At 29.3% G+C, this 72,089-nt stretch overlaps 2 protein-coding genes across 2 annotated transcripts; both read left to right on the plus strand.

Annotated features, from left to right (window-relative positions):
• Positions 1-8,002: 8,002 nt before the first annotated feature.
• On the plus strand, positions 8,003-37,526 carry LOC112597172 (endothelin-converting enzyme 1-like). Its single transcript, XM_025343110.1, has 14 exons — positions 8,003-8,755; positions 33,249-33,384; positions 33,487-33,648; positions 33,751-33,899; positions 33,967-34,029; positions 34,191-34,391; positions 34,510-34,637; positions 34,709-35,033; positions 35,101-35,282; positions 35,858-35,974; positions 36,079-36,334; positions 36,422-36,517; positions 36,858-36,934; positions 37,117-37,526. The coding sequence occupies exons 1-14, from the start codon at positions 8,342-8,344 to the stop codon at positions 37,205-37,207; spliced, it is 2,397 nt and encodes a 798-aa protein (XP_025198895.1). The 5' UTR covers positions 8,003-8,341; the 3' UTR covers positions 37,208-37,526.
• A 27,608-nt stretch (positions 37,527-65,134) lies between these two features.
• On the plus strand, positions 65,135-66,861 carry LOC112597171. The gene is made up of 3 exons (XM_025343109.1): positions 65,135-66,223; positions 66,324-66,562; positions 66,627-66,861. Exons 1-3 carry the CDS (start codon positions 65,225-65,227, stop codon positions 66,859-66,861), a joined length of 1,473 nt encoding a protein of 490 aa, XP_025198894.1. The 5' UTR covers positions 65,135-65,224.
• The last annotated feature ends 5,228 nt before the right edge of the window (positions 66,862-72,089 follow it).

A 72,089-nucleotide genomic window follows, 5' to 3' on the forward strand; every position in this document is an offset into this window, starting at 1 on the left:
AGACTTTTTTTTTGAACTACTGAAGCTTAAAATGCATTATATCGATATATCTACTCATCCATGATAATGTTTGCTAGAGGTTATTTTTTTATTATCATTAATAATCCGAATGAATATTATATAATATCCTAGAAATATTCAAATACATAAAATATATTAATATAATATATACGTACAATGTACAAACATATATATATATATTATTTTATCTTAATTTTAATGACGATTTATTTTTTATTTTATGTGTGTGGCCAAAATATTATTATAACTTATAACTTATAACGTTTTTAAAATAGTGTACTATTAATTATATCGGCAGGAAGACAATACATATTATAAGTCACTGACGGCGGCACATGGTCCCCAAAACAACCATAAAACGTTTTTAACTACTCACTCAAAAATAGATTTTCTAGTGCACATCTATCTTTTCTAAGCATTAAGTAATGTATCATGCCTATAATTGCACTTCTTAAAAACTTCTTGGTTTGTAAATAATAGTAGTGGTATTCAAAACTTAAATTAAGCCCCTTCCTAAATTCTTCCTAAATGTTTGGATGCGTTTTACACTTTTACTGCATGCCTGCTGTAATAAGTAACCAAATAATAGAATATAATGTAGTAGCGGCATAGAAGATATACAAAAAAGTTTAAAAACGTAATATTAAAAAAAAAAAAAATATATGCGACTACAAATTTATAAGTTTTTTTTTTAAATTTCAATAACATACCATTAATTAAATATAACGTTGGTTTTAATTAAAAAATATTTAAAAGTCATTCGAAAATTATCTGTCTATATTCACTTCTTAAAAAAAAAAAAAAAACCTTTAAAATTTAACGAAGGGCATTTCAAGCTCAGTGTCACTATCAAGTGGGTAGAAAATATCGTTCACTGGGGATCTCAATAATTAATATTAGGCCTCAGTCAAACCAATAATAGAATATTTTCGTATTTGACTTACAATTTCATAACAGATATCAAAATTATAACAAAAAAAAAGTTCACTCAATACGATCAAATACGATAATAATAAAACAATTCTAAGGCACAATGTATAAAAATGTAATATAAAAATACCAATATATTGTAGGTTATTGTACTATTAATCTATAAATAGCACATAGTCAGTAATATGCTGTTAAAAAAATCGTATGTAGTATGTACATACATTGAATAATAATATGTCTTGTTTTCACCTAGATATTCAAGTAGATGACATTGGTAAAAATCTTATCATTAAGTCAAACAACATTTTATTAGGATGTAGGTATTATAAAACAAACAGATCTTAAAAATTTAAATAATATATTTAGGTATTAATATATATTAAAATAATAAAATTATATATACATTATAATATATGAAAGTAATTAAAACTAAACACTTATAGCTACTACCAATCTATTTATATTTTTCCTTAATTTAAAAAATGTGTAATATTTTAATAGTATGAAATATGTTGGAACTTTCTATTTATCGCTAATTCATTAATCTATAAATTGTGTTTAAAAGGATAAGAGTAAAATTTTTTATTAGAGCTTCATTTCATCTAATTACATTACTCAAGTCGGTTACATGCAAATAATAATAAGTAATAAATATATTTTTAAATATAACCTATTGTTTTGTCTTATGTGTATCACATCATTAAAGTATTTTTAAATGCACAGCATTATTATATAAGCATGTCGAAGGATAAAATAATTATAATATTTTACAACTAAACGACGGTCTAATGACTCTAATGCATAGTTTGATCGTTATTCTAACTTTGAATATATTATTTTAAGAATGTCATTAATTTTATTTACTTATTACATTTTATTGCTCTCTGACGACAATTTATAGCGGTAAAGATCAAAAAGAAAATGGATGCTTGTATATTCTAATTTAAGGGAAACGATGCAGTTGAAAATAGATTTTATATTATTTAACACGGTATATATTATAAATTATATTAATATTTAGGATTACTAATTTGTGAACAGTGTCGTACACAAGTACTGTGAGGCCCTGGGCATCATTAGAATTCGAGGCCTCTAAATTTACAGTATAATACTCGAATCTCGAGTACCACCTTCCTATTACGAAAATGTCTACGTACCTTGTTTTATTATAAACAAACGTATAGGTTATTTACATGTAAAATATTATGAAGGGATTATCTAAATTACTACGAATTTTAACACATACTATTACAGTAATTTTATAGTTAATAATATCAGTACCTATATTAGCTATTCAAAATTCAATAATGTTGTTTATTCTATGTTGTTATTCTAAAAACAGTCAGTTTGTTGTAAAAACGTTTTTTTTTTTACTTTGCAAACATTGATATTATCTGAAATATATTTAAATTTTAAGTCGTTGTTAAAATGTAGAAAATATTTTTATTTAAACGATATATTATATTATTGTTTATACGCGAGGCCCTTAAGGGCGCGAGTTCCTGAACGAGTTCCCCATTTGTCCTGCCCTCTGAACGGCATTGTTATATTTTGTTATTGAGAATAAGTTGCATATTTTATAACTATTAGTGCTTAGCTTGTATTTTACCGTAAATATGTAATTTTATTTATTGTTCCAAAATAATAACTAAGTCAGTTACAAGTTTATTCCATAACATAAGAAATGTTTACATCAAATTTTATTTTGTATGTTTTAATAACTTTTTTTTTTATATATTTTTGAGTTACGTAATATTTCAATCGAATTTCTAATTTTGTCAATTTTTATTACTGATTGAATGGAAAAAATTCAGATATAAATTATATTTATATGAGTTGCCTAAATACCGATAGTAAAAAATAATGGATTTTCACTATCTAATCTACGATTATTTTATCGGTTTGGGAAACTTATAATATTATTATAGACATTATACATTTATTTAGTTTTTATTGGTTTTATCCTTTTTGGTATGACAAACAATTAGTCAACCGACATAAGATTTTAAAAATACTGTATTTAGTTAATTAATAGTTTAGTTTATATTTGGCAAAATTTTACGTGTTTCAAATATTTATCGTATTAAACAAGGTAAAATGAATTTTTATAATTAAAAAATAATAATTGTAAATGGTTTACTGTTATTTTTTAAGAGTATATTTTTTTAAGATATTGGTACTTATAGTACTTATAACAGCACATATTTGAGTATTTTTTATTACTATATAAAATCTGGTCTTTGATTATTACTTATTAGGTACTCATTATATTTATGATTTATTATTTAAGTATTTACTTCTACAAACATGGGCTGGGGCAATAGCCAATAATTATGATACATCATAAATAGTTTTCTTCAATATAAATAACCATATTATATCATATTATATTAAATCATTATATATTATGCATACAAATTACAAATATTTAATATTGCAGAAAGTTCAATAATTTTATATAGATATTTCAAAATTATTTTGTATACTTGGATACTTAATTTTTTTTTTTGTGCGTATTAAATGAATTGTTATGAAATATTTCGCTGATAAAATATATTAACTCAATAAATATTATCGTAATTAAACATTAAAATTCATAAAAATAATTTTATTTACATCTACGTAATTATGTTTTCAGATTGTGACATTGAATAGTAATAGGTACAAATAAAAAATTATATATAGAGTAAGCTGAAAGAAATTACAAATTTTCAAAATTCTGAATAGAAACAATGAGAATAAATTTAAATTTATATAGATTTATAAATTATAATAGGAATATTTAAGCAGATATGACTTAAAAAAAGAAACAGTATACAAAATAAAGTTGAAGATTTAATATATTATATATTATATTCTTGGCTTTGCTTAATCAACTTTGTAATGTGAAAACAATCGTTTTCAAGTTTAATATGGTAATAAGTCTGCTATAATAATAAATTAGTAGGCGTCATAAGATGCTCATTTCGCCGCTAAGTTTATTTTGTTTAATTTAATAGGTCATCTTTTGAGTTATGACCACTGAAAAGATAAATTCTTAAGTATGTATAACAAAAACGATTACAGTTTCCTTAATGAGCTATAGTTATACACGTACATATTTAATTCAAACATGAAGGTGGTGTTAAATTTTTAACCTTAGTCCTTAACCTATTATGATAAAATTTGTTATTAGTTATTACTTTTAATTGTATTTTTAACTATCATTACCTTATTTGTAAACTTTAGAATTTCCAATAATAAATTAATATTATAAAAGATGGAAAGTACAAAGGCGGTTAATTCTGTGGAAAGCATTATAAAGGAACAATTTGTAAGTAGTAGAATATTTAAATATTGCTGGTACAGCGAAATATAGCTATAATAAAAGTATAAGTACATATAAGGAAAATAAGCCTCGTCTCATTTATCTAGTCGGATGGCTCATACTTGTGTGGGAAGGGATTTACATTTTACATAAACGTACACATTAAATGTTCTGTTACTATGTTCATGTGAGGTGCACACTTTACGCATACATTAAGCACACAATTCGGTTATTGGGAATGTTACGGCTAGCATGAATATTGACGAGTTAAATTGTTTAAAAACCCTAACAGATTTATCAACTTCAACTGTAATATGTACTCCAATAATAAACTTTTTTAATCATTCATGAGAATAGATAATAGTTACATTATACCATTTAAGTGTTAATGATTTTTTTTAAAATAAATATTTGTCAGTATATGTGTTATGACTCATGACCTACGAAGACGATCAACGTGAACAATAAAATGCACAGCCATCAGGTTCGATGTGAATATCATTATATTATTATATTTTAGTCCGCCGTAGAACGCGGCTTGAGCATTTCAATTGGATATTGGTATAGCGTTAAACGTGTGGTGCGTAATAAATGGTTCGATTTATTTTTCGTCTAAATCATTTTTATTTTACAATCTATATCTAGAGACTTTAGTGCGTGATTCATATTTGCGGACAAGTCACGTATTACGATATATTGCGATATACCTATAATAGTAATTCAACACACCCAACACTGCATATATATTATGTATATATTAGTGGGATCCCTGAGAATTAATAGTTTATGTGCAAAACATAACTGAAAAAATTATAATTTTTATATTTAACTTAACTATAGGTCGATTCTATTTTTTTTTTTTTTTTACCTTTAACACCTTGAAGTTATACTTAGTTATATACACACGTTATAAATTAAATTATCTATTATTAATTTAACTATACTGTTTCATATTTCATTTTAACTATAGTCCTAGCTAAAAAAAAAAAAGAAGGAAGTAGATAACCGCTGTGCTCTACCAGTATATTGTGTTGAGTATACATACCGTCATCGAGCAAGTCACTGTATAATGTACGTGTTGAAATTGAATCCAATGACAAATCATTACATACAAAAAACGATTCTGAGCGAAGGCGGTAATTACCGAGTATAATAGGTTTTATGTTATATTAATGTAACTATTATATAGTAATATGGTAAGTTAAATACATGTTTGTTAAAAAAATTTCAAAATGTTATTGTATAATAAATATTACAAGTTTTAAGTTACTGTGAATAAAATATTAATTTAAAAAAAATTATATTCTTCCTGATTATTTTGAAAACTACAGAGAGTTTTTAAATTAATCTTCTAAGACATAAACTGAATCCAATTTTCTATCAAAAACCACCTTCAAAATTTCCTAATAGAAAAAAACATCTTTAGGCACACAATTCAAAAGAAAACATTACAGTACAATAAATTCATTCATAGCTACGCTCGGAATTGAAAATACTGAAAAATGAATTAAGTATACTAATAAAACATAACTAAACTGTATCTATACAAAATAAAGAGCCTGTATGATGCGATTGCCCGAAGCGACGAAAAGACACCCACTACAAAAGCTATTGTAGCCTGTAGGCACTTAAGGTACCTACTATTTATTTTTTTTTATTGGAGCTAATACACTTTATTAATACTATCAGATTTATTTTCATTCTCTTCAAATCATGCTTTAATCTGATTTTTAAAAGATATATTACTGTTAGGAATAGCCGAATACTTCGATTTTTTCGTGGAGGGGTTGACGGAAATGGTACCTATAGAGGTGAATACGTTTATGATGTGCTCAAGTATTTATTAGTTTGATATCAAACGACGTTATCGGAAATATCAAATTAATATTATCATTTAAATGTTGGAATAAAAATTTTTAAGCTATCCTCGAACACAAAACTTCCATACAATATTTTTTCGCTTTCATTAACAACGTGTACTAGCGATTCGGCTAAATCGATAAAACATTATATCAATTTATAGTAGAACTTTGATTATCCGTGATAATGGTGGGGAGAGGGTTACATGGATAAATGGAAACCGTGTGACTTTATATTTATTTATTTAACAATGTTATAAAGTCATATAACAGGGCTTAAAATATGAAATAATTTTCCTTTCTTTGCTTCTTATTTTTCTTAAATTCATGACGGCATGGAAGTCAACATTACCCTGTTCACAGAAGTTTAAAAGAATGTAGACTGCTTACATTGCTTATGACTTGTCTGAATTTTTCTTCACAACTGTCGTCATTGTCACCCTTAATGACTTCGTAGTCGAATGGTACAATACTGCGTATTCTGCCATAACGTGCCTTCACATCACTGTCACTTAGTCGTTCAAATCTCTCTTCATTAACATCTTTTTGTAGCCAATCAACAATATCGTTTTTATCAACTTATTCACATATTATATGACACAGTCTACACATGGTTTAATTAAATATTATTGTCTATCGTTCTTAACCTACGTACAATATAATATTATGTAGGTACTGTTCACGAGCCTACTTCTTTACTTTTGGTATACATACCTAAAATTTTCGGAAGACGTAGCACAATCAATCGCGGGGGAATGGTAAACTACTACAAATATAATGTAATCTCCTACATAGACATAGTGTTAACTCCTACAAAAGATGATAAAAAAGGATACCGCTTATACCACTGTAAAAATATATCAGTGTAGTAATATATCAATACATAATATTATATAAAAATATAAACTTAAAAGTTAAAACAAAAATTGTTTTATGAAATATTTTGGAGATAAACTTTAAACAATTTCTCCGTATATATATTTAATTTTTTGCGTAAGTATAAATTCATATTTTAAAATTATTTTTGTCTGCATAGTGTCGATACCGTACTAATAACTATCGCCGATCTATTAACATTTTATATTGAAATGCCGATATGAACCTATAATATAATATATTTAGTATGGATATAACCAGCCTTCAAGAATCATCATACATCGTATACACACGCTTTATTCAGATTTATTGTATTTTATATATTTATATTACTTTCAAGTTATGATCATTTATAAATTTTCGAGCTTTTCAACTTCAAAATCGTGAATTCAAATCATATCACCCAATATTTTTTCAGGTAAAAATGTAAAAAAGTTATTGATGTAGGAGTTAACATTTAATGACGATTCAGGTAAAAAGCTTATTCGTGTAGGAGTTTACGTTTGGCCCAAGTCGCGAACACGGATAATCGAGGTTCTACTGTACAAGCATATTAGGGTACCTACGATCGTCCGACTTGTGATAGCCGCAATTGTACGTTCATCAAGTTAGTACTTCAGCCGACCGATTCGGGTTCTACTACTTCTACTGCCGGTTAGAATAAGGCCTGCAGACGAACGACCAGAACGACTGGTCGTTCCCGGGCATGGCCCTGTTTCCCAGTGGCGACCACGAGCGAATGTTTCAATCTTACAATATTATTATTATTATTATTTTATTTACCCACGTCCCACAGGCAACAATATTATATTATTATTATTATTATAATGTTTTGTAAGCCGAGCACGACGGTTGGACGCGCGTTATTATCGTTGTAAAAATTTAAAAAAATATTATTACGACGTCCGCAGCATAGGTCTCGGTCGACTGGCGGGCGCGTTGGCAACACTGTTATTCCCGCCAAACTGGTGGTGTGCCGCCGCCAGTCGCCACCGGTGTCAGTCGCGTTCCTGCACACACGCCACGGTGGACTTCGAAAACCGTAAACGTTGTGACTGTCGTCCCGTCGTGCTACCGGCGACTGATTATAGGAGTTTAAGTCGCCAATTCTATTGATCGTTTATCATCTCAACACCGGCTACAACGTCACAATAATATCGTCGAACAGTTTTGCGGTACAAATCGAATCGTTAATCGTTATTCTTCTCGCACGTCCGTTTTTCGTCCTCCGTTTCCGTACTCGCGAGTCTTTCGCCGTCTGCACCACATACCCACGACACGGCGTGCTTGCCAGCCAGCCGTTGGTGGTCCGTCAGATGTGCATCGCTGCGGAGTGACGACCAAGACAATGGCGCAAGAACACAAAAACAACGGTCAGATCGTTGAGATGCAAGACAAACCGGACGGTTGTCTGTCGCCGGCCGACGAGGAACGCGAACCCTGCCTGAAGGCTTCCGACTCGGCGCCGGCCACCGAAAAGAACAACGGCACCTTGGCCGCGCCGCCGCCGCCACAGCCCGTGGACAACAACAACGGCACCAGCAACGGAAAGTTCTACGCGTTCGCGGCCGCCACCAATCTGGAAGAGAAGTTCCGGGCCAAGACCGGCTTCTCCAGGACGGGGCTGGCCGTGGCCGTGGCCGCGTTGCTCGTGTGCATCGTCCTGTTCGTCACGGTGGTCGTGCTGGTCTTCATGTGGCCGTCACCGCCGCGCAACTTCCCTATCTGCCGGAGGGCCGCCTGTCTCCGAGCTTCGGCCGAGGTGAGTTATTCGACGTCGATAACTTGATTAATAATATTATCTAATAACGCGTATGCAAAACCAAGTGACATCGATACGGTCGAGGGTTGTACTGCGTCCATCGTAATACTCTTGTTCTGTTTCGGGGGTCGATCGGTAGAAAAATACAGAAATAATACCCCCCCTCCCCGCGCGCAAAAAGGGATCGTTTGAAAAATCTCGTATTCGACGGAATTTTTTACTATCTCATCGACCCGAGCATAAATGCACAATTCAGCATCTATCGGCGGTAAGAATTTTTTCAGAGTAATTTTATCGGATCGAGTGGAAAAAAAAAACGCTTTTAAAAACTCCTGACGAACAGATTTTTTTTTTAATGTTATCATCATGTGGTATGTCGTATGTGATCTCGTACTGTTACATAATAACACAGTTTTTATGAGTCTCGAGTAGAGGTAATTTTTTTTCTGTTTTAGGTTTGCATTTTTCTCGAGTTCATGTTCATTGTTAGTCTAGGTATATTATTATTTATTCTTGCACCGGTGGATGGTCGCGCACTTAATATTATTTACTGTAAAATGTAAATTCTATGTTAATTTCTCGGGCTGCTTGATGGCGACACGGTCGGTCGCGCTCAGTGTTCTTGTTCGGGAACACTTGTAGCAGAGGAAATGTTTTTTCTCATCGAACATCGCGTCCGGATAAAACCATGGGCATTTCATACACGTGATCGCGACGAGTAAAATTTAAAAGGTTTTTTTTCACGAATATCCAGTTCGCCGGACGAGACGATATCGAATCAAAGAGCTATTAATTGTAAAACGTATTTTGCAGTGTACGAATGTCTCATTTATACGCGCGCACGTATTATGCTGATATGTGTATTTAACAATACGAAATTCTCTCTGGACTTATACCGGTCTACCACGCATGGATCCGATATCGGTTCACGTGCAGGGTAGTGGGTACGACCTTTATAGAGCGCAAAAAGACAACGCTGCGGCGCATTCCGGGAACGCGTGTGTATATAATAATACGTTTGTTGTGTCGAAACGTCGAAGAAAACGTCCGTAAATGGCGTCGGTGGTGGCGGTAACAACCCCTCTCGGATCGACACAAAAGACCGCCGCCGCCGCCACAGGACCCGTCAGCATGCTGCACACCGATCGCTGCAGGTATATAAAAAGGGTCGGACGTAGGTTTATTTTTTTTCCGTTCGTCTTTCCCGTGTCCGCCATCGGTTTTTATGATCGTCGTAAAAACTACCTACCACCGGCCGGTCGGCTGTAATATTATTGCTGTATGCCCGTGTTATTGAATTAGAATTTCACACCGACGACGTACATACGCATTATTATAATATAGTATTATGTATGCCGTGTACAATATGCGCGATGTAGCCGCCATTTGGTCGCCCGATCGCGTTGTACGGTATATTATGGTGTGTTGTAAATTATAATATTATGCGCGTATTTCGTAGACCAATATTGTCGAAACACTGACAGAGTTAAGGTAATATTATTTTGTACGTTGGAAATTCTATTATTCGAGAATTAAATTCTGAGCGCGTTACTCCGATCGAACGTTAAAAAAATAATTCCTTCGACCTATCCAAGTATAATACTAGACGGGCAGGTTACAATCTATTATAAGCCCCTCTGTGTCTGTGTGCCGCGCGTACTACGGTTTCCGCTCGATTACGCTTCCGATCGGCCGAATCCTTATGTTATTTGCGATTCGCTCGCGTTGTACTTACATGTTATTATTGTGTCCCATCGCGGTTGTTCCGGTAATGCGATATCGCGCCGTATGTCTGCACACGCGGTCTTTGAAAACGGCTCGCAGGATGTTGTTGTCGCCGTGCAGTGGAATATATGTTTTACAGCTGCAGGTGTTTACGGAGAACGAAGAATAATATTTTGGTCTGTATATACATTATAATAATAATATGCATCTCAATGTACTGGCATACGTATATTATTGTTATTATTATTGCATTCGATATTTGCCACTCGCGTACATTTCCACGGATCTGCTGTAGCGTGCACAAATTTTTCTCTTTCGATTACACGCATAATATGGATATTTCATTGGCTTATTGGAACTTTCTGTATTCTCGTAAAATATAACCATGACTGTACCGGTGGTTCGTTTTATCGGTCAAATCAAATTCAGTCATGTCCGCAGTGTAATACCTATGTTACGTACGGTGGAGTTTAATGTAAACAATATTATTCAAAACCTGTTGAATAATTTTAGATGATCTGTCAACCTTTTTTTTATAGGTAGGTAGAGGTATTAATTATACGTCTCTACGAACTACGAATAATAAAAGGTTTTTTTTATTTGTTTTTGTATTTGTGTTAAGTTTCACACGAAGACATTGAGTATATTGTACCCGGACATTGCTGGCACGTCGGTTTATTATTTTACGTAGATACTTCTGTAAACATTCCAAAAAGGTTCTTTTCATTTTATTTTGTTGTCCGACATTTATTCAGACAATAAAATATACAGAAATGCTAGGATAATTTTTTCCAAAACTAATTCGATATTACGTTCACTTCACGAGTCGAAAACATAAAGTGTAAATCACATTAAATAGATTATATAGATATTATTATAGGCTGTTTATATATTAAAAGTACACACATTATGTACGATATTGTCAGATACATGTGGCGTAATTGAGAGAAGCACGCACATTTCAATGTCATTATTCCAGACGTTTGATATATTCCGTTTGTTGTATTTAAATGTCTTGTAAGTCATTCATATGGTCTAGGACAGATTTAATGAACGAACAAAATTATCATTGGTATAATCGGCAGACGTTTCCAATCAAAGACACGTGTCTGTTGTTTATATAGTGTAGAGGTACTTAATACATATATATATATATATATATTTACATATTTCGATGCATTTTGTGTTTTATGGATCGTTGTCACTGTAATATTTATTCAAACTTTCGCGATTTGAGTATCCATATTCTGTCTTCTAAGATTTTAATAACATGACATTTAATTCTGCGTTGGCATAGATTGATGGGTTATTACTTATACCTAGACTAATATTCGTTATTTTGTAGGTAGCTCTTTTAATTACTGATCGCAATCCCGAAGCTATTTTTGGCGTCTTTTTACGGACACAAGTTAGTTGAATAATATTAATTCTGCAAGATATTATCTTTCATAGAAATGACGTATCTACGCCCACTGGCTAAGGTGTGGACTTTGCGCGCGCTGTGTACGGATTTCGCGTTATTCATATACGAAGAAATAAAACATATAAAAATAGTATTTCTTTAAGTATAATACAGATACGGTTATTTTAATAAATTACAACACACCTCTAAAGCAATTAAATTATGTATATATAAAAATCTATATTATAACAGTAGTCAGTAATTATTAGGTATTTATTATTATTTATTACACTGATTCATTATATTATTACACAATATAATTTGGTAATAAATAATAATAAAATTATTTTTATGTTCGTTGAAAATTTAATTTAACCCGAAGTAAAATATAGTTTTTTTGTATAGGTATAAGTTTTATTTTATAATTTTTTTCAATAAAAGGTTTATTAAAAATATCTCACGTCATCACCCATCGATACCTCTATTCTATCCTGTTGGACGTGTTAAAATATTATTTTTTTATACAATAACGATCTAAATTATCTGCTATTGGACCGTCATCAATACATCAGTCAATGTTTTAAAAATCTCGAATGATAAACGTACATTATATACCATGTATGTATTTTACCGGTGTATAATATTTAAGTCTAATGTATAGACGTAAGTATACAAATTTATTATTAGTAATAATATTATTATCGTCAGTTAGGGTGCAATAAGGAGTACTAAATATCTTTTATATTTATGTCATAATTTTTTAACACTGAGTCGACATATTTTTAAGATTAATATGATAATCATCATTAAAATATTTCTTAATAACCATGCGGGGGCTATCCATAAGTCATAACGCTTTGACAATTGTTTTTTTTATTTTTTTTAGTCGTGAATAGTTAGGCGATAAATACAAAATTCAAAACAAATTATCTTGCATGTCAAACAATACCCCTATCAAAATGCACTTAATAATATGAAAAAATATAATATGATATATTATGATGTGTGTGTATTAATATAATATATTGATAATATAATGCATGGTTAGACAACGCTATTGTGCAGTATTTCATCACATTTTCGTCGATTAATAAAAATACAAAATCGTTTAACGTATATTGGTTTATGAAAGAAGCAGACTGTGGGGCAGTAATGATTGTTATTATTTATTAATTTCAATTTATGTTTCGCTAAAACCCGTATACGATTCCCAATGTGTCAATACACATACGATATACAATTTATTTAAAAAAAATTATCATAAAATAATCTACCTATTAGTGCTGTAAATTGTTAGTCCTGAAGTCACTAAGTGCAACGAAGTTATTTTTTTTTATATTTTTACCTTGGGGTTAATAATTGTTGCAATTTTGGTTATCCTAATTTTATTGTATATTCATAGGGTTTCTGTCGTTTTCCTACTTATGGATCTCGTTTGATGTAAAATAAGTTTTTGAAATTTAGTATAATAATTATATTGATCCACGTGAAAATACACTGGTGACTTCTGCAGTACATATTAGAATATTTAAAAGTAAATTATAACATATGATTTAAAGTTCTATCAACTGTACTTTAAGTAAAATAAAATCATAACGATCTATGATACTGGCGAATGAGGTGAATATAGGAACTCTGATTCGTAAAAAAATTAATAATTTTAATCACGTGATATATTATTTATTCTGCACATCTGGTGAAAATGCATCATGCTGTCGAATAAGACCTATCCGGTGTCGTGACTAACTTTTCCACTTTGCGCGGTGATGCCGTATCGTGTAACCAACACTAAATGACATAAAGTAATTTTTTTATTTGTATTTGTTAAATATGTATTATGCTGCAAAAAGAATCATTAGTAAAATCTATCATATAGAAAAAATTTACCGGGGATCAATTTATTGTTAGTGTTTAAAATTATAACAGAACCAATTATATATATTATGTTTTTTCGATAACCTGAAAAAAACAAATAAAAATAATTGATGGTGAAAAAAATTTAAATTTTTTGGTATAAAAGTATATTTTTTTCTTTTTTCAATATGAACAATAAAAATCATCTACGTATTAAATTATAGAGAAAATGGAATATTAAATAAACATAAACTCCATAGGTGTACCATAGGTATTTATAGTATTTTTACTAAATATAGTACTATGTTGTATATATATATATATACATCACAGATCATTTAATGATGACATTGAATTGATAAACTTATTTTTGTGGTTTTTTACAAACAACTGATATGGGTTACTATAAATATGTCAGAAAATTAAAAAAAAATCGAACGTATAAAATAAAAATGTGTAACATTTGGTTTTTTTCTTGAATTATTTTTAACTTGGTTTCTTTTTTTATTTTTATTTTGTTTTTTTCTTACAATAGTTTTTGCGAAGACTTACAATATTATCCGTTTATATTCATGTTAACGCACCCCATAAAACTGTATTATCGTCTCGATCTTCGTATACTACAGCGGGACGTCTATAATGTTAAAAATCCATGATAATTTAAAATACTTATTTTATACCCTTGTATCACGGTGTGTGAATTTACGTTGGTTCTGGTCGTGTTCGGTTACCTCGGTTATTGTTCTATGTGCATCACAATGATACATCGTCACCGGCGTACGGAGAAATAAATATATTTCATATTATCCCGTTTCGTTAACCGGAACCCAATACTGGCTAAACGAACAGTCGGCTGTATATTATACTATGTGCACGTCTGTGTCAACTGCTTTTATAACACTATTGTTTTTTTTTTTATCCTGTAACCAAGCGTGAGAAAGCACGAGAGATAGAAAAAAGAACTCACAGTCATCTGGTTGCGTGTTTAATTGAATTTCTTCTACTTTTGCTGCGTGAATAAGGATTTTCTTATGAAAAATAGGAATATTAACTTTTAAAAGTGTCAACGACGACGGTTTTATGCGTATATTATACATTATAATGTTTTAAACGAGGTCGATTCGTCATACTTGAAAAGCGAGTCATCGTCGATTTTGGCACGACTATTCGTCCTGTCGACAGTACGATTTTCATTTATTATTTCCGATGTCCCTCGATAGTAGTAACGACACGCTGTCGATCACAATATTATAATATTAAAATCATTAAAAAAAAAGAATTACATAGGAACGAGTTGATTTTAGAACCCCTATACGTCACATCTCGGTCAGATATGATTTTTGATGTATAAATATGATAACATTTTCCTCGATAAACTATTTGCCAGATACTGTAGGTTTGAAAAATTATTGTTTAGGAAAGCGCACAATTTACTGCAAATTCGATTCGTTAAAATGTCAACTCATTTAATTCGAAATATAGACGTAATAATGCTTTTTTTTATTGTTTTTGTTCTCTATCGCCGTATATAGTTTTTCTGTGTGCTGCTAGTCTTACATTTCCACGATATTACACTATCTATCATTCCGTCTCGGGGCTGTCATGTTCAGCTCGTCACGCGATCGACTGCCATTCTATATAGGTAATATGCTTACATATCTACGTGTAACGAAATTTGTCCTTGGATGCTCTCTTATTCATTTTTCCTCGCTTCATCCTTGTTTTCGTGTTTCGTTGTAGTATATGCGGCATATTTACTATAAGCGTCTTAAGAAGATTAATTCGACACGCTGGTACATTGAGTATCACGGGTAGTACAGAATTTTCCTGAAAACTTGTCCAGGACTCGCGTATAATAAAAGGACATAATTAAAAATACTCCGAGTAGAGGAAATAATCAAACTAAAAATTATTACCAACGGAAGCAAAATAAAACGGTTGGTCGGTTACGGTGCCTGTACAAAAATAAAAAAACACAACGGGTTTCGTGATGAATCACGATATAGCAATTATAATAATACCTGAAATATACACGAGTATAGGTACTACTCGTGTTGTATTTATACACACGCATTACGAAACATCAAAAACACGTTTCTATTGATAATACATAGATTAGAAGAAAAAAAACAGTTCTGTATGAAAAACAGAGGGTTAGCTATTGTGTCATGTATGCCTTGTAAAGAATGTCGAGTATCAATACCTTATCCGATCAAAGTTTTCAGATCAAAATTATTGGAACTATTATAATCGGAGTGTTGTAATCGTTCTAGAATTTACAGAAATGACGTGCCGATAAGCAATTCAAATCTTTATACACGTTTAATTGATAACATGAAAATTTAATTTTATAAATAAGGTAGATATCGTTAATTTTTAACTTTTTTTATTATTTTAAATTATAGAGATTTATAATAATATTAGCCATGTTATCTTCTACCCCCCACACGTTATAAGTTGTCGCAATTTAAAATTATTAATTACATATTACCTTAGAGTTATTAGTAGAATCAGGATTAAAATTATAATAAAACATCAGACGCACTATCCCAAAATTAAACTTGTTATCTTGCTCTTTTTCTCATATATCTTTAATCGAGATAATATGTACTATCCTTTATATTTTTAAGTTAGAACAAATCATACACATGAGCAAAACCAAAATAAAAATGGGTTGTGTAGTTTTAGAGCGCATTGCACGCAAACGCGTTGTGCGCTTAATTTTTTTATGTAAGGATATTATATTAGTTTATATATTATGATTACGTGTAAATCTATATAAATATAGATTTGGCGTCTTTAATTAAAAATTTTTTAACCAAATAAAATGGCGAAAATCGCTTGGAGGATCGCGATCGATCTCGTTTTTTCTTGATGTCGATTAAGTATATGTATCGCGTGTAGATTTACTATAAAAATTAATTGATTGTAATAAAATATTTAAATAATAATATTATGATAATTATCGGTTTGGAAGATTTTTTTGCACATTTTGACAGTTACGATGTACAATCTTCTCGTTGTATAATACATTAAATACTGTTACTATCCAAGGTTGAGAGATTCACGAGTTTTTTTTATAATATTTAATATAGGTCTGCACAAGCCAAATATTATTTTTAGAATTACCAACAATCCGGCCCGGCTTAGTACTGATTTATTTTCATGTAATAAACAAATTGATTAATTCATAATATTATAAATATTATATATAAATATAAGAATAAATTTGTTTTTTACTAAACACTCAGACAAATTTACGTCACATTACAGGCGGTACGGTAAAAATAATTTAACGGTAAATGATTTTAATAATAAACTTAGGTTTGAACACTTTTATTGCTAAGTCCGACATTTATAGATCTTTTAGTAAGGGTTTCTGGACATAACATAATATACGAGTAGTGAGTACAGTATTTATGTTGAATATATTATACAACTGGTACGTTTACGTAACCAAATTCTTATTGTTTTATTAAGCCATATCGAAATAATACTATATAGCAAAGATGAGTATATTATACTACCTATATATCGTGTATTTTTAGACGATCGATGAAAACAAGAATAACACGTGGCTCTAGTTTTCTCTAGTGGCGTCTCCCCTGCAACTGCCCTCTCCCCCGGTCACCGCAAGCGGTATAATATTAAACAGCACGTGGCCGTATTCATCGTAATTCCATACATCGAAATTTCTGTGTTCTCGAAATCCGTATATTACACGCGTGTTACAGCAATAAGAGTAGTATTACGGTAGATATAGGTGATGACGGTGGTGTATATTATGTAGAACAATTTGTTTTAAGAGATCTGTCGCTTTCTGAACTGGTTTGTTGCCTGTTTGTGTCCTCCAGCCAGTGGTTCCGGAGAAGTCTAAAAGGAAACGTGCAAGAAAAGAATAAAAGATTTTCTGCTGCCTTCAACCTTACTCTTACGTTAATAATAATAATAATAATAATAATAATAATAATACATTATTTTACTGAGTGCGTGTACCCATATATACAATACATATATATATTATATATATAATACAAATAGATACATATACACTATACACGTGGCTATCAGCGGCCCACGCAATTTGTGTGAACAAGTGCTCTGACGGGTTGGTCCATCCTAATAATGTGTAGGTACACGAATTTGTTCCGAAATGTGAAGTGTAATATGCTTGTATAAATATTTTTTAACATACACGCGTTAAACATTCGTTTACAGAATTTCAAACTAAACCCATATAATAATCCATCGAATTTAAACATCGGTATTTTATTTTTTTTTTAACAGCGCATATAAATCTTTTCTTGGGAACTCGACGTCGTAATACTACACTCGTGCATATAAAATCATAATTTTATTTTCGTAAACATTTTCATCACTATTGATCGATCGATCGCCCAGAGCGGTTTCATAACACTTTACGAGTCTATCGTCTGAAAATTGAAAATTCCATTGAGGCATTCAAACTGAACCAACTGAGATAGCTTTGCACGTCTTCCGTACTTAGTGCTTCTTGTGACAAATTTTATTCGATTAGCTCTTTTCGATGTACGCGCCATGTGCAGAAATTGTTTCAATAAATTAAGTTTTCGATTCTAAATGTGGATTTGTTGACTCTCGACGTTTGAGCAACACTATACGCAATGTTGAGTCAGTATTCAGTTGTGTATAGTGTTAGTACGTGGTTTTTTCACAACTGGCACGGTTTTGATGTTAGTTTTGCTATATTTATTTGCGGATGTTTAATTTAATATTTATATAATATGCGTGTATAATAATATATATTATATTACGTTTATTTTTATGTGTACTCAAGTTTTTTTTTTATACTCCAATGTTTATTTTAAACGTTAGTTTTATGGAAGCTATTACTAGATCTATATATCATTAAAATATTTAAAAAGTTTACAAAACGGTAGTTCACGACAGGGATTTGGTATTTAGTGATTTTTATCAAATTTCAGATTTGGCTACTGGGTTTATACAAATGAATTGTTCTTAGACTTCGAAGTATATTCAAATTAAAATATCTATATATTATATATAATTAATCTAAATCATCGATTATACATTGTCATAATAATATATGCATTATACTTACAATTCGTATTATGATAATAACAATACAAAATATTTAACTAAGGAATATGTAAAAAACTCGATCGAATTAATGGCCATTAGATGTGTATAGACTATAGGGCAAAGACCTAAACTGTTCACTGCGGGCATACAACATCATAAACTATAATTTACAAAGGATACTATATTATAATATATACGTATATAACCTTGATAGTTATATGAGTCTCATGAAATTATAATTTAATTATACTATATACGATTTTTTCAGTAAGGTAACTATTTTACTGTACTGTATGATCATTAATGGTAACGGGTTTTTGATATGCCATAAAATACAAATCAATGGTTCTTAAATTTAAAAAATAGTATTGCATAACTACGAAATTTGAACAAGCCATGCATAAAATGTGTTTTCGATTGTCTGTTTTCAACATGTTCATTTGATAGAAATCGCGCGTATATGGAACTATTTTTCATTGAGTTTTAAAAATTTCGGTTTGGACCTTCAAACATTTTAATTTTGTAAATGTTCTTGTATTTGTTATAGATCTTATATACATATATTATGTATAACTGTCGTCCTTTGCAGACGCAAGCCATTTTGACAATAGATTATAATGTATGTGTTAGATGTAATACAGACATCGAATAAGGAATTGTTTCTTCGCACTAAAGCGGTTTAATGGAAACTGCAACAGCATAGAGAGTATTGATGAATCACGAAAATAAAACCAAAATTAAAACACAAAAAATCACAGGAAAATAAAAACCAAATTTTCATAATTTGTTATTTTGTCATATTTTATTAGATATTAGTTTTAATTAATTTTCTAATTACAAATTTAGATTAAAAATCTAACTATCAGATGTTCCGGTAAGCTTGTATACTAGAACTTATATCATAAAATAAATTAATAATTGGTAGGTAAATTTATTAAAATAATACAGAACACTTAAATAAATCAAAACAATTTTATAAAAGTATAATAGAATTATATATATTTAATTAAATTGCTTAAATATATTAATATATTTTTTATAATTAAATTCAGCATGTATATTAAAAAGGTTAATCAATTTTAATTTCCGTAAAAAAAAAAAAAAAAATACAAATAAATTGTATAATATTAAAATATATTATTTATATATATTTCAATTAATAATAAATAAAATATTATAGTTAGGTTTACAAAAAAAAGTTTTAAATATTTTTTGAATTACGTAAATTTAACTTTATACAAAATTACAGTTATTACTAAAAAATGTTTGTTAATTTTTTATTTTCAATTGACATACGTTGTCTAAATCATTGAAATTCGATTTGGAAAAAAATCCATATTGCTCACTGCCAATAAGTTATCTATCGCGGTTCCAAACAAATTCCTGGTTTTGCTCGAACAAAAATAAAATAAAATAAATGTGTTAAAACAGAGGCGTCTATCGTATAATACTTGTTATAGTACCTATATATACCTACTGTTATCGCGACGGATATAAAAAAAAAAATCGTGCCCATAATATATACAGTGACCGTTTCAAATCCGTCGGCAAAGACGATATCGCGAAACGGTTTTTTTTCCTTTGTGGGACGACGATGTACGAGTACTCGCAAACTCGCTGTTGCAGTGCATGTAGATAGAAATATATATATATATATTATATATTATATATAGGTAAGTCGTGCTCGTGCACGACCGACAATAATGGGTACCTGTTCGGAATGATTTATATCATATATATGTAAGTGTGATGTATAAATATAAGTATGGTCTGGTTTAAACGTTATACTCATATTACGTCTGTGTATGTACACGGCGAATTGAACGGATTGCGCTTAGGGGTGACCTCGTTTTTTTCTCCTTTCTTCGTCTTCTTTATCATCTATTACCCGTACGCAGGTATTTCACAGCCGTTCCGAGTGAACTTTAATTTATAACATCACTGCGTATGGTTATTCTATTCATACGGAATTGAGAAAATTGCTAATAGTATATTATTCATAATTTATTATAAAAAAAAAAATAAAAAAAATATTATGGGTTAGATTCACGACAACGATTGCAACCACAACGCAGACAACGATATGCGCTAACTGTAAAAACGGCAAATCGCGTGCGTTTCGTATCTAGTTTGTGACGTAGACGTTATATTATGTGGATAGGTGTGTGCTTACAACGCTCGAGACAATGCAACTTTGAAGTAATAATAAGAATTGTATTTTTTAGCTGCGTTCGATATAATTATAAATAAAATAAGAATTGACTGTCTATCTAGGTTTTACATGCTGAAGTAAATTGTTTGATATTAAACGTAATATAATATTAAATTTAGCAAAAGGGATATATTAAAATAGAGCTTGCGTAGTATGTTATCTATACAATCTTCCATACCGCAATGAAAACATTGTTTGTATGAAAATGTGCAGTTTTTTACATTTTAAAATTTTTTTTTCTCTCACTCACTAGCCTGATTCACGTGCTATGTAGGTTAAAAATCAATTCGTTTTTTTGATTTTTGAGCAAGAGATTAATATTTTTGAGGGTTTCATATGATATTTGTTTAAATATTGTTAAAAATTAATTTAAATTAAAAAAAATATTTTTAAGTCAAATTTAAATTAAAAACTAGAAAAAATCTCAAAAATATTATTCTTAGTAATTATTGTGATTAGGTACTTTTACTCTAGATTACTCATAAATCCTAAAAAACGGTTTCAATTGACAAAATGTCTATTTTACAGATAAACGAAAACTACGAAATTAAAGACTAAATTTTCTATTACCTATTTCATGTTCAATTAAACATTAGTTCTAATTATATATTTAGATTAATAATAATTGTAATTAAAGTTATATATTTCTAAGTGGCATTTAAATAATTAAAAAAAATATATATATATAAAAACTATTCTTTTTTTGTGTGCTTACTTATTTTTTTTTATTAATGTTTTTTTTTTAATGTTATTTTAAACATGTTTGGAAGTAGTTTTTATATGTCGGGAAAATTAATTTTCTGTCCTATTGATGTATAAATTTTTGTGTAAAAATGATTGACATCTTATATCTAATATCTATATAAATTATTTATAAATATTAAGTTTATCATTACTAATGTTACTATCATAGGTAGTATTAGGTTCTATAGTATATGTATATCTCTTTTAATCAAGATTATTTTAATTTTATTAGTTGTCAAGTTACAACTTTTTAATATAAATTATGTAATATTCAATGAATCTTTTAATTCAATTTCATATATTTTATTTGGTTTAAGTACGAGCAATATATCTATATAACCAGGACGCCTAGCTAGTGTTGAATTATCGACATAAATTTGTGATTATAGAAAATTATAACTAATGTCTGAAATAAACTATTACCTAATAGCAAAATATAAAGTTTAATTTTGGTTTTTTGGCTATGGTTTTTATGTGTTTTTTTTTCTGAAATTTATTCTACTAAAATATAATATAATTTTAAAAGTTGACACATAGTAATAACATAAAAACACAAAAACATACATGTTATAGCAGTGTGAATAGATAATTATGTTTACTCAGTGTTATCAAGATTTATTTAGTATTTACAATATTCGTTATAAGGTTCAAGTCTGACTGTACGCATTATGCGCATAAAGTCAATGTTTCCAACCAAATTGGGAACTGTATATTATAATTTTATGAATTACGATAAATAATCTTACTCGTCGTCATTGCAAATTGCAATATAATTACTAATTAGTATTACATCATTCTTCATTCGGTAATGATAAATTATTTAAAAATTAAAAAATCTACATTTTTACACTTTCTTTGGGTTTAATCATGTGAGCTGCAAGTAGTGGGGAATTAAGATGCAGCTAAATTGCGTGGTGCACACAATTAATTTCAAAAATATGATTTTGTTTGTTTCGTTTTTTGGTGCCCTTGGCCAAGAATTTTTTTCATGTACTATTACGTACGGTTATTTTATATGGTTACGTAACGTTAAATACACAGAAATATTTTTTTTGCCACTGCCATAAAACGAATGAAATCACAGATTAACAACGTGCATTTATAGAAATAATACTTTTAGATGTTTTCATCAGTACATCTATACAGTGTCCTATACTCAGTATAGTGTATAATATTAAGCAATAATATAAATAATACCTATATCTTCTTGTTATAACTGTTTTTGTTTATTATACTCTATAAATCGATTAAGTTGTGTGTTTATTTATGTTTCAATTAATAACTATATATCTTCAAGTGTACTTGAACAAAAGTATGCGTTGTATTACTATTCTAGGTTCCTATATAACTGATAATATATTAATATTATTTATGATGTTTTAAACATCAGTTAACAACATGTTACCTATAGTTATTTAAAGTTAAAATAAATCTGTTGGCCACTATTATACTTGTAAAAACTTATCGTTATATATTTTTTTTAAATTTTATGGACACATACATTTTATATTTATGTAATATTCTAATAAATATGCTTGCATAACATTGTTATGATTGAAGTAATGTCACCAACAAACCGCGAGTTCATTGTAATTTATTATTTATATTTTTTAAATTTAAAAATAAAAATAAAATACAACTATAATATGTAGCAGTATGTAACAATAATTATTTTTTTGCTGAGGCTATTGACAAATGTATTTCTGTTTAGATAAATATTATTACTACGGTTGTATTCTCATCAGTCATCTTTAAAATTTCGTAGTAAACCGAAAACGCAACGAACTGTGTCAGTAATATTAAGTAAAATATTGTTTTTGGCATTGTTTTTTGTTATTTATTTACTGTTTTATAATCTAAACAACTGCAATATACAATTTAAAAATTCACTGTTGATTAGAGTTTTATTGCACCATAAATGTTTTTTAACTATCACAACTATAATAGTTTTTCGCTGCGTATGCATTAAGAAAATTATTAAGATTTTACTCGTCAGTCTACTAAGACGTATGCCTAGTAATATAAACAAATCAAACTTAATCATGTACAATTTAATAATATTATGTCGCGGTCTTCGTTTCGCTGTGGTTAAAATATAACCTAATTAATTTTGTCTGTTAGTTGTAGGAAAACGTATGCGTTTTCTGACCTCCAAAAACCATTTGTTTCGTCGTTGTTTTTGTTTCATTCTAAACGCTTAGAATAAAATAACGACAACTCTATCAGGCACCGATTCACACGTGTTAGCTGTATACGTATGTGTACGTGTAAAGTAAATAATATTTTTTTTGTCTCCATTTAGCGCAGATTGATGGACGCATTCAAAAACTCGGTCGTGCGGTAAAATTATATAATTTAATCACTTTATGCGCCGGTCAAAACGAACGTGATACGTATATATTGTATGTAATTGTTAATTATCATGCGTTACATTAATCAAACGGACAGTTTTTTTTTAAATACTAAATATGTTATGGTGCTAAAATAATAACAGATAATGTAACTCTTCAATCGCATAATAATATGGCCTGATAAAATGCTACGAAGTGGAATACGTAAATCACAGAAGTTTGCGTGTAGTTTCGCCTGACTTTAGAGTGTAGATTTACGTACATCCAAACACTTTCCAGAAAGTGGTAGAGTGAGAGAGATAACGACGACTGTACACACACACTACACATACAAATACTTGCAGAGTCAATATACATTTTTATCATACACTTTGTTATTACTATTAATACTATTATTATCATTATCGTTATTCGTTTGTTTACACATTCACACACACACACACACACACACACACACACACACATACTCTATTATATACACATAAATCGTCATCGTGCTTAGTGTATACAGTATAGTTGAACTATATACCTTTACATAAAAATTACTTTAAAAAAATTGGTAACTACTCATTTCGTAACACGCTCACACATGTTGTATGTGTTGTTGTATACTCAATACTCATATTTATGTATAGTTCGGTAAGAATTTCGTGGGTACGCTTATTCCTATATCTTCGTAAACTCGCTATACGTATACAATTTTAATATTGCAGTATATTGGCTCAATAGGCATGCGTAGACTTCAATTTCCGGTTAAGTCTGGAACAATTAATGCCCCAATACTTGGACAGTGCCCCTAATATTTTTTTAACACATTAATATACATTCTAATTGTAAATTCAAAACTGTGTTAATAGAATCAAGTTGTTTATGCACACAACATTAATGTACTAATTTCTAGACATATATCTTTCGAGTTAAAAACAAAATGGTTTAAATACATTTATGCATTAAAAGAAGAAAAAAAAACCCAAAATTTAAAAAAACTTGGTGAAAAACAAAAATTGTGTATAAATAATATTATATATTTATATACTGAATTATATAATAATTCAGTTTATTACAGAGAAATATAAATGAATTCTCCTATTTCCCAACACTATTTTCAATTCGTCAATAACCATGTCAATATTAATACTAAATGTTAGTTTTAGTTCAGTAAACATCAATAATTAACTATTAAGTCGGTCTTGATGTATAGTACTCCTTAATTTATTTTTTACTATTGTTAATTTAGAAAATACCCGTTCGCAGGAACAACTTGTAACTGGTATTACACTGAATAATTACAGTACAGTGAAAAATACATTGAATGATTTAATGCAATTATTTGCTTTCATATAATTTAGCCATGAATGTATTGATGCATTATTAGTATTAGTATCTGGTTGAAATTTAATTGTGCCCCTAAAAATATTCCGGTCGAGTCGGGGTTCGATGGGCTCGCCTCGTGCGCACGACTATGCAGTTGGCCCCTTCAGTGCCCCGCACTTTAGCCACTGAAACTCGGAGGGACATATAATAGTGATATTTGAAAGAAAAAAAAAACATTTAAATGATATGATAGGCACTAGTATTGTAGTGCACACGCAAGTAGATAAGATTACAGCAGAGGCCACACAGTTGTATTAATGCCGCTGACAACGTTCCGAGCGTGTGGCTGACAGACGATACGCAGATATTATTATGCTAACAATAAATAATATAATAATAGTAAATATTATTATAGTATTTTATATTTACCTACCAGCCTAGTTGCCTATGCGCATAATAGTGCTTTTGTCCGCGAACGAATAATACTTTATCCGGTGTCGCGGGGAGGGGAGGGGGTGATTGCTGTTCGCTCCGACGACTTTGCAGCGAGCGTTTAACTTTTCACCATCACCGCAGCCTGCCGACATTGGATATTTTACGGATCGAAATGTACACGAACGAAATTCGAGTTTGTTCTTAAATAATGTTGCACGTTAATGTTTACAGTGAAAAAATTTCAATGCAAATGCGACGTGTGTCTGTACATATTATAGCACAAAGTATTTTAACAAATTTAAATCATAGTAATTACTTACTATTCTACTTAATAGTAGAATTTTAAAACTTTATTTAATTTTTCAAATAGTACTCACTTACTCGTTTTATACTGGTATATTGTTTTTAGACGTCATCGTGCAGCGGTGTATTTTTAGGTGGTGATGTGCAGTGCTCGACTACGTGTATGTGAACCCGGTGCTAAACAAGAAGGGTTTTGTAATTTGTTGTTATATTTATAATGGGATAAGTATGTAGAATGATTGATGAATTAATCAATTATTTATGACACTTAAATTATATCTTAATGTTAAAAGAATAGAGATTTGGGAAGATTGATGTTAAGTGGTAAAAAGGGATTGGGGTCACGTCATATAGAATGCGTGATGAGTTCTACACTAGCAACTGGTAAAGACAAATTCATGCTGCTGTTTAAGAAATTGTATGTTCTTATTTCAGTATAAATACGTATGTATATACGTTAGTTTGTGTAGTGTATTACAGTTTTGTCGCGAGTAAATAGTATTAATTAAATACACTTGTACACGTAATACTGATACCTGTGTGGTTATAAATAATATCAAAAAAATTATGTAATGTATTATATATTATATACTCCTCGTTTCAATGTACGAAAATGAGCTGTCACTATACTCGTACGTTCGAATTTATCATCGAAAATTAAAAAAAACATGTAGTGTATTTATTTTCTCAAATCGGTTTAAAACCGTTAGGCCCACGGTATAAAAAATACAGAATAAATTCATACTTTATGGTTTATGTCAATTTGGATTTTTATGGTGTTTTTCTTTTGACTAAAACGTTTCATTTAATAATTTTACGTTCTTTTAGTTTAAATTGGACTGGAGAGTTGTTGTTCGGTATAAAATATTAGGTATTCTATTATTATAATATGTTTTAGAATTTCGGTTGAATTGTAAACAACACACAGTCATTCCCATCGCTAGACCCGGAGTGCGTACTGTACAAATAGGTACCCGATGAAATACGGCTTTTTGGATTTATTGCATTTGCCCGCCGCATGAACTACATAGAATTTCCCGAACTGCGGGTGTCCGATTCCATATTATTATAATCGTATGTGTAACATGGGTATAGTATAATATGCTGTATTATTGTATTTAGTTTGAGCGCCAACCGGTTTTTAGGAAATCTCGTGTATAACTAGCAGCAGCTCATCATCAAATGGATTTTACGAGGGCATTATAACAAATTGTATTATGTGTTCGTATTTGCTGCGGTCGTATATCCTATATTATAGTAGTAGTAGTAGGCACAAAAATGTAATATTTTTTATTGGTGATAAATGATAATATACGCGCCATAACCTATTCTATGTGTATCACTATGACACTATGTACTGCAGTATATGTTATTTCATTACGGGCACTACGTATTGGAGCATTTTTAAACCACAAAAAAAAAAAAAAAAATTAAAAAATAAAACTAGGGTGATTACTTTTTCAGCGGCGTATTCGAACGCTCACACTTGTCGGATATATCTGCCGCGCAATAACCGCTGTGGGTTGGAAACGTTTTTTCGGGTCGTCTACCTCCGGTACCGCGCACAGGAACAACAAATGTAGGTACACATGGATGATAATATGTCGTCGTGCATCGCACTGTGTACGCGCGCAACAGGTATGCCTACATAACATCGAGTATAGCGATGTACTATTGTTTCACGACTACCAGCTATAATATTATAATTAATCTCCTGCGCGTGCGTGTGCGTGTCGCCGTATTATTATTTTAGTTTTTCATCCGCCGATGCCGTGTAATCTCGGTTTGATCTCGTTGTGTGTGTGTGTTATAATGTTAATGCTTGCGTTTGTGTAAGTATGTTGGGTTGTGTGCTGCCAGAGCACGTGCATTCTTGTGTGCAGGGAGACTGTCGGACCAGATACTTCGCCGGGTCGGCGGTTGTCCGGCCGGAGGGTCAGTTGCATGGCACAAAGAGAGAGAGAGAGAGAGAGGATTGAGTGAGTGAGTTGGTGTGTAGATATGAGAGAGAAACGATAATTTAGCGGTACGTGTCCACATTATTCTCGGACTGGTTTCCTCTTCCCGCCACGCCGCAACTGACACACTCGTATAATATATACTTTATTCGCAATGGTTCTCAAACCTAGTCTCTCTCACCCCCGCCCATAAGTCATATATGCGTGCAGAGAACTCGGCACAAAACAAACGAACGCGTACGCGTTTGTACGCATCGTTAGAATACGTATACGAATTAAATAAAATTATTCGACATGTTCGCGACGATTTGCCAATTATCCTGTGTGAAATTTTGTATTTTTCCGTACGAAAAATCGTGTGCACAAAAGAGGCACGATACGCGTTCAAAGCGATGATAACGAGACGGGACAAACGGGCCGTTTGAAATTGATAATCATTATTCATTTTGTCGGCCGTTCTGTTTCGTGAGTTCAGCGTGTCCGTGATGTGTATCTTTATATACATTGATGAATTTAAATTTCTCGTCCTGCACTATGAATTTATGAGTTTATTGTTTTAAACGCTGTTGATCTTGAGATTTAAAAGTTTCGATTATTGATGTTTGCAATACTCATACGATCGTGTTCATACATTCCCAGTTGTTCCAAAAATCGGTGTTGTATATTTTTTAGTATGAACAAAAACTATAAGTTTTGCTATAGAAAATACCGTTTGTCGTTTGAATCCGTATAATATGTTATAATTTACCAATAGTGAATTTTTTTCGTATAAAATAATTTTATCAACAAGAAACTGATATTATATTGAATTTGGTGTGTTAAATGATAATTGTTAATCTGCAGTTTGTATAGTGAAGTATTGCGGTACATTGATATAGCGTATGTATTGTGAAACCAAATATTTGTGGTTTATCGTAGAATTTCAAGTACATATACACAGTATTACAGACGTGATTTTCTCATGTATTATTATCAAACTATGCGTAAGGCCCTATGATCGGAAATTAGTATTTTAAAATCTAATTTCGCTACATCATGTATTAAAATATATTGGTGACGTATGGTTAAAATAATTTAATATCAATGTAGTTTATTACAAATTATTGGAGAATTCAGTAGATAAAGACAATTTTAATTCACTAAATCACGAGTACATAAAAAATAAATTCTACTTTAGCGAATAAATAATTATATATGTAATCTGATAGTAAGAACACTGTCAATATTGCTTTTTTTTCATATTTGCAGTGTTCTTTATTTTATATATTATTTATATATATTGCGCAAAAATGTACTGTAATTTTTATTAATAATAATATGACAAAAATATATATAGGTGCATAGTTTGTTTTAGGTTTTTAAAACTTAAATGCACTTATAAAAAAAATGTAAAAGTAAAGGCTTTAAAGAAAAAAATAAAATTGTATTAAGTATATGTATTTTAAACGCTGTCCTTGGTTGTCAATACAAATTAAAGAAATTTCATTGTAGTTTATAATGTTTATATGAGTATAATATCGAAGCTACTAATACTATAGTATAAATATATGTCTTGATAATTTTTTTATTGGTGATAAAGTGTTGTTCTATCATTTGTAATAAGTCGTTTTTATTATTAAGTACTCATAATTTTATTGTTTGTTATAATTTTAAATTTTGAAAATAAACTTTTGCCAATGCCAAAATATTTATAAAATTCCATTTTTTTTTTTTTTTGTATGTGGCTTAAAATTATTTTTGTCTCAGGTAATTTTTTCAGTATATTTTAATATATTTTATCACTTTCGGAGCGTATAACACACGTGTACACATGTTGGTATGAACCTGTCATGACGCGCAACCGATGTTAGCAATGTATAATTATTTATGCTGCATAATAAACGTAGTTAAGGAGGAAAAATACCGTCACATATGTGCATAATTTCCATGATTCGATATGCTATAGTCGTTATGGTTATGCTGTTTTCGATCTCGTATTACTTGCCGCTATTATATCCGTATACTATTTATATCATGTACAGATATATATATATATATTCTATGAGACTATATTATAGTATTATACAAAAATATTATACTTTATCGGTTGTATCGGTGGCTGGATGTTCAAGTCTGCGGTGATCATTTTACAAACCCCAAAGAGATCGAATAGTATAACCCCCTAAAATGAGGAATACGCGGAAAATTTTATCTATACGTATATTATAAACGACACACGAACCACCGTTGACGACGTGACGTTATTATTATGATGATGTTTTGTCTATATTATACGGTATGTGTCATGCGGGGGGGGGGGGGGGGAATTACGTCTTTTCCATATGGATGGTGCACCATTTCCTTAAATCTCTACGTAGGACGTACTCGCGGATAGACGAGATCACTCATCGTCCGAGCGTAGGCCTATATATAGCTGTGACGAATTCAATTTTATGAAAACACTCGCTCGTACGCAGGTGTATATAAGTGTATTATATTATGCAGGTTATAAGATTACCCGTGGAGAACATAATATTATAATGTGTATCGTATGTGTCCTTAACCTTGCCTATTGTCGAACGCGGCCACGACCTCCTAGTGAAAGTATACGAGTATAATAATATCGTATCATTTTGTTTTGCTCCCGGACTGTGTTACGAGTACTTGAAACGAAACGAAATTTTCATCTGACCGTGAATACATACGTTTGTATATTGTATAGGATTATAGCCATATATAGGGCGCGCGCTCCATCTGAGATGGGCACTCCCGTACATATTTTTCGGCCGATACAGCGTATATTATTTTTATTACTATTATTATCGTTAATATCATCGTATTGCTGCAGCTGTAACACATCGTTCGGATTCGAGGGCGAGGTTCGGGCGACGACGAAAAAAAAACCGCTCGCCAAGCCCATTTCGATTGAACGCCAACACGGTTCATTAATCCCTCACAGGGGTTACGCATTTAGATTTTCGGGGTAAAAAATAAAAATTAAAAAATACTTAAATCACGCGCACGTGGAGTATATATTAACATATTGTGATTATTACGTGACGAGCGGCACGGACGACAGTGATGCAGCGTTTATTTTCGTCTCCGACGGTCGTTTGACATTGGGTGGACCGGAACGCTTCTCGTCCGTATCGAAAACCCCTTTTATCGTGAGCCGCTCATAATGTAGTGGATATTAGAGAGTGGTCTGCGTGCGCGCACCGGAGAACCTTTGTTCGCACCTGCCCTGTTTACATACCGCAAATGACGCAAATTTCTACAATATTTTTCTACGATGTTGTTTCATTAACGGACTTAATTATTTTTATTAAAACCTAACCTAATTCGTTCCTAGCGAGTTTATTATATATTTACTGTTGAGATGACGTGATAGTATTCTCGAAATTTGGTTAAATCTCAGTTGAATTCATTTTTCAAAAACCAATTTAATATGATATACTTTCATTTTTAACCATCACATCAAAATACTTGTTAATGTATTACCAACATTTCGTAATAAACGTGTGTACAATTTAAACGAAGTCGGTGGTGCAGGGTGTTGACGTATTTTTGTGGCTAGTGTCTATTGGTACATAAAATAAAAGTAAGCATCTTCGGACATTATATAAGGAAAACGTGAGTTGGGTCCACGGTGTTATTCGAAAATACTCGAATTGGGTTCGCGGTATTATTTGATAATACTCGAATTGAGTCCAACGTAACTTTCCAGTACATGGGCGCCCATTGAGGAGGGCAAGACAGGGCATTTGCCTTTCACCCCTAGAAAAATAATATGATCTTATAATAAGTATTACTGTTATAGATATTATCTAATTATCTAAAGAGCATGCAAATTATTATTTTTATTTATCATAGTGGGAATTTGAAATAATACAAATATTTATTACCAAATAATATATAACATTTTTTATTTTTTAAATTTAATCTAATACCTATATACTTTAACTTAACAAAAAACAAAATTTTTGGGTGACATTCTAGTCTATCTCCACGTGGTGTCTCTTGGGTAATGAAAATAGGCTAGTCCCAACTCATATATATACTCTATAAAATATACCGGGACCCAACTCATGCTGTTTTTGAAATCTGGGACCCAACTCGAGTTTTTCCTTTATATTATTACCTTAGTTACTACGGTGCAAGATTATTTTTGAATGTCATTCATAAAACTCTCATAATCCGTGCAACAGGTAGGTACAATGGAAATAATTTTTCTGAGTGGGCGTATACAATAGATGACCGATTCCATTAACTGTGGGTATAAATGTATAATATATACCATTAGAGGCTACCTTTTAAGAATGATGAGATTATACTACCTGGTCCAGAAAACAGTAAAACATTTACTTGCGTTTGATTTATATAATTTCCTTTCGAAATTGCTTATGTGTAGCAATATAAGCCGTCTTTAAGTGCCTCTAGAAATTTCGAATATTATTGTAAATTTGTAAAACGTTCATATGCAATAAAATATAATACTTGTTAACTTATTAGTTTCTGCAATATTCGACTGAATCACCTGATAGACGATGGTGTTATTAAAATGTGATACTAGGTTTTAATATAACATACTACCTATTTATCTACAAAATATTAGCATTTGTAATTTGTTAGAAAGTTTCATACACCGAATTCTAATTAATCGATTGATAAAATCTAACTATACGAGAAATCTCATTTGTGCTTTATCGTAATAATGCATTCAGTACCTATTTATTTTTATAATGACTGTTGTTATGCTTGTATAGCATGAATTTTATATCTATCTATTGTTTAGGTATTAAGGTATGGTAACAATGAACCTAACCTAAAATGCTATAATTTATATCCAGATCTAAATTATGGTTATAAGTCATTTATAAATAAATAACAAAAAATAATTTACAACACTTTTGTAATAACGTTTAGATGTTATTGCGGTTCGTATGTTGTTCTACAACGCCCATGACGTTTCTTTAGGTTTTGAAATCGAATTAAAGCACAGAGTTAACGATCCGCAACCAAATTTACTACAGGAAACTATAACACAACGTTTAGATTTTAAACATTTATTATATACATAATGTATGTATATATTATACACTTATATTAATTTTATATTAATTTTTGTTTATAGGTTCTGCCCAAAATTAATTTTACTCAACAGCCATGTGAAAATTTTAGAGAATATTCTTGTGGAGGATGGCTACAAACAAACGACTTGCCGGCGTACATGAGTTCGTGGAGTTTAAAAAAACGCATTCAACAAGATCGTGAGTACATCAAGACATCAAGTGTACATTATATGTGTTAAAAATATAATATATTATAGAATAAATATTGAAATGTAAACCGTACTTATTTACTTTGTTCAGAAAAAATAAAGATCAGGAACATGGTTGTTACGCTAAGAAACGTTGCTAGTTCCACCTCGTTGAACTGGAAGATGAAGCATTTCTACGAATCGTGCGTGAACTTGGACAATATTGAAACAGATGAAGGAAAACCTTTAAAGAAGATTATTAGTACAATTTTAGGTATGTTTTGTTCCTCATCTCTTGGGTGGTCTATTCTTAATGATTTTTTTATATATATTAAACAATATAATATTATTCAATTATTTTCATATAATATATTAGGTGGTTGGCATGTATTGAAAGATTTTGACGTTCATGCGTGGGACGTGACTAGAACCATTGTACAATTACACGCCAAATACAGCGTCAGTCCGTTTTTCAAGATAGACGTTGTTCCTGACGATAAGGTTTCAGGCCAGAACATAATTCAGGTATTATTATTATATCATTACTCTGGTTGACTGTCGTATAAAATGCGTTATGATTTCACTATTTTAGATATCTCCAGCAGGACTAGGCTTACCCGACCGAAGGTATTACTATAGGCAGCAAGATAACAAAGTAAGTTTGTGTGCACAATAATAATAATAATAGTATTAACAACAACAACAATAATAATAATAATAATTTAATAATATTAATAATAATAATAAAATTGTTAATGAGAATAGAATTACAGATATAATTGTACTATAAATACGTGCTTTTACGATAATTTGCAGATAGTAACCGCATACAAACAGTACATGGTGGACGTATCACAATTGCTGGGTGCTACCAGTGGTGACGCATCGATATTCAGTAACGACATGTTCCATTACGAAAAACGCATCGCGGAAATAACGCCAGCTAGTAAACAAGAGGATCCATTTAATTCCCACCGACGGTTTAAGCTTTCGAAACTGAAAGAAATTGCTGGAATGGTATGAAAATATTACGTATTATAATATACAAACATAACTTAGTTGTTTATTATTTAATATATATATATATATATATATATATTATTTAAATCGATTTCGATTTTTAATCTCGTTGTAGATCCCGCTTTTGGACATCTTGCAATCAAAGTTTCCAGATAGTAACATTAGCGACGACACGTTTATCTCGGTTGTGTCGCCGACTTATTTTAGTAACTTATCTAATCTGATATCATCGTCAGATCGCAGGTTAGTTTTTATACGTTGTATTCCGATAAATTTGTTTCTAACCAAATACCGTCTTTATGTTTTTCAAATAGTGGATTAAACGACTATTTCATGTGGAAAATGGCTGAAGCTTATGTCCCTTATTTGTCGGTTAAGTTTAGAGAAATTGTCAAAATTTACATGGCTGAGCTTACAGGCGAAAAAGATTTGCCGCCTAGATGGGAGATTTGCGTTTCTTTGCTGCAAAAGTTTATGGGATTCGGTATAACCGCTTCGCTGGAACCTAACATCGAAAACAAATCAGGCGTTGTAGCTGTAGTGAAAGATGTTTTCGATAACATTAAAAAAACAATCATATCAAATGTTTACAATAACAACGACTTAGAATCTGAACTGCGTGATCACGTTTTAAACAAGGTGAGTTTGTACCTTAAAAATTATTTACATTAGTTATTAACTTACTGTTCACCTTTTTCTGTTTTAGTTGGAGTCATTAACAGTACAAATTGGATTACCAGACAATATGCTTCAAGAGAATTACGTGAATCAGTTTTACAACCAGTTGCCTATTCAAAAGCTCGACTTCTTTCAAAACGTTAATTATGCCATATCATTCCTCACAGAATATTCGCAAATTAAACTAAAATCCAAAAAAGAAGAATATGGGTAAGTTTCAATTGATAAAACTTAATGGTTATACCGTTCATTGCTAAACTTTTATTTAACTTTTTCTAAGAAATACTATAAAAATACATATATTTAAAGTCTTGGTAGAGTATTATATATTGTTGTAATATTAAAATGTTAAATACATATTATTAGTTATGTATTTGACAATAAATTTAAAAAAAAAACACGCACTCTAAGATAATTTAAGAAATATTTAAACGAAGAATAATAAAAATAAACATCAATAATATTATTAATAATCAAGAAAAAATGTATTAATTTTAATAATCTTAACATATTTTGATTTATTCGTGATTTATAAATATTAAAATATGTTATTTATTCATTTTTTTTTTTTTATCAATATTGAAATATTGATTAGAGTAAACTATATAACAATTTCAGCATCAAATATATTAAGATTTATACATATTTCTTATTAGTATTTACATACAAGTTTCTGTTTAATGACCAATCAACGAAAAATTTTGATTTCAGTATAATGTAAATAATATCTTTTTGAGTATAATATGGAAATTTATCTTAATTCGATATCGTCTTGTTTTCTGCAGGTGGCTGGATGACTTGGTGTCTGAAGATCCTAAAGTAACGTACAACGTAGCTAGTAATAAAGTAATTGTACCACTGTCGTTGTTATCTCCACCTTATTTCGAGATCGGTTATCCCGAGTAAGTCTAAAAAGATATGAAATAATATGTGTGTTTGTCGGAAAAACCAGGCATAACGTTTGTAAAATCTACCTTAAGGCTAACGCGCCTATTCGATTTTACAGGGCTTTATTGTATGGAGGTTTGGGTGTAGAAATCAGTTCAGCCATTCTGTCCAGCATATATCCACCAGGAGTGGCTCACGGCACAGATGGTGTTTTGTTACAAGCTCACTCCACAGCCGTCAACCGAAGCATCGGCGCCACCATTGAGGCTCGCTCTTGCTTCGGTCAATTCTTAAAGGACCAGCAGGTGGAGTTCACTAACAACACAGTACTGACAGCCATGTTATCAGTATCGAGTGTTCGGTTTGCCCTGGAGGTATGTTAAACAGATGTTGGTGATAGTTATGTCACCGTAATTTACATTGTCATAAATCGTAACGTGATGATTGTCTTGTTTTTACAGAGCTTGTCGAAAATAAGGCAAACTGAACCGCATTATCATCAACCAGCCATGGAGTCATATGAATACGATGCACTGTTCTTCATTGGATACGCACAAGTAAGGACATTTATAAAGACACAATAACGGCATAAAATTAATACAAACGACAATTAATTCGATTTTTAAAATATTACTTATATTAATGTTTGAGTCTGGTTAGGTTAGGAGTCCCTTATTAGATTTTAATGTTCTGTTAAATTAAATCAAATTAAACTTTTCGACCTGCCATTAATTCTCGTAATATTTAGAATACGGTTCTATCCGTCCGAGTATTAAATCATAAAGAGTGTCTCTTGTTTATTTCGATGTATGAATATTTAATAAGATACGATAAAATATATTATCCATACAACTCGCCAATATTATTATAATAATATATATTCTTGTTTCATTACAGTCTCTGTGCACAATTAAATCTCCACAACAACAAGATTTGGACACTATGTATAACTTGATGTCTGACGAATCTCTTTTGTAAGTATATTAGTAATATCGGTGTAATTATTATGTGTGATATTGAGAGCAAAATGCGGCGTTTCAAATAGGCAATGCATAGTTCATGTATGGAGGTAGTACGGCTTTATATAAGGCGTTTCGTATTGCACGTTAACTTTTTTTCGATTATTACTAATCAAATTATTTATTTTTTTTAACAGATTAAAAACGATCTCTGAATACTCAGAATCATTCAAAAGCGCATTCAACTGCATGGGGAAATCGACGAAAGCTTGCAAATACATCTACTAATCGATAGTTTTGTAAACCTGTAATACTATTTTCAAATTAGAGTGTATCCGAGTTCTCAGAAATTATGCACCGACGAGTATTTGAAAATTTTTTTTCTCGTTCATTATCATTATTATTATTATTATTTTTATTATTATTACTATTATAATTATCGATATCATTTATCATTATTATTACTATAACTTTTGTTTGCGATAAAATTTGCGCAAATTGACCATGACATCATTTTCGGACGGAGAGATTATCGCCAATACGTATTTTACATATTATAAGTATTTTTATGTATCTATTCTAAAAATATATTTGTGCTGCACAAGAATCGGAACAGTTTAAATATTAAAACGTTCGACGTTGATGACTTTTCGACATGCATCATGCATGTGTGCTGTGAAGACTGGACGTGTGTGTGTTTTTGTTCTATATTTTTTTTTTCTAGCTGTTCAATTAACTATTTTCACGGCGGCATTTAGATGTTAAGAAAATGTCATCATTGTAGTTAGTGTTACAAATTCACACACAGGGTATTAAAACATAAAAATTGAGTCGATAGAAAATTTTGAATTTTTTCTCTATATGTCGAACTCATTGTACATAAATTATACACGTACGTTAAATTTAAGTCTTATTTTGTTGTTGATATTAATATACATTTAAAATGTAAATATGAAATTTTTTTTTGTACTTTTTTTTTTTTTACATTGATTGTGTAAGACTTATGACAAAATTATGAAATATATTTAAAAATTAATAAAAACACTATAGGTTTAAGGATTTTCCATTAAATTAAGATATTTTGATAAATTGTTGTTTTTATAAATTATTATTAATATGCAGCTTTTAGTTTCTCATCACCAACATTCGTTTTTGTGCATCAACCGGAACATTGTTGCCCATCGGTTTACCATCAAATGTTGTCGTATTTATATTATACTATGTTAATTGTTTTTTTTAAATGGCCAAGTCATACTAAACAATAAATAACATTACGGCAAAGATTTGACCTTTTCGAAAATTACTTGCACGATAACATTCCTTTTATAATTATACACTGATAGAAGTCAGTAAAAAAAAAAAACATTTATATTTTTAATTAGGTATTCTAATTTTAAATTAGCTAAACAAACACATCCATATGCACACTTATAATATGTTAGCGGCGAGCTTAAAATAAATAAATTGGACCTAGATTCAAGTATGCTAAAATCATTGAACTATATATTTAATCATTATTATATGATATTAATTAATGAGTGTAGCAATATCAAAAACTAGGTTGTTTGTATTTTACATTCATACATAATTACTAAAAAAAAAAAAAAAAATGTTTTTTTTATGAGCAAATAAAAAAAAAAATCCTATTTCAAAATAGTATACGAATAATGACGAACGTTTTAAATATAATTTCAACTATTCATTTGCATGAAATTAAAATGTTTCTTTCGTAGTGTTAACGATGCCATAAAGTATGGTATAGATGTATAGCGTGTACATCCTATAAAAAAATATACTAATTGTTTATCAGTATTTTCATTGATATTAAATCTAATTATATTTTTTAAGCATATTGAATGTACCTACCGATTAGGTTTTCTTTTTTGCCGAAATATAACAACAAATTATTATCAATTGGACCACTGTACCAGTTGATCTTATGTGTTATAATCTGAAATAAATTATAATTCTTCGTGAAGTTAATCGAACATTTTTAAAATACCTATAAAACCTTAGTCAAAATTGTCTTTAATTTAGGTAAAAATTAGGATTGGTTCAGAATCAACCATCACTTAATTTTAAAAAAAAGCAAAATTTTTCTCTTACAGAAAAATCATAACTGTTTTCACTATTCAAACACATTGATATTTTTGAACAAAACACTATTTAATGCACTTTGAGTAGATATGATAACTCTGTTAGCGTTATAGTTATACAGCTAATTATCTGCGTATATTCGTCGTTATTGTAATATTTTGCTTAAACTATTCATATTATAAATGTTATTATTTTAGAATAGTATCTGAGTATCATATTGAACGACGAACGATTATTTTTATCGCTTACCAACAATATACCTAAAGTTTACTTGAAATAAGGTTTGTGTGCGTTATGGTTAGAGAATACCATTCAACAATTTATATCTGTGAGAATAAAGTTTCCTGAGGGTAAAGAGGTAAACCATTTACAATTATTTTAAAAATAATTATAACATAAACGTAGACATATGCCAGTGATTCTTCATAACATTGCGTTTTTTAAATGATGGAACACTCAACTTGTTACAATGTTATAAGATTTTCGTGGAACACAGCCTTAAAATAAAATAGTATTTAGATACGTGTTTTTAAATATTATAATATATTAAACAATACAAAAATAACACTAAATAGTTTGCATACATATTAGTTATTAAACAATAATATATAAAATTAATAAATAAAATTCATACATTTTTCACGATTTTAAATGGAATACTTTGTATATTCAATGATATTTTGAGCTTGATGACCTTTTTCAAATATTTTTTCCATATCAGGCCGTATGTAGGATGTTGTAGCTCTCATTTTCTCTATGTTTTTCGGTCTTTCTCGTTTCTTTGCCTAAATGTTCGTCAATATTAAAAATCCGAATAAAAAAAAATTATTTATTATTATTATTCAAAACTAGTTTTGAATAGAAAAATTATTCTTCAATAAAATTGATATTTTGAAATATTTTATTCTGAGAATTCGATCCGTTGATAGCTTAATGAATTCTTCCTCTTCTACCAACGATAACGTCGTATACAAAAATAAACCAACAAACCAAAATGATTCTGTAAAGTTATACATATTTTATACTATTGTGTTTAAGTTGGTAAAAGTCATTATGTTAAGATAATGAAACTAACAATTTAAGTTACTTATAGATTTTTTTTCCACTGATTTTAAAATTTTTGCGAATTTCAAGTTCCGCGGAACAACGGTTATAAGAATCACTGATCTACGTAGTAACTAGTAAGTACTACTCGTACTAGTATCTGATATGCAACAGATCTCTAACTGTTTAAATTTAGGTTTTTAGTAGAAAAAAAAATGTTTATTGCTTATTTTTTTAATAGTTATATTAATATAGCATAAACATGACTTTATTTTTTATTTTTCGGATAATAAAGCTAATTAATTTATATTACCTTGTTAATAATATATTACTTTATATTTTTATAATAAAATTACTTTTACCAATATTGATTATTATTCTATAGTTTGTATTTATTATAGGTATAATGTTCAAAATGAAATAATTGAAAATCAATAAGATTAATTAATAAAAATAACAGAAAAAAATATATGATATCATTGATAACAATGATAATTCACGATAACAAAAAAAAAAATTGTAAACGCAATTCTTACCGATAACAAGTATAGAAATATAAAATAATAAATGTTTCCTGATTAAAATAGTACGGCTTAGTGTGGACACAGATAAGACGGTGCTATATTATACAATCAAATGCGAAAACAAAAACAACACTGTATTGAGATAACGTTATAGGAAGCGCCGATAAAAATACGCTTTTATACACGGAAGAACGTTGCCGGTTATTCGCCACGATACCTAAACAGAAATATATTATTGTGCACGGCATAACAATTACTGGTCAAAAGCGCTCCAACAGTTTCATTGAAAATTCCGGCAGCAGTCGATTGAATTCTTATCCGAGGTCACATGGGACAATTTTAACGTCACAATCCACCGGATCGTTTTTCAAAAATAAACTTTTAATATAATACATAATAATTATTGGTATGTAGGTAAATAATTGCTCATAGCTCATGTTTCTTAATTTTTCTTTTTACAGTTCATTAACCATATTAATCATATTATCTATTTTTATCTATCTCTATAAAGATTCTTTTAAATAGTTCAACCATAGTGATTGAATAAATTTGATCGAAAAGAACCGGCTGATATCCGTAATAAATTTTTATTTATTTTTGTTTTTTTTGTAAACCAGTACCATAATATTATACATTATAATATTATCTCCGATCGTAATAACGGTGTTTGTCTTAAATTCTATAAGAAAACCTGATATTTTCAAACCTGCCGTGGTGGTCTTAAGTAAACCTACTTGAACATAACTTCAGTTTGAATTGTCGGCATGATTGCATGAATGTCTATAATATAATAGGATGATAATAGTAAGCATGTTTAAAAACGTATCAATATTAAATTATGTATAGAGCGATTTACCAAGTATACTCATCCCCAATTTTTCATTTAATAATGAATTCATTCACTGGTTTTTGTATATTTAAGTATACTTACAGATCATATTTTACAGTTCTTGAGATTTTTGTTTGGCTATTAAGGAACGTCCTGTGACTATAAACAATTTGTTTTTTCAAGTGCAAACCTCCCTTTTTTCTATTTCATTTTATTTAATGGATAATTTTTTTATAAATGTTGATGTGTCTTATTCAAAATTTGAACGAATAGGTATTCAGTCATTCATATGTTTATATAAGGATAAATGTTCTAAAAAATGGTTTCATAAAAATATAAAATAGATGTAGGTAATATGTATATAGTGTTTTAGTATTTATTAAACTTGGACCATTTTTACACGTTATAAATTCATAAATGTTGATGGATTAATATTAATTGCTAAAATGTACAAGTCATCATAGCCCTTATATCTTCCAAATCCATTATTAATGACTTTTTATTTCCTAATTTATCCTAGTACCTAATTAAAGTTAAATAACTCAAAAAATACTTGTTTGAATTCAGATTTTGATACGTCAACATTTTGAAAAAAATATCCGCTAAATAGATTACTGTAAAAAACGGGTTTTCACTAGTAAAAACACAATTTTGTAAAGCCATAAAACATTACTAAAATCTCAACATTTTTAAATAGAGTCTTCAAGCATACTAAAAACATTGCAAAAATCAGTTTTTGAATTAGGTTCTGTAGTAGGTATTGAAAAAAAGTAATTAATCGCATGCTCAGTGAAGTATTATTATTCTTTGGTATCGGACATGGGTAGGTTATATAGGTTAGTTAAGATTGTATTTAATAAATTCGCTAATCACAATAATTGTTGTTATACACGCATCTTTAAATAGCAATTATCGAAATTAGCATGACATTCAACTAATGCGAGAGGGAGAAATATTATTATTTTTTTAACTGCGCTTACGTCTGAAAAGGATTAAAAGAGTAAACGATTGGTGAAAATATGACAACACAATAACACATGATCACACTTTATTATTGGTAATTCTGCTGAAATTCATGTATGATATAACGATGATGTGCGTTATGTAATGCGTATTACCTACTTGTACTCGGTGTGGATGAATACCGTGTTACGCGTTATATAGCACACGCCATGACATTAGATTATATAGCTAGTTTTAAAACGACGCACACACATGCGAAATACACAATCTACTATTTTGTAATAGTTGTAGGCAGATAGTATACATTTTAATGGCATTTTTTGTGGGTGTTCTATTAAGCGTCATCAATAGTCACTTTTTCTGTACATTTTACACGAGAGATAGTTTAAGTTTACGCGTTTCCTTATGAGCGCGTTATCCCGATTTTTGATTTTTGAATATATATTTTTGTTCGGTTGTATACTAAAAGAACACGAAGAGTCATAGTAATTGTACAGTTTTAATGACAATAATATTATGTTGAACAAGTACAGTACAGTACAGTAAGGGTCAACTTTTAAAATAAAGTTCCTTCCACGTACGGCGCGGCGTGTCCATTTAATCGAACGCGATATACTAACACGACTCCTGAGGGACGACCCGAACACGGCACAAAAGCGAGTAATTTTTTACAAGCGTAGCTTAGGTGTTCACCACGCCGATTGGTTTTTATCCAACAAATGCGAAAGATTTTTACACGCGAAATCCTGCACAAAGTTTTACCGGATGTTTCGTGTAGATGATATAGGTGTCGTTGCGGGAATTCATTTATATCCGATAACTATATTATATTCTGATGTATATATTATTTAACACCGTCGTCGTCGGTGGACTTTCGAAGACTGAAGTTTTACGTACATCCACAAACGCTTGTATTATCCTGGCAATATCATAGCGGCGGGATTCACGCGGTTTTAAACTGTAGCCCGGGGGACTTGTGACGAGCCATCAGCGTCGTATTTGAATTTATACTTAAATCAAAATCGCGTACAATGAACGACAAATATAATTAATTTTCAAGTGCTATACACACTGCCCCGACTCTACGCGTATAATGTCTATTACGAAGCATAATATTATCTTTTCTATAACACTTATATCTTAGTTGTCGAATAATCAGCCATTGTTGACGTCCAACCGTTGTTACGCTAAAGCAATGCACAATATAATATTGTTATGACGTGTTGTTGCTATATATTACAGGTAATACGCCGTAAGTATACGCACATCGAGACGATGGACGAGTGGTGTTTTGGATTGATTTCCCGCAGCGCACCAATAAATATTAATAATATCATGATGGGTACGCGCTTGTACTAGATGGGTGCTGCATATCTCGCACGACCGTATTAATCGTATTGTGGTATAGTATAATATAAATTGTATTTAAAACTGTGTACACGGTAACGGGGTCAATCAGATTTAAATCATCTCTGTGCAGTGTACTTGCGTGCAGCATAAAGTAAAAAAAAAAAAAAAATAGAAATATTTCTTGTCGTAATCTCACCAATCTCGTTTTAAATAATATTGTTGGATTTAACATAATACTTACCATATTATTGCAAACGATTAATATTGCAGACACGGATTCGATAAAGGTTCTTCAAAGGTATCCGCTTTATGCGCATATTTCACGCGTAATGCAACCTAAAATAGAAACATTGCCTTAAACGTTTCGACTACTTTCGATCAACGATAACTGCTTACAAGGTTTGTTATACCTAGTGGATATTATACGCCAAACATAAAATTGTATTTAAAAAAAAAAACTTTTCGATTAGTTTTAAAACGGTATAATAATGATGAGATTCTATACTCTTATCGCCTGTATCATTAAAGTAGGTAACACTCGTACATATTTATCAACATAATACTATGTTATTAAATTAAATTACGATTTAATATTTATGGAACAGTAGGTATAAATTGCTATTTTTTTTTTTTAGGTTAACGGGAGATTACACTCACCGTAATCCTAGGTATTTGACATTTTGACTTAATCGCAAGAACAATTAATGTTATATTATTACGTCATTATGATAATGTATTATATATTTGACGTATATATATATATATAGTTTTACTAAGATTTTAACAAATGCAATCTGGCGTTACCCGACATCGTAATATCTTAACGCGATATCGCGCAAGTCGCTTCCTCGAAGTGTTGAGTGACACGCGTCGAATCATCATGAAACATCACCACTATTAACAGCCCTAAGGTTTTTATTGATGAGTTAACGTAGTTTTTAATGAGGTCACTACTTCAAGACATTCCGTGTTTGTTACAGAATAACCATGTATATCACTATTTCCCCTCTGATATCTGAAAAATACAGGTGTATGTATAGTTGCAACAGCATACGAGCTAAAATCGATACCTACCATTGATTATTAATTATTATTATTATTATTATTTAAATCAATGGTACTACTTTTAATACACAGAATGATTCCTTAAGTACTTATGATTATTCTTTTATTTTCTTCAATAATTCAATATTATTATTTTAAATCTAATTTTTCGAATTTGTATGCATATTAAATAGCGTAATTCTCGTTTGAATCAATGAAATTTGTTACATTTTATTGCCACAGGGAGAATTTGAAAATATTATTTTTAAGTAGGTGTTGTACTTGTATATTTAAAAAATTCGAAAAATTAGATTTTTAATAATTTTACAATTGAATGTGAAAAAAAGGGGGTGAACATGTTTGGTGAATTACTGTATTATTCACACATTTACCATAAAGTAAAGCCACGTCTTGTCACTAATAATATACTTGTACCTATTACACGCTATTGACAAATATCGATTTTAAAAGCTTTATTATGTACCTACATACCGACCTAATTGCGAATCTCGTCAGCCGTTTCTTAATTTCAATTTTGGCCATGTGTGTATTTTAAATAAATGCAGTGCATTTATATTATTCATCCGCAGTTAAGTGAATCTCACAAACTATTGACAATATTACAGTAATTTTGTTTGCCATAACATTAGATAATTTTGAAATTATTTTCACTTGCATGCGGTGTTCATTTCTCGGAAATGAATAATAATTGACAATGACTGGAATAGTGGATTCGTTCAGAGACCGCGTTTAAAACCATTGACGTACGCTGTAAAAGGTTATAAAATATTTTACCCAAATACTCGCATCTTCTAGACACCGTCATCGTCTTGGAGACAAGCAAATTCGTTTTCGATTATCGCGATCGTGTGAGATTTTTATAATAATATTGTTCTCGTCGAAATGCATTTTTAAACCAGAATAGAATACAAATAATAATAACAACTATATGCGCCTCGCTTTATCAATGACGTTGACATAATTATTATGAAGGGTGTGGCGGGCGTTAGAACACACCCTCGAGTGTGTCAAGTATAAGGTCTGCGGGTCTGACGGCAACTTCCGCCACCGCATGCCGCCAAGAGGGAGATTTACAATTCTCAGAAGGTCGTCGGAAATCGTATACCTCTCTGTTGCAGTTATGTAGTTCAGTTAAAAACCACAACACGTCACTCAAAATACTTAGATTGTAGTTATAGCTGGCGATAAACCTGCAAGACGTTCTGGTTTTGGATTTTTGTATTCTGCAAAGATTGTGATTTTATGATAGAACAATTATGATACGAGGAAATTTTATTTGTAGCTAAGTGAATTTGAATTTTTTTAATAACAATCGCAATCGAGTAAAAAACGATGGAAATTATCCGATTACCATACTACATTGCAACTACACATATTGATAACGTATGTGTTTTCTGTATAATGATATTAATAAAATATACCTATTGTAATTAATGGATTTTTCAGATTTTTGCTCAAGTCGACGAACCCTGTAACGGTTTAAGCAAAACTAAATATATTATCGGCTCGTGTGTAAGATATAGATAGTAAAATACTAATTCGTTATTTTACCGCACTCTACGACGTTTACTGAATTTTACGAAATTCTATCCGATATTTTTGTGCATTTTCTGTGCAGTATCGCGTCACCCAATCGGTTCTCGTCGTCGTCCGGATACACTCGGCGACGCGTAAGGTAATTACTACGATTCGTTCAATTTGTACAACAACCGTTACACATATTATTATCTTACAAACAGAAGCGTATAATTTATTATGGCCATATTCGTCGTGTGTGTAATACCGACCATCATTCGTATAAAATAATATATGACACGAAACGGTGTCCATTCGACCGGGTCCGTTTTCTATCACTACACAATAATGATATACCTAGTATTTTATTATTTAAGTAATATTATTGTATGGTCGTTTCTTCCGGTGCTGTTAAACGCCGACAGCCAGTGACATAGTTACAATAATATTATATAGTTAGAGCAGGCTTGTTATTTACAGAGACATATTTTGTAGGTACACATCAGGCGTCTAGAGTCTAGACGGTAAAGGCACTTTCTTCAGCAGAGGTGTTTCTAATCGTTTAGGCGTCTCCAAGACGGGTACAATATGACACACGCGTCACACACGTGCACATGAATTTCGGTAAAACGACATATTATTATATGTATATTACAATGCGGGGAGGTGTCGGGAGATTGTGATTCAACAATAATTGGTGTGTTGGTGGAGGATAATAATATCATGGTATTTTCTTCACACAGCAGATCCAGGGGGAATTACTTTTGGAAATTCGATTTGTATAATAAATCGTTCGTATGCCTTAAAATCCACAAATTTAAAATGTTTATAAAATTGTTTATATTATTAACAAATCACGAAAGGTTACTATAATGTTATTTATTATATTTTATGTACTAAAATTATAATTGTATTATTATTTTGTTGTTTTTATTTTTTTAAATAGCCTTTTTTTCATTTTAGATTTTTAGATCCGTGTCAGTTTCTTCATACGTTTTTTCATCTCGTTGATGTGTTTAATATTTGTTTAGTCATCACTCAGCGTTAAAATCTACCTTTTGGTTTTTTTTTTTTGAAAGAAAATTCATGACGTTTTATTAAAAAATGATAAAAAAAAAATAGGATGCGCGAGAACTGAACACGCATGACGATGAGTGATTTAAAATAAACAACTGAGTGATTTGAATATTTGATTTACCGTGCTTATAGAATAGTATAAACAACTTTACTAAATAAAATATACAATATATATGTTTAATATTTGGAAGGCAAAAATATGGTCAAAAAATGTATAATAATATTGACTTATAGTTGTGTTTTTTTTTTTTTTTAAGATGTAAGTAAAGAATTATTTTATTTTCTAGCTTTGCTAATTTATTTTTTATGTATGCAAATTTACTATGGAAATAAGTTTTTATTATCTATATATTTTATTGACAAAGTATTATCTGTGAATACATATTAATTATCAGTTATTGAAATTAAATATTATTATAATTTTATAGTTAATAGTTATATAACATATACATAAATATTATTTAAAATATGTATATGAATATTATGTTTATAGTTTAAACAAAAACTCAGTTTATTCTTTACATGATAAATTAAGACTATATATTATGATGTATAGTAATAGTATTTAGTATGTTTATAGGTAATATACTCTATTATTTTGGTTTTGATAAGATAAATGGTATTACTTAGGTATCACAAAATATCAGTTTTTAAAGTATATTTAATAACTTTTCAAAAAAAAAAAAAAATAATAAATAAGACAAAAATATTGCATTTTAGCCACTATATTTAAAAAAACTGAATAGGTTGATACTCAATAAAATTTTTGGTTTTTTTTAGCAAATATTAAATAATATGCATAGTCATTTTTATGTAATTGAATATTTAACTACTTTTACAAATATATACATTACGATCAACTGCAGAAAGCTATGAGCCGGAACTTAGAACGATAAAAATAAACTCAACAACTCAAGTCATAAACTAAACATGTTTGCTACTAAGGTCTATGATTATTTATACTAAGTAAAAATAAAAATACAAAAACTTTATTATTTTATGGTACATATAATTTATATTATGGTATTATACATTTGCTTTTATTTATTATTCTTATGCGTTGTAAACGATATTAACTTTTCGTCTTAATGTTTCAATTAAGTACCTACACACAGAGACTTAAATATGGTAATGACGTTAATGATGAGGTAAATGTGAAAATATGTTGTAAAAAAAAAAAAAAAAACGAAATGACTGATAATTCAAAATAATGTACCACGTCTCATCGTATAATTAATGTTTAAAATATAATAATATTAAGAACAGATACATCTAGATCTAGCTTGATTGTAATATACATTCTATGAAAAAATGTTGGTAATTATACCTTATAAATACAATGAGTAGATAACAAATCGATTTACAAGTTTTTTGTAGTATGACACCATTAAATTAAAGCTAATATTAAATTTATATTTTAGCCTTTTTTGCTAATAAAAATGTATACAAATATAAAACAATATTTTATCTGTAGCATTTATTTCAGTATAATATTCTAAAATCAATGCCTATATGGCTATACGTATAGTATTCCTAACTTTAATCTCACATTGCTCACAATTTTACGTAGATACATAATTTATAATTATGGCGATGTATTTTAAGATTTCGTTCACTCGAGTGATTGGGCTTTGTCACTTTGTAAATACGTTTATTTTTTATACGTCCAAGTTTTTAAGAATAGAAGATCGCGATACATGTATTATATGTGTTGATATGTTGTGTCAAAGTAATAAATTAAATACTATATTCGTATATTTTTGTGTCATACGATTTAAATTTTAATGATTATAATAAAAATGAAAAAAAAATTATTTACTCAACAGAAAAACATTTTTTTATTATTTTCGATTGGAAAATAAAATATAAAAAAAAAAAAAACAAAGAAAATATTACTTTCAATAATATTCTTTTCACTCGTTGAGTGTTAACATTATTTGAATTGTTCGATTTTTATGTTTCACGATATAATACCATTATGCGACATTTCAATAACTGTAAAAAATAAAAGTAGATGGATATGAAAAAACCACTTTATATTTGCGAATTTTGAATAAATTATTTATTGATATGTAAAATACAAATTATTTTTCACAAAAAATAATACCATATGAGATGGTTAGAGATCTAAGTACAATTTGTCTTTTATAATATTGTTCTATAATCTACTACATATACCACTAAATACTAATAGGTATTTAAATGCGTTACTGTACTATGTACGGACTGAATAAAAAAATATTTTGGATATGGAAATTATACTCACTACTAACATACACAATATTATTATTTATTATACAATATACATATTAAGGTATTTGATAGTTGATGATGTCGCGTTCAAATATTTTACGGATGCCACTGTGGTTCTTGAAAAAACTAAAATTATCTTTGTCGGCCATATAAGTCGTTATAGCTATTAAAATACCGTGATTTATGATAACAAATATTTCTAATGTTAGTTTATTGTATTGTACGCATCGTAAACCAAAATAGGATTAAATATAATATAGTAAATATACTAATATGCGTACAGAAAATCGTAAGACCAAGTCCCAATAGTGTCATAAAAATGATTGCTAAAAGTCGGGGAACTTTGTAATTTAATGCAGATATCGTACAGCAACACGCGTCAATATCACCGGATGGCTTGTAAATTTACTTGTTTATGCTTCTGGCATCCATGCAAATGTTATTATCATTCTGTTCACAAAGGTCTCAATTATTGTATTATGGGAAATCTCTAGTCCCTAGCTCAACATAATATTATCCCCTTTTATAGATCGATTTTAATTGTCGTTTCCTCGGAGGGACATAAATCCGTCGCGTATCCTTAATGAGTCATACGGGATCTCTCTCCTTTTTTTCCATCGAAATCCTCTGAATGGTGCAGATGGTCCTATACGCCTAAACTGTATTATTTTTGTTGTATTTATTATATTGGCAAATGCATGTTGTTAGTGAGCTATTTTCTCACTTATAATGGTTCTGTCGCTGGCGGCCAACATAATATATATATTTTGTGTGTAACATATACTATTCCACATGGTCGTTCTGACAGGACAAATAATGGATGATAAAGAGTCTCGTACACATGAAACATCAGGAAAATGTATCTACCTAGAGGCATTAAACGTGTTCTGAGATTTGAATTCTTGAAAAAAACTGTGATACACACGAAGTTGCAAAGATCAAGGCTGTATATTACCGTCCATTAAAAAATTTCGTACAAAACATTAATCAATTATTATCATTTAAAACTATTAGGAATTGGAATTCTTTAAATATCATATGTAAGGAATATCTAATATCTTATGAGTCGTAACTTAACGTTATACTTTCATGTTTTAGAATAAATAATGTGTATCTACATTATTTTACGTGCATAGAGTATAGACCGAAATGTATTATATTTTAAAAGTATTGATATATTAATTAATTTATGGTGATTTATCACGATATTTTTTCACATTTATTTTTGGTCATGTTAACAATTCAACCCCTAAATCTGGGGTTAAATAAGGGTAACTAAGCGGATTTAAGTACAGTACAGAACTATTAATTTTAATCTTAAGTAAGTATTAGTATAAATCATATATTGACATTATAACAATAGAAAATTAATGCACTCTAATTTTTTATGTTTTCTTTTTTTTAATTCACATAATACAATTATAAGTATAGACACACACAATTATGTATAAAAAAAATACTTTAATTAAGTATAAAACATAGTTTATTATAAAAAATAATATGAAATATATTCTTTATTATTCAGTATCCGCAATAGTTAAACGTACCTAATAATAATTATGCTTTATTATTTTGGTGAATCGTTGACAAAATAAATGTAGATACCTACTATTTGTTTGATATAATTTACGATATAACATTATTTAAAAAAATTTACATTAATGTTAAGTATTTGTATGGATAAATTATTATAGCTACTAAAACTGATGTAAATATTATAGTAAGTTTAATAATATTTTCAAGTTATAATAATTTATCTTGAATGCTATATATTATATTATACTACATTATGGAAAATACATATGAAATATGAATATAATGGATAACATCGTCGTATACACACGATGTATGGCTAACAACCGTTCTTGAGAATATTAAAAAAAAAAAAAATGTTAAAAAAAAATAGAGGTATAATGCCCGCAGGTACGTGGGTACCCATATAATATAAATTTATAACTATACCTTAATACACTAGCCTAAAACAGCGGTTGGTGATTATCTATGACTGTATTATATCTATAGAAACATAGTATTATTATCATACGCAAAGTGAAATCCGGTGAGGAAGTGAAGTATGCCGTTATTTGCGTGTATATAGTTGTATATTATTGGTAAGTATCTAAAATTTCATAAATAAATACGAAAACAAAATAATACAATTTATAGTATTGTACGAGCACATTACATTACACAGTTCTCAAGGTTGATCCGTTGGGCAATTGGACAAACGCAAATTCATGGATATTTCAACCGATCAAATCCCCGTACCACCGTTGTATGAACGTAGTTTGTATAATATCATTAATTTAGGTCTCTTATTTTATAGCACTCAAAGAAACTCAAATATATTAACCATTATTTAATGCCTTAAAATATTAAAGTATTAAGTTTTCAATTATTATTTTTTATCAAAAAACAATTATTACAAAATAAATTGAAAAAAATGGCGTTTATATTGTTTAACATGTAAAAAATTATACATATAAACACATGAAATTCAATTAATAAAAATTAAACTACTGCTGCATTTAGATGATTCAAATACAGATAATTTAGTACTTAATATTTCAAGTCATTTAATAAATAAAAATCAAAAATCGATCGAAATCCTAGTTAAAAAATACATAAGAGTTGTTAAGTAAGCTTAAATAGTCAAAATATATGGCCTTTAACTTAAATACGCAAAAAATCATGTTTACAATCCTATATTATGTCACGAAACAAATACCTGTAAGTTACTCAGCTATTTTTTGGAATAATCTATAAAAATAATACATGCCATGTGATCCTAACAATGATTATTATTTATTATACTCTTGTGCGTGCTACATTTGTGCAATCACGGGTGATCTACACAGATCGGTGACAGAGAAGATCGGAGTTTCCCACGTCGTTGTCGTCGTAGCAGTTCGGCGAGCGTCAATCTCCCCGGGGATTGGGGAAAGCTTCGAACTAGTTATACATACGACGACGTTATCGTCGTAAATTTAATAATAATAATTATATAGATTGAGTGGCTTGGAAGAGACAAGAGTAATACGTCGTTGTGCGTGCTGCAAGTCGTATGCAATAATAATAATAATAACAATATAATGTATAAATCGGGGCGACCGGCCGACATCTGTCGAGTTTTTGGCCCGCGCCCGCAAGTATAACGCACGAAACGCACGCCATTATACTTATATTATATTATACATAATATATATGTGTATGATGATTATTATTGTTTGTTTGTTGTTCTTTTTTTTTCTTCTTTCGTATTTTAGGGTGTAAATATATCCGCCTGCAGTTAGTAAATAATATTATATCCTTCTCCGTATAACGCTGCACCTGGACCGCGGGGTGATCGCGAACTGCTGCCTAGCACATAATAATATTATAATGCTAGTAGACATTTTTTTGTATTTCTCATTATATTATATAGGCATTGTATATTTATATATCATGTGTGTAACGGTGGTCGGATGCCGATAAATACGCATGGGCCTTGTTCCACCTGGTACAGACGATGGTTAATAATGTTGATAGGTCTTCGGGTTCGACAAAAATAATATAACGTTTTCGCGAGGTTTCCTCACAGAACCTTCTGAACGCGGTTTTGGTGCGCGTAAAAACCGTTACGAAATGGAAAATCGTCCGTCCGGCCAGGAATAATATTAATATCGTTATAATACGCGTCATACGCTTATACTGTCGGTTTTGTGCCACCGCAGACTGAAATAATATATTATAATACTAGTGATGAAATTACGACTCGTCACGTGTCGATAATAATATGTGTTTTTATTTCACTATTCGCGTTTGAATGACGTTTATTTTAAACTCAATCGTTTCACGTATATACACACGTCAATATAATATCGCATACTTGTATATGCGACAAACACTTTCGAAATTCGAATCGGGCTACCGAGACACGTCTATGAATATCGAACAACTCTGGCGTGTACGATTATTTGACTATAATGTATACTCGTCCTATTACCTTTTAGATATTTAAAAAATCACACAAAAACATTAAGTATAGAGGTACATTAAAAATATTATACTTAATTAACATATACTTTAAACCATTAGTAAAATAATAATAATACGTCGCTTGGAGCCGTGATGAGATCATTATTTAATACTTTATTCACTCATATTTTTATACGTCAAAATTATTTCAATCATAAATAATTATATATATATATCAAAATAATTATATTCTAATATATTCTATCTACATTATCAAAATATTATCATTAACAATATTCCGGATCTAAATAGTATGCTGTATCTAAAAGAACTACTACGTAGGGTTGGCATGCAGCCCGCGACAGCTCACGTGCCTGTTTTCTTTTTTAAACGTTTATACAAACATTTTTTCCATATGATAGCGATATTATTAGGAGAATCGTAACCACATAAGGATTAGTTAGTAGTTACACATGTTAAAAATTAAACCCATTTCTGTTTATACTACACAATATACAATTCATATTATTTTTTAGTACAATTTCGGAGACTGCGTGTTTGAAAAACGTAATCTAAGCGTTCTGACTATTGACCTTTTTTTTCATTTTGTTACCATCCTAGTTTAGGGCGTGCGCACTATGAATGCAATTTCGAAATAAAAATATTCACCCTCGACTTTTTTTCCAACTTATGTTTTATTCACTTGGGGTTGCAAAAAAAAACTCCAACTAAACTAAATAATTTATCTTTTACTTTAACTTTAATAAAGTAATAATAAATATTTAAAAAAATAATAAAATATGAATTAATTTAAAAAATTTAAAATTGTGAAAAAAATACAAGCCACAAATACTACATAATATTACTTAGAGATATCGAGAAATTTACGTTGTTTGCATATTAAATATTTTCAAAAAAAAAGAATTCTAAATTTTGATATGATGGTGAGGGGGGTTAGAAACACGTACATTATGCCGTAAAACCGAAATAACTTATTATGATATTTTATTAAATTCCTAACGGTCACTATTTTTAAACATTATACGAGTAGTCTGTCACTCGTCGAGATCCACCCACTATAGTGACCATTATCGTTTAAGGGCACACCGATGATTCGATTTTTATTTTAAAATCAAATACGACAAACATATCGTGTAGTACTATTCGTTGACAAAAATTATTCTTTAAATTATTTAATGAATTGGATATCGACTATAAATTATTTTCATATGTAGTTAATGATAAGTTATTATTGTTAATTTTTCACCATAAACAATTATAATTTTTATAATACAGTCGATATGAACTCGTAAAACTATATAATTTTGTTAGAATGTTTATGTATTAATTTGTTTTCAATTATTATTTAGTTGATTTTTTATTTTAAATTTAGGTCCAACTGAAAAAAATATCTTTTAATCAATGGTTAATGTTTTATAATCTATATAAATAATATACAATTTTTTTTCTTGATTAAAATGTTTACTTATTTTAATGATTTATTATTATTATTATTATTATTATTTTGATCTTTTAAAATAATTGTTGTTATAATAATATATCTATTAATAACTGTAATATTTCAATAGCTATATGCCATACCTTTATATGCACTACATATTTCATTAGATCAACTATTTATATAAAAATGAATAAAACATATTAAATTTAAGTTGTATTTCACATTTCTATATTATATAGTCTTCCTTAATTTTTAAATTTATTTCAGTATTACTGCAGAAAATACCCATAAGTATCTAAATAATATACTTAATTTCTAAAGTGATAATGATTTAATATTACCGTATAAGTTGTAACTTGTACTGTAACCCAATTTTCCATGATTAAGATGCTCTTATCACCATTTTATATATTATATATTCCCAAACCAGTAAGAAAATTAAAATACCATTTGAATGTAAAAAATATCAAATAGTTACGTTAAGTGTGTTTGAAAAAGAAAAAATTATTGTAAAAATATGAAATACTTTGACGTTTTGCCAAATAATTTTTATATTATTACAATATCTCACATGTCTATACACAACAGATTCGTTGAATTTCACATCAGTATTGTTTGTAATGATATAAATCGTACAATATCATATATTATATAATCGGCGAGATAACTACGAGTTTATTATTTATTTATGCACGATATAACATTGTACATTACTTTTAAATAGAATAATATATATAGGTAGGTACTGCGTTTTCTCTCAATTCAATTTTGCTTTCATGTACATTTTTTGAAATCATATTTTTAACCGATATATATATATATATATGTATTAAAATATTAATCGTTTAAATTTCAAACGTCACCCGCTATCATACCGTTCGGAGAATAAAACGAAAAGCGAACTACTCAACTAATATATATGTATATTATATTATTTATATTATTATGATAACATATTAACATGCATGTATTTATAATATATATATATATAACGTGTACATGATAATATATTATATTGTATTTACTATTTAGGTAGGTACGAACAATGCAAATAATCGTATAACAATATACACCGTCGATGTCTCCTTCAAATTGTCCGTCAACCTCGACGACGACAACGAAGGAAATGTAAACATTTAGAGAGTGGTTGCACGAAAACGTGATATTATAATATTATTATAATGCAGTCATCGCAGCAGTTCGGTCGTAGTACGTAGACACTAGACAGTACGTTATATAGGTATGATTTTGAATAAACGAATTTCAAAAATCCAATTATGGATTCCGGTTTTTTTAATCCTTTTGACAGAGGTTTTAAAAAACTTTAAGAAATATAGAAAAAAATTAAAGCACAAACGTTTAGATTTAATTTTAACTCAAGTATATGTACTTTTCATGTTGCGTAATTAAAGGTATCGCACTATTGTGTCGTGTATCAATAATTTATCAATAATTTGAAAACACAACTATTATTGAAATATAATATTTTTTCAAGCTCTTAGAGCTTAGACTAACAACATGTTTTTGGGCAATGTTTGAATTTTAAATTTTCAAAATATTGTATAAAAAAAAAAAAACTATTTTCTAATGTGGTTTTGCACATACGTTAACTACTAAACTAAATCCACCACCAGAAATTAAATTTATCAAATACAGTTTTTTTATTATTATAACGTATTAATTTATTATTTAGTATGACCATAATACTAAAATACATATGATAATATTTTATTTTATAATAATTAATAGTAGTCGGATCACGCTTGTGTAATAATGTTCGAAATTTTCCGCGTGACATGGAGGATGTTCTGTAACAATGGCCGATTTCTGCAAATCAAATTAACGTTCAATCTGCTCCAAACACACAAAAAATATAAATATTCATGTAATAGGTATACGAGGGAGTTTTCCATTGCTGTTGCAGATGTCGTGTCCCGTTTCGACGGTATCGGAGTAAATAACAGAGCAAAAGTGTGTGATGTTGGTGGGGCGATATCTTGACCCTATTTCGGATAATGCGGATTTAGGTGAACAATGGGCGAACCCTACACATAGGATACCATTGATGGGGTGATAAAGTTTTAGTTTTGGTTTTTTCTCAACGTTTTCCAATTAATCTGTAGCGACGATCTGCAGCCACCGTAAAATAATAAGATCTGTCATATAAATTCTAAAGGACGATAACATGTTATCATTAAATTTTATATTTTTTCCGCAGTGTTTTCACAGTAACTTGTCGGACTATTCAAACAAGAAACTTGAGAGTGATATTATATAATTATATAGGTATACTACAACGACTGAAATTCGATATTATTACAAAAACTATTATAATATCTGGTCTGGATTATTTTTGCGATCTCGAAAGAAAGTGTTCTTATAATTCTTTCAAATGTCAATAGGTATTAAAAATATATATATATCATAACGGCGTTCAAAAAATATTTGTTAGGCTGCACAATTATTCCATTTACTTGTTTTGTGATTAAAAAAACAAATATTTTACTTTAATAAAATAGCGGTACTTATAAAACAATAAATTAGAGAAAATTATAAAATATATACAGAGTTGAATTAATATGATGATTTGTGTTTGATAAAATACGGTCGAGTGATGCCAGAATTGGTAAGCACATTATTAATTTTTTCATTTATTTAGTTCCACTTCTAAAACCCGGCGCACCAAATCCAATATTTTATTGCATTTATTTATTTTTAGTGACATTTGAGTATAGAGCGAAGGAAATTTAAAAAAAAAAACCGGATCCTCTATTTTGACGGTTTCTAAATTAAAAATGTTTCGTTTTATACTTAGTCAATAATTGTTGTAGTCGAAGCCAATAGGTTTCTGCCCACAACTGCGTTTAAATAACGTCCGCTGCCACGTATTAAATAATAATATTATAATATTCAGTAGATATTGTAATTTGTCGTTTCCTGTATATAATATATATCGTACGCACTAGCGTGCGTAGGTATTGTGAAATAAAATCACACTTATTTTAGAAAAATATTCAATTTTAGAAAAGGGAGCCACATACGGGCCCCAAGTTTGAAACGTCAGGTGGTTCCGCAGTTCAGCAGCTGGGACATTCGTCGTGACACAGCCTGCACATTGCACAGTTGCACTGGGACGCATTTACGGACTGCACTTTTAATAAGTAATAACTAATAACTAATACATATTATAATATTATATTATACTTAAAATAATAATAATAATAATAATAATATACTGTATAATATCGCGTATATTAATAATAATTATAATATTATTACTGTAGCTGCATATAATAATATTAACATAATGACGATACGCCAATAGTATTGTGCCTACCCACAATATTATATTATTATAATAATAATACCATATTATGTACTCGGCCAAAACTTGTCGTTGACTTCTCACGGGGTGATTAGAGCGTGGTATGGTAGTTCTTAGCACGTCAGCGTGAGTAACTACACTATACGTATAATAAGTGTGTAACAGATCGTTAGAGCTGTAGTTATCGGTATTGTTATACTATATATATATATATAATTCGATCATCGATAATTGTACAGGTGACACAGTGCGTAAAACAAAATCATAGTTGCTGTAATACCTATGTAACGAAAAAAAATTGTTATGTATATAAACCGCCAGTGCTGCGAACAGTATATAATATTTTTAGTTCGGTCATGTCTTATACATTACAGTGCAATAAATTATTATAATACCATTCGAGTGCTATGCTACGATCGGGTATAAAACATTGGTTGCATGCGATTTAATGGGGCCCAACCGACACCTGGAAGTTATGATTTCCTAAAATAGTTAATACTCGAGTGTTTGACATATATGTGAGCGAGCTGAGTGTTGGGCACGTGCATTGTTTTTCTTTATTGGTTTTGTTTTTTCGGAACAACTCTTTTGATACAATACTGTATATACATGGTGATTAACTAAGTATGCTAACCCCATTTTCCTACTATAATAATGAACTAATTCAAACTCTGATTTTTGGAATTTTTAAATATACTTAAAGACTATATTATTTTTAAATTGTTATGTTTAAAAAGTGTCTCGTGGTGATTCAAACTTCTATTTTTCAAATGAAAACTTCCTATTTTGATGTAAATTAGTAAAGTGAATAATAATTTTTGAAAAATTGATAGAGTAATTTTTAATTACTAAAATGTAAAGGATAATAAATAATAATCCTTAAAAATGGTTTTATAAAAATATAAAGTAGATGAATCATTGAATCTAGTACTTCTTTGTTATTATGTTTGAACCATTTCTGTAAATTATATATATTGTTAAATTAATATTAATAACTAAAATGTTTAAATTTCGATACTCTTCAGTCTCATATCTTTCAAAAAAATTATCATGAACTTAATTTATTCTTAATACACAAAATTTAAATAATTCAAAATTTACTCATTCAAATTTCGGTTTTAATACGTTAACATTTTCAGAAAAAAATATCCACTAATTTACAGTAAAAAACATGGTTCTTACTTGAAAAACACAAATTTATATCTTTACGTAATACTTCTGATATTGTATAGGACAACTTATTTCGAGAATTTCGAAGAATGATCTCTATACCTAAATATATTTAAAATTCTCAAAATCAGAATTGGAATAATATTGTATTATTGAATAAAAGAGTCAGCGTGCTTTGTGAATGGTATTTCTCTCTCTCTCTCTCTTTAAATATATATATAAACATTATAAGTCAATAACTTTATAAGTTTATGTTCTGAATACGTATGCAAATAATTTGAATAATAAATTTGTAATACCTACAAATAAATAAATATTTAAAAATTTCAAAGTATGTAAAAAATAAAAACAAAAAATAATATAATATTATACAGTGTTTTAAAATTAAAAATTTTAAATACTATACAAATATTTAAAAAATCAATAAATTATATCATGTTTCATTTTGTGCCAGTTAAATTATTAACTTCCATTTCACTACTTTTTGTATATTGTATAAGATCCGAGTTTATAAAAATTAAAAGTATTGGATTTTTTTGAAAATTTTCTGTACTGTGTAACAATTCATAATTGTAACAGTGAGATAATATGTTATATATTTATAACATATAAATTGTTTTATACATTTTTTTTTTTTGTGTTGAGAATCCAATTATTATATTCACTTTTGGCTAAGACTGGTCCTAAATAGTATATTAGATCCATAAAATATCTAAATAATATGATTAATCGCCCACAAAAACGACGAATAACAAAAATATAGATACCGGTCATTATTTATTTTATTAGTCTACGTATGTAGGATGGTTTTATAAAAATAATTACTTACTTATTATTGTTATTAGCCATTTTGAATAATAATTATCCTACTCAGGGAGTTTACTACCGCCTATATATACAAGTCTACTAGATTTCTTCCGGCTTTGATAAGGTACAGAGATAATTATATTGTAATATATACTTATTACTCGTGGGTAATAATACAATATACAATAATATAGTTCTTTATAATATATTTTATGCATAATATATAGTATTCCACATTGCCACCGGCTTCCACGTGGTCTCTTATATGTTAGCAGATTAGATATTTTTAAATGTTTTTAAACATATACATATTCCTAATACGATTTTAATGATGTTTTATCTTTTTTATAATACTTATAAAGTATTATTAAATCAACTATTTCACGTCAAATAAATCGTAATTATTTTTAAAATGTTTGACACAATACTTATTATCATATTATATATTATGCGTGGCATTACTACTCAGGCTATGTTACGTCTTAAAATTTGAAGCAATATCAAAAGATAAGATACATAACAGTGCACTGAGCATCTTATAACTCAATTTAAGTCTCTAGGTTTCAATTAAATTTTTAAACAAAACCATAACATATTTTTAGTTTAGATAATATATTTTATATATAAATATAACATAAGGTGAGTTAATTTTGTATGTAGAAGTCTTCTGAAAGTTAAATTTAATTTTAAATTTAACGATTAAATTAATTGACATACCATTTTTCATTAATTTTTAAAATACATTTTATAATCTGTAAATTTTGTACTTAATTACTTTTGTATATTATGTTTTTAAATTTATTTTACGGTATTTGTGAATAAAAATGTAAATCAAGTATACCTTACAAGTTAAAGTTATCAGAATGTACGAACATAATAATAATACAAATTAATAATTTTATGTATTTTTATTATAGATACTCAATATTAAAACAAATCTGACGTGTTCAAAGATCACTTGAAATACATTATAAAATATTTTTTCGCAAAGACTACTCGTATTGTTATCGCGTCTATATAATGACAAAATAATTATTCTATTATTTTGTGATATTATACAGATTATTATAGTGAATTAATTAAAAAATATTTGACTTTTTTTGTCAACTCGACATGTGAACAAACTTACACAGTGTGTGGAGTTTAACGGTTTTTATCATGCGTGCTTATCGATTTCGGTAAACGCAGCAATGAATGATGATCCTCTTTTAATTAAACAACGTTATTATCTGCGCAGAGTTGAAGGTCAATAAAATGTAAACAAAATTCTGAGAAAAAAAAAACAATAAGTATAACTATTTCTGTTCAATATAGGCTCAAACATGGTATATGAACACTATAATATACGCATCTTTCATAATATAAACAGTGGGATTCAATAGTTTTATTTTATTTAAATTGTTCTCACGAATAATGCTGGGTCCTATCGTAAAAAAACACTCACATACATATTATATCATAATATTAACAAACTAGTAGAATTTTATGAACTAAAAAATGTAAAATCTGACATAGACCGACAGTAAATGTGAAAAGAGCGTGAGTAAACATTTAGTTTATAATTTAGTTTAATATTTAATGGTCACGAATTATTCAAGTAAAAAATATGATTCTAATCGGTCGAATATAAATAATAATAATAAAAAAAAAAATCGTTGCTATACATACAACACCTAAACATCAAGAATCTTTCAGGCTGCGATCAAAATCTACGTGTAAAACAAGTTTAATAAACGTTTATAAGAAATGCAGTAAAAGAATGCATTATGTATGCTAACGAAAAATCACCAAACACATGGATTTAAGTATATATTTATTATTTATATATGACTAATGTTGTTGCGTGCGGATAAAAACTGTTATTTTTACTTTATTTCAAATTTTTTACTGCTATTAAAATAAAGCAGGTATTATGTAAAAATTTAGAAATATAAAATTTAATTCTCATGTGATCTACTACAAGGAAATAGTTTTACAACGTTAATTATTCTTGCTGTTTAAAAATATACTCTATGTATGAATACTTTTTATAGTGTGTATACCACTATAAAATATTTCACCTTAAATTTAATATACCTATTATTCATATCAAATATTATAACGATTGTTGTGGAATAATAATAGTTGCGTCGTTTGTATATAGGAGCATAATAGTATAACATATGCCATTATGATAGAAAAAACATGTACAAATCATTAATTATAACTTATAATGCTACTAAAACCGATTGACATTCCGATGAGAAAAAAATTATCAAGTTTTAGAATATATGTATGTATAATAATAATAATAATAAATAGTTATGTTATGTCTTGTATATATAGTCAACGAATTACAATGTACGTTTATTGTATTATTGGGTAATTATTATAATAATTTATTGTTGTCATTGAAAGAAAAAAGATAAAGAAAAATCTATTAAATTATGGGAAGGCGCAAAATTTGTTAATGTGCGCACCTTTTTTACTTTTCTTTTTTTTCTTTTTACCAGACGTGTTTCTTCATTAAAACGTATCATAACAATAGTCGTATCTGAGAATAAACGACGCGAAATTAATTATAGGTAGGCAGATACGTCGTCAAGGTAGTACTTCAAAATATACGATATACCTACACATAAATCGATTAGTAATTTGTAATTGAAAAATGTTTTCAATAAATTGATGAGTATAAAATTTTATATTCCTATTATTTTGTCTCGGATTTATTTTAATCAAGAATAAATCGAAATGCAAAAAAATTTGATTGTATTCTATTTAGAAAATTTCCCTCCTCAAAAATCGAAATTCCTAAATCCTAATAAAAAGATACCATGTCGTATGTACATGCTTTTTGTAGCGAAATTTAAATTCGCTGTAGATTATTTCAAGCTAAATAACTAATATTATTGTTGTTACGAAGAGTTAATTGAATATTCTCGATGGCAATTCAATATTTTAGTTTTATAGCATAGTAAAACTTTTAATTATCGGAAACTGTGTTTTTAATAAAGAGACGTAAATCTCTTATACATTTTATATAAATTATTTGTCGATAAAGCACTCGTTATAATTTTAAAAGAAAAAACATAAATAATTGTTTTAGATTAAACGATATTATAACATTATAAGCACTCGGGTAATGCACTATAATATAGCAGTTGATATTATTATTTTTAACAAGACTCGAAATGAATATCTGAAAAAAGTAAACAACAAATTAGTTATATAAATACAGTATAGCTATTTTATTCACACAAACACACTCCAGTGCTTTTACAACAGTTCCAAGAAACTGGCACGCGAATATTTCTATAATACACGGCGCACAGACATATGCAATATTGTTATATAACGTGATATCGCAATTATTAAACTTCGTCATATTATTATTATTATTATTATTATTATTATTATTACACTGATTTTTGACATGAGTAATACATTATATTAAAAATCGATGCAGAACGTTGTGACATGTCCGAGTCGGATGCACGCGCGGTAATATTTTGATGATGAACCTGCAGTAGCACGTAAAATGCATAAAAACGTTACGAAGACGATTATTACCATCGATAGCCAGAAGAATTTCCGGACTATTGGTTTTATGGTGCGGAGAAACCATCATCGGCGAAAAGGATATCATTATTATTGAGATACCGACCGCGACGATAATCATAATATTATACATACTTATTAGCTGTCACCTTTTGGTGATCGTGTAACGTAATGATAAGCAACAGACGTTCGGAGAATTGACGCAATTCATAAAATGTAACGCATAGGTTTTTTTTTTTTTTTTTATACTAAAAATTTAATTGGAACGCGTCCGTTTCGCAATTAATTTGACTTGACATAACGCCGGAAACGAAACGCTAAAACTAATCGTGTGACGATGTCTGTTTTATACTTGTACAGCGATGATTATAATTCATAATATTATGCGACTCGTATGTCAAAGATGCCGCAACTACAGGGAACTCGAACAATGCGGATAACCGGGTATAGGATCCGAATACCATATTAATTCTGCACCGGTGTGCGTATTATATTGTAATATAATAATATTATGGAAACTTGTAATTGTATCGTTTTCTCTTATCGCGAATTTATACGAGTAAACATTAAATCACAATAAAAGTTCAGCTCCGGGAGCTTGACTCAAAAGGTGGTTTTCTATGAATATCTATTGAAAAACATATTTTTTTAAGTAAGACTACAGTAAACAATGTACGGAAAATGAATAATCTATTTTCAAATAACACGTGATTGTTGACAATAATAATTCAATATAACTTTACTTAAATCGATTACCAACCAATAAATTTTTTTTTATTTTTAAACTTCTAGACACGAGTAGATAGATCCAGTAAACTTTTCTAAAAATAATTACCGTTTACGGATTTGTTCGTGCAGCATTGTTTTCTCGGGAGTACCTGTTCGCTATTTTGTAAGTCGTGAATCGACTGCGCTAAACAACTATACATATTAGTTACATGTTTATCGAAGGTGTCGGGTTATGTGTTCGAAAATGATATGTTCGAATGAAATGTGTTCGAATAAAAAATGTTCGAAAAAGCATATGTTCGAATTAATTTTTGTTCGAATAAATTTGTGTTCGAAAACTTTATAATGATTATATTGATATAGATATAGAGATATATATAGTATATTAATAGCCGTATATTCCGACTATTAGACCGGTAACTAATGATAGACGGTTAGACGATAGACGTATATTATAACATTAATATGATATCTAATATAGAGCAATAACTTAAATCTACTTGTTATCGTAATATTTTTGTGTAACATACGAACTGTAATTCACCCACTACTGCAGTATATTTCCGATTTTCAGACCGTTATAACGAAATAGTGAACGAATATGTCGATGTGTATTATAAAATTAATATCTACTATACATAAGAAAAATATGTTATTAGTGAATGAATATGAATTCATGTTTAATAAGAATAATTTTCGTAAACGTGATAATGAAAATGTGTACTATTGGATCTGTGTCAAAAAATGTGGTGCTACATTTCGAACAATTATTAAAAACAATGAACATATTAAAGACGAATCGTGTATATTAATGAATCATTCACACGCACCAAATCCAATTCAAAATGAATGTAAAATAATTAAAAATAAAATAAAAACTGCTGCATTGCAATCTCAAGATAATCCACACAAAATTTACCAAGAACAAATAATTGGAGTTCCTTCTGTTGTATCTTCACAAATTAGTAAAAATGCATCAAAACAACTTATTAAAAGACAGAGAAAAGGTAAATTAACCGAACCTTCTTGTGTTGAAAATTATAACCCTCCTCCTGAATTAAGAAAAACAATTTCTGGTCAAGATTTTTTAATCAAGGAAATTTATGATGAAAAAAATAGAATCATTATTTTTACAACAGTTCAAAATTGTTCATATTTAAGAGAATCAGAATTTTGGCTTGCAGACGGAACATATAAGTCTTGTCCTAATTTATTTAAACAATTGTATACAATTCATGGATCTATTAATAGAGGAAAAGATCAGATATGTTTACCTTTAGTGTTTGCCCTTATGACAAATCAAACGGAAAATTCATATAAAGTAATGTTTACAGCACTAAATAATTTTGCTATTGAACATAATATTAATTTTAAGGATAATACAGATCTTGAAATTATAACTGATTTTGAAATTGCTGCTATCAATGCCATCAATGATGTTTTTCCATTTTCAATGCATTCTGCGTGTTTTTTTCATTTTTCGCAAAATATTTATCGTCACATACAAAAGGAAGGATTAACGACCAAGTATATTGACGATCAAAACTTCAACTTACTTTGTCGACATTTACCAGCATTGGCTTTCCTTCCAGTTTCTAAAGTACGTATAAACCACAAAAATGAATAAACGCAAATAATACATTTTTGCATAATTAACTAATAAAAAATAAATATGTGTTTAATGTTTATTATTGATTCAGGTCAACGAAAGTTGGAAACAGCTTAAAACTGAATTTTCAAATGATGAAAGGGAACAAAAATTATTAGACTATTTTGAAACAACGTATGTTACTGGTAGATCAGTGAGACTCCGTGGACGAAATCCACAAGTAAAACCTCCGTTATATCCACCAGAATTATGGTCAGTAGCTCAACGAGTTGAATGTAATTTGCCGCGCACTACTAATATCACTGAATCATGGCATAGTCGTTTAAATAGGTAATATATTGATGTAGCATATAAATTGAATATTTTATAAATTTATAATGAAATATTGTACTAGGTTGATATCGAAACATCCAGGTGCATATAAATTTATAATACTTCTTCAAAAAATTCAGAACGAGAACGAAAGCTTAATTGAACAATTTATTCAAGGCAGAATTGCAAAAAAGATCCCGAAAGTATCCCGAAAACAACATGAAGAAAGAATTAAAAATCTTGTTTTAAGATTTAAAGATAGTGATCAAAATAGCATTGAGTTTTTAAGAGGCATTGCATATAATTTAAACTTTTAACTTGACGATATATTACACATTTATACAAATATTTTTTTTACTTTTAAATAATTTTTATAAATACCTATTTTTTTTACTTTTAAATAATTTATATAAATATTTTTTTTTAACAATGAATTATACTATTTTCGAACAAAAACTTATTCGAACAAAAATTAATTCGAACATATATTTTATCGAACACTTTTCATTCGAACACATTTAATTCGAACATAACATTTTCGAACACATAACCCCTCGTCTTTATCGAATGCAAGATGCCGTGCCATTAGATTTCCCAAGATCGAAATAATAAATACAAACGTCATCTCATAAAAAATAACTATACGTTATTCGCTCAAATAACTACACAAGACGTACCTACCTACCTATCTATATATATTTTTATATATATGATGCCGATTACCGCGCGCGGGGACTTATTGCGACGGTACACGCGCTACACTATTATATTTGCCCGGAGAACGAAGTGACAGTTCAATTAACCACAGCTGCCTCCGAGACATCGCATACAATATAATATTATTATTATACCTATAGGACGCGTGTGCCTCTCGACCGGGACGATTGCAGCTGAACCGACTTGCATGCGTCGCGTTGTCGTCTATTGTCCTCGCAGCCTCATCATTTGTTTCCGCCACCGCGTGTTTGGACCGGCGCGCGTTGGTCGAGCGTAGAATAAATATTTGGTTTTGCGTAAGTGCACTCAATATTGTACTTACGTACTACGTAGGTATACAATGTGCGGACACATATCATTATACTTTATAATTAATAAACGCGCGCACGCTGTCGATAAATATGAGAGAAAAGCGTCCAGTGGGGCCCGCGGCGAGTGCAAAGTCGATTTCCAATAATAATAATAATAATAATAATAATAATAATAAATTGAGTATGGACCGTGTGCTGTTGCTGTACTATAACACGGATGGTATATTATACATCGAGACGGTTTGCGAACGAAACTGAAAGTTTTCGCCGACCGACGGATTTAATAATTTCTCTATCAGCAAACTAACAGTTCACATAATATTATTATGATATATATTTGAAAAGCCAATCTTATACATAAAGTACAGACTACAAGGTGATATTGCGTTAGGTCACGTATATAGGTGTTTATCCAATACAATATTGTAATATCATGTCCTGCTCTTCGATCGCAAAGATAGTTTTGAAGGTCCTATGGTTATAGACTATAGTCCTATTCAGTTAGTAATAATATCGTATATTATTATTGACGTGTTTTTCTAAAACTTCTATTTTTATATTATAATACTTTTCTATACTTTTTTTAGTGCCTTCTAATACTTAAAATCATATAGGCTGTACGACGTATCCGAGTTGGGTCCCGAGTACTAGGGTTAAATCATAAGTACTACACTAATTCGATCCGGGATTATTTTAAGTAAATATACAATCCAGACGAAAAAAAAATGATCACTTACATTGATTATAATCAATATATTTTTAGTTATTACTTTTTTGGTATTTTTAATATTATTTCTTTGTTTAGTACCTGTATGCAATTGCCATTTACTATTAAAAAAAAAATTCTAATAATTTATATTTTTAATGGCAGAATTTTTTTATAAATGTTGATTAAAAATTATTTATTGGGTAAAAATAGATTTAATTAACTTAAAACAAGATCTCACAAAAGTTTTTTTTTTATCTGTATAAAAAAAATTCATAGACACATATTGCATTTGAAATTAGAATTTTGACGAATTTTACCTAACTATAAAATCCGAGAAAATGTTTAAAGACAATTATTTTTTATATCATATAATATATACATATTAAGTTTCAATTAAGACAGAATTATTTATTTAAACGATAAATAACGATATGTTAATTATTTTTTTATAATTTAAAAATATTATTCGTGGAAACTTAAACTTTTATACATTAATATTATTGTGAATTTTACTATACGCAATAACATGATTTATTTTAAGATATTATCTATTTATAGGTAGGTATTATAAATCTCTTTTTTTACTGTTTTACGGTCTTTATAGAGAGATGTTATTAAATTTTGAGTTATATAAGTTGATATAATATGCTATAAATATATATTATTTTAATAATATAATAAATGCAATATTTTCAGGAAAAATGATATCAACCTACTATAATAAGAAAAGTAAAATAAATGACTAATAGCTACGAATATATATAAAAAACATATCATTTGGTAGTTGGCAGTTGGTAATATAGGCTGATAAAATGTTTTCGCTCAGAATCATGTTTCGTATTCAATGATATAGGTAATATCATTGAATTCAAATTTAATATATCTATAATATACTTACCTACCTTTTAAATATTTTAATGTTATTTTTAATAGAATTTCTTAAAACTTCAAACATTTACTAATCATTTTATAAATCCATAAAATTTTAAAATTTACTACAAGAATCAAGAATATAATACAAGTTGTTATTATTAATTTGAAGTTAAAATTTATTCGACATTAGGTATTTAAATGTAGGATAATGATTTTAGTTATTTAATATTTTGTTTTAATTTAAAAATATTATTTCTGCGTACCTACTTGATACTTTTAACACCACTTATATTTATTACATTTTAATGTTTTATAAGCATAAACATAAACCAGTTACCCTACTTTCTCCCTTTTTGACATTTTTTTTCTATACATTCTATTATTATATGACGTATTCATTAAGTATAAGTAGCCAAGTAGGTAAAATTATTAAATTTTATAATACTTTTTTATAATCTAAAATAAATTACTCAATATAATTTTTACATAATATATTTACGTTATACAATCTACCCGGTTTTGCATTACTTGGCACAGTTTTTTTATTTTTTTATTTAAATATTAATTAATTTTTGACATAAAAACAATAGAAATATCGTCGTAGAAATGATTTTTCGTTGTTTAAATATATTTATTTATTTTTGCATGATAAATATTTCAATACTGTTATTTTTCACATTCTGACGTACACCGCATTAATAAAATCAATAAATTATGTTTCACGCTGATCTATTTTCCAAAAGTTTAACATTGATACCTGATTTATCAACGTTAAAATCAAATCATCGTCTGCCTGTGGGATTTTTTCGATCAAATACAAAAATTTCATCGACCTCACAGTTAATGATTTTGCATATCTGAAAAAAGAATACAGCTCGATGCCAAACATTGTATTTATGACTCCTGAATCCGGTACCAATACGTTTTGCTCCTCAATGATAGATAAGACCGAGTTAAAATCCTTGCCCGAATTAAACACAATTGCAAGTTGTAGTCTAGGAAGTCCACTAAAAAGAAGTTATAGTTTGTATAGCTTGATGCCAAACATGGCATTTATGACCTTTGAATCCGGGATAAGGATACCGTGTTTCAATATGGTAACAACGAAAGCAAAGCTGCTAATATAACTCGGCATTGAATGTCACGGTTTAGTTGTAACAGACAATCGGAAACGCCAGTCTTTGTGGTATCGTACAAATATATTTATTAAATGCATGCTTTGTTGGGAATGTTAGGATGCAAGTTTAAGCTTTTTGTATTATGCACTAGAAGTGTAAAGTTTATCATTTACCACTTTTATTTGATATACTTTTATTAAATTCCAAAATGCTATGGTAAAATTAATTTATAATTAATATCATTATTTATAATTTATAAAATCGTGCAGACTATGTATTATCGGGCTTTTCACATTTATATAGATGTATATTTTCACAGCAATTAATATTTTTTTCATTTAGTATAGTTTTGTTCATTTTAGTTTAAATTTTTTATTTTGTAAGCATTTATTTCTACATCATATTAAGTCAAAGCGGTTTGTGGCGTTCGTAAATTATCCTCGTTGTTAAGCTTAACCATAATTTTATGTTATTTCACTATTAATAGTAGATATGTAATATGAGTTCTTCCCGTTTTCGTGAATATCTACGTGATAATATTATAAAATATAATGTGCACTTGGGTAAGAATAGAGATAATAAATAGTGAATTCGATGAAAAAAATCGTGTAGACCAAAGTACAAATATTGAATAATGTTGAAGTGGAAAAGAAAATTGATATCTTGTGTTTCCTTAAAACAAGTTTGCCACCCGCCTCGATACTTCCATCATCGTCGTGCTGATGACGGACAAGACATGAATAAGTTGAAATAGATTCACGCGTACCGACATAATACAATGCATATTGACATAACATGTACCTGTAACCTGCGTTGTACATATTATAATAATTATAGAGTACTTTTTTATTGTGCATTGCAATCCACTTCGTGGGGGGGGGGGGGCAATCGTGTATTATGAATGCGGTAATAACTACTGTTAGGTTTTTAGTTTTTGGTTTATTTTTTTACAAAAAATCTCGATATACACTTCCGATATTCATTGCACCTGTTACGTATAATAATATACTAAAAGTATTGTACTCTATGAAACAATAGCTACCCGCCATTGTGTAACGCATAGTGTATAACTAAGTGCGTTTTAAATTTGAATAACAAACGGACTGATGATAAGCTGTGTACATTATAAAGCTGGTAATAATTAGCCTCATGCGTCTAAATGAAAACTGTCACTGTTCATTATGCATACATTATATATTATCATGTTCAATATTCGGATAGAGAGAGGTACGCGTAAACCTATGTCCTATTATGTAAATAATATAATATTATACACTGAAAGTAAATACTGTCGGCTGCACACTGGCATTACACGAAACAATTTTTTACGTCGTTGATATTATGATGAACCTACACTCGTGTCGTATATTCCGAAAAAATACATTACAATATCATTCGCGGATAATTTTTTTTTTTTTTTTTGGTCGTAAAAACGGGTAAATTAATAAAAACGTAAACGGCGTGTTGTGTATATATATTTATATATAGATATATATAAATATTATACATTCAATTCATGCGCGTCGCCGCGGACGTATATATTGTTGCAGCAGCGGACGTTGCGTGTTTCGATTTGCAGAAATTATTTCTCTAGACGCGATGTTAGGTAAAACGATTTCGTCGATAAAAATGTATGTGTTTAATCCGCGACAATTTAATATTATGTAATATTGGCTACATAGTATAATGGATAGATGAGTAAAATAATATAATAATAAACGAGTAAGAGTGTCAAGAAAATCTCGTGGAGCGTCCCTTAAAACCACGGGGTGCCGCCGATCATCTCTTTATTCTATACTTCATAGGATATCGAATTT

The sequence above is a fragment of the Melanaphis sacchari genome, unplaced genomic scaffold (assembly GCF_002803265.2).
Source record: "Melanaphis sacchari strain LSU unplaced genomic scaffold, SCAv2.0 Contig393_pilon_pilon, whole genome shotgun sequence".
In the NCBI taxonomy this organism is placed as follows: domain Eukaryota; kingdom Metazoa; phylum Arthropoda; class Insecta; order Hemiptera; family Aphididae; genus Melanaphis; species Melanaphis sacchari.

Excerpts from the sequence above, each read along its gene's own strand:
- LOC112597171 (XM_025343109.1), top strand. The coding sequence starts at position 65,225 with ATGTCGATGTGTATTATAAAATTAATATCTACTATACATAAGAAAAAT. Across the intron at positions 66,224-66,323 it reads CTTTCCTTCCAGTTTCTAAA|GTCAACGAAAGTTGGAAACA; the intron begins GTACGTATAAAC and ends TTATTGATTCAG. Across the intron at positions 66,563-66,626 it reads TGGCATAGTCGTTTAAATAG|GTTGATATCGAAACATCCAG; the intron begins GTAATATATTGA and ends ATATTGTACTAG.
- LOC112597172 (XM_025343110.1), top strand. The coding sequence starts at position 8,342 with ATGGCGCAAGAACACAAAAACAACGGTCAGATCGTTGAGATGCAAGAC. Across the intron at positions 33,649-33,750 it reads GATTATTAGTACAATTTTAG|GTGGTTGGCATGTATTGAAA; the intron begins GTATGTTTTGTT and ends ATAATATATTAG. Across the intron at positions 35,975-36,078 it reads TTCGAGATCGGTTATCCCGA|GGCTTTATTGTATGGAGGTT; the intron begins GTAAGTCTAAAA and ends TCGATTTTACAG.